At 46.0% G+C, this 72,089-nt stretch overlaps 1 protein-coding gene, 1 long non-coding RNA gene and 1 other non-coding gene across 3 annotated transcripts; all 3 read right to left on the bottom strand.

Moving 5' to 3' along the window:
* Positions 1-4,250: 4,250 nt before the first annotated feature.
* On the bottom strand, positions 4,251-4,333 carry LOC125541837 (small nucleolar RNA SNORD24). The gene has a single exon (XR_007297682.1). It is a non-coding gene; the product is annotated as a small nucleolar RNA SNORD24 (small nucleolar RNA).
* Positions 4,334-4,356: 23 nt separating this feature from the next.
* LOC125541432 (histone H3.3-like) lies at positions 4,357-34,597 on the bottom strand. The gene is made up of 6 exons (XM_087541340.1): positions 34,477-34,597; positions 5,486-5,499; positions 5,291-5,367; positions 5,109-5,199; positions 4,902-5,002; positions 4,357-4,387 (listed from the first exon to the last, which is right to left on the bottom strand). Exons 1-6 carry the CDS (start codon positions 34,595-34,597, stop codon positions 4,357-4,359), a joined length of 435 nt encoding a protein of 144 aa, XP_087397466.1.
* Positions 34,598-40,639: 6,042 nt separating this feature from the next.
* On the bottom strand, positions 40,640-43,542 carry LOC125537243 (uncharacterized). The gene is made up of 5 exons (XR_007295723.2): positions 43,233-43,542; positions 43,017-43,152; positions 42,577-42,853; positions 41,775-41,892; positions 40,640-40,990 (listed from the first exon to the last, which is right to left on the bottom strand). It is a non-coding gene; the product is annotated as an uncharacterized LOC125537243 (long non-coding RNA).
* Between the last annotated feature and the right edge of the window lie 28,547 nt (positions 43,543-72,089).

Below are 72,089 nucleotides of genomic sequence, written 5' to 3' on the forward strand. Positions count from 1 at the left end.
AGGCCGCCCTTATTAAACAGTGGCTCTTGCACCATTAGTGGAGAGGAAGGCGGGCGGCCATGGAAGTCAAAGGGATCTCTTCCCAGTGAGCCTGCGCATTGCAGGACAGCCTGCACGACTCTCGGTCAGCCTACGCACCGGACTACGCTCGCACGCCTCCTGTTCAGTCAAGGTCAAGCAGCTGTCCGCACGGCACCTCCTACAGCCATTAAAACCAAGACGTGTGGCGTCACGTGAATGGTTAACAGAACACACATGGTTTGAATAATGCAAACGTTTGAGATATTAAAGTCACAGCTATTTTTTTCAAAATTCCTTTGTTTGCTGTCAGTATTCGAGTACACCTTCTCTCAAAATGGACACGAAAAATACCACATCATGTCGTGTGCCGTTCCATGATAGCATGCGAAGTTTCATGAATTTCAGACAAGTTTTGGATTTACTAGAATTTAAAAACCAGGCATCTCAATGTTTTGTCGGCAATCAACGGTGCCCTGGTGTTTGAAAATCATTCCCATTTCTTGCATGGGACCTAATATGCACCCAAGGACACAAATTTGATTTTTCAACCAATTTATATGCACTGGAGCATGTGCATGTAGTTGAAATTTGAATTATGCACATAAAATGCATTGAAAACTAAGTTAATGCATAAAAATGTCCAAAAGAAACCCAAAAAATCACAAAAATTGACACAACACTCCTGTTGTTCGATGTTGACACAAGAAATTTTTTGGAAGCAATAAGAGGAAGTGGATATCGTTTCGTCCCCAAAGGTGGGACGTTCCCTACAGAAACCATGATGCTTGCTGTGAGAAGCTCTGGTTTGTGAGAAGCATATACCCAAACCTGCCCCAAACGGGAAATTTTTTTTACCACAACATGTTGATGCCGCTCCATGAAAGCATGCCAAGTTTCATGAATTTCAGACAAGTTTTGGATTTAGCAGAATATAAAAACGAGGCATCTCAATGTTTTGCCAGCAATCAACAGTGCCCTGGTGTTTGAACCACATTCCCATTTCTTGCATGGGACCTAAGCATGCACCCAAGGACACAGATTTGATTTTTCAACCAATTTATATGCACTGCAACATGTGCATGTGGTTCAAATTTGAACTATGCACATAAATGCATTGAAAACTCGGTTTATGCATAAAAATGTCCAAACAAACCCCAAAAATCCCAAAAATTGACACAACACTCCTGTTGTTCTATGTTGACACGAGAAATTTTTTGAAAAAAATAAGAGGCAATGGATATCATTTCGTCCCCAAAGGTGGGACATTCCCTACCGAAACCATCATGCTTGTTGTGAGAAGCTCTGGTTTGTGAGAAGCATATACCCAAACCTGCCCCAAATGGGACAAATATTTTAACACGGCATGTTCATGCCGCTCCATTATAGCATGCCAAGTTTCACGAATTTCGGGTGAGTTTTGGATTTACTAGAATTTAAAAACCAGGCGTCTCAACGTTTTGTCGGCAATCAACAGTGCCCTGGTCTTTGAATTTCATTCCCATCTCTTGCATGGGACCTAGAAATTCACCCAAGGACACATATTAGATTTTTCAACTAACCTTAGTGCATTGGAGCATGTGCTTGTAGTTCAAATTTGAATTATGCACATAAAATGCATAGAAAACCCAGTTAATGTATAAAAAATGCCAAACGAACCACGAAAAATTCCAAGATTTAACACAAGACTCCTGTTGTTCTATGTTGACACTACAATTTTTTTGAAAGAAATAAGAGGCAACGGATATTGTCCCGTCCCCAAAGGTGGTACTTTCCCTATCGAAACCATCATGCTTGTTGTGAGAAGCTCTAGTTTGTTAGAAGCTTATACCCAAACCTACCCCAAATGGGACAAAATTTTCACCATGGCATGTTGATGCCGCTCCATGATAGCATGCTAAGTTTCATGAATTTCAGACGAGTTTTGGATTTACCAGAATTTAAAAACTAGGTATCTCAATTTTTTGCCGGCAATCAACAGTGCCCTGGTGTTTGAAATTCATTCCCATCTCTTTCAAGGGATCTAGAAATTCACCCAAGGACACACATGTGATTTTTCAACCAACATTATTGCATTGGAGCATGTTCTTGTAGTTCTAATTTGAATTATGCACATAAAATGCCTAGAAAACCTAGTTAATGTATAAAAAGGCCAAACGAACCTTGAAAAATTCATTCCCATTTCTTCCATGGGACCTAAGCATGCAATGAAGGACACATATTTGATTTTTTGGCCAATTTGTATGCACCGGAGCATGTGCATGTAGTTTAATTTTGAATTGTGCACCTGAAATGGCAAGAAAGCAAGTTTAATGTATGAAATGTACAAACGAACCCTGGATAATTCCAATTCTTTTACGACACACATACAGTTGCATGTTCACTGCAGATAAACGATCTAGCAATTCAAACACCGTCCATTGCCGCTATGACCCCATTTTGTAATTCAAATCAAGTAGATCCCACACAGTTTATTCTCACCTACCGTGTGAGATGTAGTACAAAATATCTTGGAGCACCGTCAGTGTATAGTACGCCTATGGCTTACGCGAGAAGGTGTGTCGGCTACAGTCCACAGCCGGCGTGTCAAGCACACTAGCTCGCTCCCCCCAAACTCCCGCATGTGCATCCCTCGCAATCTCGAAAATATCTACCGCTTGGAAGGTTTTAATGTTTGATAGCACACGATTAGTATGTGCGGACCATGTGCGATGTATGTTACTCCCGCTCTGCTTCAGTCCCTTGATTCAAATTTTCAGTAGCCCCAACATTTTACTCCTGCCTACGCATCCCTCGCAATCTCAAAAATATTTGCTCTCCCTTGATCCAAATTTTCAGTAGCCCTGCCTTGTTACTCCTGCCTAGTAAAATTTTCAGTTGCCGCAGTATTTCCTCAAACACAACCTCCGCTCACACAAACACACACAACCCTCAAACCATTGGTAGGTCGCCGCCATCGCCGGTACCTCCATCCTCAACCTCTGCCTGTGTGCAGGGGAGCTCGAGTAGCTAATGGACAAAAAGAGGTTTATCACAGCCTTTTCGCCCGAGCCGGCGAGGTGGCCGCCGAGGTGTCCCCGTCGTCCTCAACGGGCCCGATCCGCCGTCATCCACTGCAAGAAATATGTCAACTTGTGACCACCAATATTGGTCACTGAATGGTCACAAATTTTCATTTGTGACCTTTTTGTGACCAAAAACATAAGGTCAAAAGCTGGCCGTCATAAACTGACATTAGCGACCTTTCTTATGGAATGGTCGAAGACGTTTATGACCAAAATACGTCTACTGTGGCGTTTTGGTCACTAGCAACCTCCCCAGGCCACGTAGGCATCCAGCGTGGCAAGCTGATGTGGCACAAGATTCAGCCCGGTCCAATTCGGTTTTCTACATGGGCCTAGCCCAACAATTCGGCCTTTTTACTGTATATTTTCTCTATCAATTTTCTCTAGCTACATGGGCCTGGCCCAACAATTTGGCCTTTTTATTTCTAGATGCGGCCTTTTACATCGTATGATCTTTTACTTTTTGCTATTTTATTTTCCACTGTTTTACATTTGTCCCAAATATCATAATATCATACACTGGTCCCACACATCAGAAATTTCAAATGTGCTCAAATTATTTTGATAAGTGGGTCGCATGAGTCATGTTTTCATTGCACACATTTTCAAATCACATACATAATTACTATTTCATATGAAACAGGAATTGTAATTCTAAAACATACATGAAATTCACAGAGAGAAGATACATTAAATCACATACATAATTACTATTTCATTCACAAACAGAGAGAAGATACATTAAATTCCCAGATAACCCATCTATTATTACATAACTTGCTATATAAGAATGTCTTGGAGCTTCTTTGAACATCTTTCGTCTTGAATTTACTCAAAATATCTGCCAACAAGAAAACAGAACAGCAAGGATAGGGTGAATAACAACAACAACAGGGGGTGCTATTTAGTAGTAAGATCAAGTCTCGAATGTAAGAATGCTTTGTTGTAATTGATAACTAAAATCTACAACAGCTCAAAGTGGCAGTAGCTAAAACACAATCTTAGAAAAAGCATATAATTGATGTGACATAACAAACTAGACAACCAAGAAATTGTTGTGACATAGCTAGTTTCCAGCAATATCCAACGACAAATTGATGTCACATATATGTATCTATCATGCAAACAGCGGATGTATTGTACTGATAACATTAGACTAGAAATAAGAGCCTCAGAGATCTTGGTGGTTAAGATCATCAAGTGGGATAAACCCATTAAGAGTAGCAAATATTTTGATAACATCACAGGCTCTGTTTGGCACGCGGAAAATTAATCAGTTGAAGCAGAGGCGATGTTTGGCATCACTGCGTTTTACAGTTCCAAAACAGACAGACAGAGTCAGGAATCGGCAGCAAAGCAAGTATATGTACATAGGAATCTCTACTTGGAACCTAGAGTAAGAAGCACGGCTAGAAGAGCCCAATAATTAATTAATCATGTGTTATTCTTTAACTGGAATGTACGTGCATCATCAACAGAGAGGTGTGAGCTCTGGACTTAATTGGTTGTGAGAATGGACTGGACTGTTCCAAATACGTGCATCATCATCAGTTCTGTGAAGCAAATCTACATATCATATTTCTAGAATGGGCGCACCCAGTTGCTCACAAGTAGATTCAAACCCAACTTGTAATGCAATGATGTTTCTTGAACAGTATTACTATAGTTACCTAAATTGCCATGGGAATACTGACAGCAGAAACAGGGGAACGAGAAGTATGTTAAATTAGAGCTAGCAGTTCCAAACAATCACTAAAAACAGCAGCAAAAGCAGACACAGATGCCCGCCAGAGACATTCCCATAGGCAAAGCAAGCACCTTAAGCCCTCTCGCCACGGATCCTCGAAGAGACCCACCAGGTAGGCCTCTGCAGCCTCCTGAAGGGCCAGCACCGCATGGCTCTGGAAGCGGAGGTCAGTCTGCACAGACAGAATAGGATGGTGCTTTTAGTTTACTTGATTCATCATACTATAAGAGTTGACACAACAGGAGCATCACAATGTAGTGCACAAGTTTATTGATCACCTTGAAGTCCTGGGCAATCTCCCTAACAAGCCTCTGGAATGGAAGCTTCCTGATGAGCAGCTCCGTGCTCTTCTGGTACTTGCGGATCTCACTGCAAAGTCAAGCACAAAATTTACTCATTTGAGAATACTTCAAAACAAAACTATAACACATGCTAGAATAGGTTGGAAGATTTTACACACCGAAGAGCAACAGTTCCAGGGCGGTAACGGTGAGGCTTCTTCAATCCTCCAGTTGTGGGAGCAGACTTACCGGCAGCCTGTCAAAAAGCAAAGTAGAGCACATGGTCAAATTAACAATAATACCATGATAGTCCATATACATCAGTAGGATATCTGGTCATAAGCTTGCAATGAAGGTTGAGGTTCAAATTATACCCAGTTCAATTTACCTAAACCATAAATAAAGACATGGCATAACAGGTGATATGACTCAGGTCCCTCCTGGGCTCCAATCGGTTTCTCTTCCTGGACTTTTCCATTCCAATCAGGGCTTCTATTTCCTGTGGGTCGTACTCTACTTCCTCTATCGGGAATTCTACTAGATCCCCGTTCAAACAATTTTGGGAGATGTGTCCTTCTTATCCACATGAATAGCAAGACTTAGTGCAGGGTTTACTCGGGTCTTCTTTAGGTGTGTCCTCCATATCTTCCTTCATCACGGGTTCTTCTAAAATTTCCATAAGGGCTCCTTTCATTACTTCTTTCTTCTGCTGGATGGTTCGTTGTACCATGGGGTAAATGTGACACTGAGCAGGGTAGTGGGTAGTCCCTTCACACAAGAAACAAGTAATCTGCCTAGTTGGGCATTCTTCAACTGGGCGACTTCCTTCACAACTAGGGCATTCATCCTTGTGTTCTTTATGAGTGTGTCATATTCCTCCACAAATCTTGCATGCACAAGGTTTCTTCATATCCTTTCCATAAGGCTTCAACTTCTGGGACACAAGCCAAGGCTTTGGCATAGTCAACTTAAATTCTTTCCAAGTGGTTACTCCTTGCCATCCATTGATGGTTTGGTACATCCTCCACCAAGTAGCAGCACCTCTTTCAAAGCACTGAAGATCATGCTGGGTCATATCCTTTCCGACTATAAGTTTATTCTTCATGTGATCCTCCATGTTCTGAATCCATTGGTCCGTCTCCAATTGACTCATCGGTCCAGAAAATATAAGCTCATCTTCATTCATCCTCTATAGGGTCCATGGGTTTGGGGTGAGATAAGAGAGATAGAGAGGGATTCACACAATGCAAACAACAGTTTTGAAAAGACGGATTTTTTATTGTGGCTGTCAAAAAAAACATCAAACAAATGACAGCTCACAATCGTCGCATCTAACATAGGGATATAACTTGGGTTTGGTCTTCTAAAGGTCAATAAATCTTCAACGTCTCCAAACTCTTCAAGCCTTGTTCATGCCTCCAATGGCTTCTTCCGATCATGCTTGTCTTTCTCAAGTTCTTTTGCCAGATCAACTCTGTTGACGCGAAGTCTCTCATGACGTCCTTTAATATTCTGGAGTTGCGTTCCAAACCTCTGGTTTCAACATCCTTCGCATGAACCATAGTCCTACTGTCCTTCAGTTCCTGACAAATCTCCGGTATCTCGAGGTTGTAGCTCCTCCATCTTGGCTACTTTCAGCTTTTGGTTCCTGAGTTCTTCACGAAATACTTCCTTGTCTAATACGGCTTCATGGAGCTCCACCTTAAACTTCTTGATGTAGTACTCCAAATCCTGGTGATACACCGGCTAAGGTTAAAACTTCATCTTACTAATAGGTGCTCCGTCAGCCTTCTTCCATCAAATCCATTCTGAAGAAATGCATCCTGAACTCAGCACGGTGACAATAGCATCAGCGGGCGATAATACCATCGATAGTCATGTTTCTGCTCTTGTCATTTCCATGAGCTATCTCTCCGTAGTTGATATCTCCTGCCTTAGGGTCCTATTGACAAAACTTCGAGTTCTCATGCTCCTTGTTTCAGTCTTTCTCCGATACACCTTGATCTCGGGTATTGACAACTTCCATAGTCTGCCAAGTTCCATAAGGGTAGCCTTCCTAGGTCATACAAATCTGGGAATTCTTCAGAGCCTTCAAATTCTACTTGTCTTCGGTCTTCAACCGTTGTAGTTTCCATTATTCAGATGCACGGAAAATACTCTTCATTCCGAAGTGGTCTTAGTTGTCTGATATCTTGTACTTCTTGGAGTGGTCTCATCAGTCGAATCTTCGTGTGGTCAAAAGGAAAAAAGGGGGTATGGTCTCACTAAAAGGGAATATTTGAATAAGCTCAGAAGAGAAGAGAGGTAAAAGGTCTTTTTGAAAGGGAAAGTTGTAGAGAAAAATCTTTTCTATGGGCTTTCCAGTTTCTAGGGTCACGTCCTACAGTCAACATGTGCTCTGATACCATCTTGTAGCGACCCGAACCGAATGGATCAAGTCTCTGTGCTTAAGTGTCATCCCTGGATCGGTATGCTGACACACAAAGTACTCGAGGATTTATAACAGAGGTAAATCACATGTATAAGTAACGTAAATACTATTACCTCAATCCAAATAGCGGAAGTAACAAGGTTGTGGATTCCCATCAACACCAATGGCAAAGTTGAGTGTAGAAATCGTAACCCTAACATATCACTTACTCGTCGTAAGAAATCCTGCAACATGAGACGTTGCAGCCACAAAGGGTCAGTACATTGAATGTACTAGCAAATTCGCACTAGAGGATAATGATGAATAAAGGCTATCACTACATGCATATTTGGCTGGTGGAAAGGCTCTAGGGTTATAAGGTTTTTGCGAAAAGCCAATTTTTCCCTACTACAAAGGAATAAATTTTATTTAACTATCATGGTGGTTGTTGAACATTGAGAATGGTTGACAACATTCTAAATCCCAATTAAGTAACATCATTAAAACCCAAAAAAATTAATTTAAAGTAACATGATGAGATTCACATGATAATCCAGGTACTAGATACTCAAGATGTCCATAACCGGGGACACGACTAATCATGATTAGTTTATACACTCTGCAGAGGTTTGCGCACTTTTCCCCACAAGACTCGATCTCCTCCGTTGGATTTCTCGCACTACATGGTGTTTGAGAAACGGATGACCGAGACATAGTCTTTCAGAAGCGCTAGCACCTTACGATGGGTAGACCGTTACACCTACTTTCCCCTACATCTGCTAGTCTACCACTGTAAGAGTTCGCACGACTTAGTCAACTATGCTAGAGCCCATAGTAGCTTGTGGCTGCACACGGAAGTTTCTAGTATGAATAATCTCATGATCCCTTTGAGCCTAGGTGGCGGTCCAAAAAAATAGGCAATCTTGGTCTACCCAGGTGCCTAGACAAGCAATCCTGAAATACCCAGGTACCTCAATCCACCCAGATGTGTGTTTAAGTTGCCACCTTAAGTAAACCATTAATTGACAATCTCACATCTGTCATGAATACTCTCAAAACCCAATCCACGTCTACGAGCATAGCATGGCACTATAAGCATAACGTAATAGTAACTCCCAAGGGTTTGATAATAAACAGGTAATAGGTACTACCTCAACTACTTCCCATCCCACAATTTAATTAGACCCTAATCATGCAATGTTGGAGGTTTGATCTAATGCAATAAAAACTGGGTATGAAAGAGGTATGATCAAAGTGTGAACTTGCCTACAATGTTGATGAAGATGATTCACACTCAAAAATCTTGATAGCTCTACTCGTCACACTCCGGTCAATCTATCATAATCAAGCAATAGTAACCACACATAAGCAATCACTCAAAAGACCAGAAAGAACGAAGAAGACGATTCGGAAAACATCAAAACCAAGAAAATAACTCTTGCAACATAAAACAATTTCTAACAGTACTAAAATTATGTGAATTTGGCCTTATCAAAATGTTTAGGTCAAGAGCTTCGATATGCAAAAAGAATCAACTGAAACGGAGTTACGGATAAAAAGATATGATCAAAAGAAGTTTGAATATGAATCTGAACAAAATTCAAAATTTCAAAATTTCAAAAAGTAGATGTGACAGGTTCACTGGATAGGTGAAAACAAGACGAAGCTATAGGCGTTGGTTTCATCTAATTTGGATAAACGAGTGAAAAGTTATGGCTATTTGAAAAATTAGGGCCAAGCTGTTTTACGAAAGAAAAAATAGCAACGGTTAAGGTCTAACATATAAATACGTAGAATAATTGATAATATAATTATTCTATCGTATTAGTCTAAAAATAACAAACTACGTGAGTATATGAAGAAAAAAAGAAAGAAAGATACCTTTATAAGGCAGAGAAAAGACGACTTTGGAGGGAGGAGACAACTTCCAGAAGTCGCGCCGGAGAGGAGAAAAATATTTTTCTTAAATGGATCTAGTGAAACCAAAATATTGATTTAACCCGAATCGGATGATTTTTGGAGGCTCTATGGGTCTATATTTATTGGTGGAAAAGAGGCTTAGGGGTCAAAGGCTAGGCAATGTGGGACTAAACGTAGACGAAAATATACGAAACAGAGAAGAAAAGAGGCGGATGGGCCCAAAGGCCTTCGGCCGGCCGCGCGCATGCTGCCGTGCAGTTTTTTTTTTACAAAATTCGGCCTAAGAAAAGAAAAAAAAGGGCTGGCTGGGCCTAGCCTATTTAAGAGAAAAAAACAATGGGGCGCCAGAAGCTACTATACTGCGCATGTAGGCGATAAATAAATATGGGCCGCATGTACAGTTTTTAAAAAAATAGAAACAGAAGGAAAACCGAATAACAAAATAAAATAAATTTTTTATATAGGCATATAATATACCAAAATTTCAGAAAAAGACTTTCTACAAGATGAACATTTTCCTAGCATTAAATAAAATTCACACAAATTTAGATAATTCAAAGAGTGCTACTGGTCTAATAAAATCCAATAAAAATCATTTTAAAAATATTAAAATGATTTCAAATTTATTTCTCTCCAATTTTTTGTTGTAGAGAATCATGTTACCCTAATTTCCATATATTTTATTTTTGGAGGAAAATAATTTGAATAAAACTCAAATAAATCCAAATTGAAAATAAATTCAAAAGAACTTTGAATTTAATTCTTTGAAACTCCCAACTCATATTTCATATAATTTGAAGAAGTCATTTTATCTTCTCTCATAAAAATCATTGAGCTGCATGAAGTTTATGAATTGAAATATTTCCAAATGAAATGAAATTTTTTTCAAATACCCTTTCATTTAATTTAAATGGAAGAAGTCATATCATCTTCGCTCAAGGGTTTTGTATTTGATAATAATTTGAATTCATGGAGATCAGAAAGCAAATATGAAAGTTTGGGAAAGTCCTTTTATTCCCTCTCATTTAACTTTCAAAAAATTTCGAATTTCACTCAATCAATCACACAACAATCGAACAAACAATCAACCTATCTATTTATTATAACATTCCAAAATTTAGAATTTTGGGATGTTACACAAGTATAGGGGATCGCAACAGTTTTCGAGGGTAGAGTATTCAACCCAAATTTATTGATTCGACACAAGGGGAGCCAAAGAATATTCTCAACTATTAGCAGCTGAGTTGTCAATTCAACCACACCTAGAAACTTAATATCTATAGCAAAATATTTAGTAGCAAAGTAATATCATAGTAGTGGTAACGGTAGCAAAAGGTAATGATAGAAAAAGTCATGTTCTTGGTATTTTGTAGTGATGATAGCAGTAGCAACGGAAAAGTAAATAGGCGAAGAACAATATATGGAAAGCTCGTAGGCAATGGATCGGTGATGGAGAATTATGTCGGACGTGTTTCATCATGTAACAGTCATAACCTAGGGTGACACAGAACTAGCTCCAATTCATCAATGTAATGTAGGCATGTATTCCGAATATAGTCATACGTGCTTATAAAAAATTACTTGCATGACATCTTTTGTCCTACCCTCCCGTGGCAGCGGGGTCCTAATGGAAACTAAGGGATATTAAGGCCTCCTTTTAATAGAGTACCGAAACAAAGCATTAACACATAGTGAATACATGAACTCCTCAAACTACGGTCATCACCAGTAAGTATCCCGATTATTGTCACTTCGGGGTTAACGGATCATAACACATAATAGGTGACTATAGACTTGCAAGATAGGATCAAGAACTCTCATATATTGATGAAAACATAATAGGTTTAGATCTGAAATCATGGCACTTGATGACCCACAAGTATAGTGGATATATCGTAGTCCTTTCGATAAGTAAGAGTGTCGAACCCAATGAGGAGCAGAAGGAAATGATAAGCGGTTTTCAGCAAGGTATTCTCTGCAAGTACTGAAATAAGTGGTAACAGATAGTTTTGTGATAAGATAATTTGTAACGAGAAACAAGTAACAAAAGTAAATAAAGTGCAGCAAGGTGGCCCAATCCTTTTTGTAGCAAAGGACAAGCCTGGACAAACTCTTATATATGGAAAAGCGCTCCCGAGGACACATGGGAATATCGTCAAGCTAGTTTTCATCATGTTCATATGATTCGCGTTCGGTACTTTGATAATTTGACATGTGGGTGGACCAGTGCTTGGGTGTTGTTCTTACTTGAACAAGCATCCACTTATGATTAACCTCTATTGCAAGCATCCTCAACTACAACAAAAGTATTAAGGTAAACCTAACCATAGCATGAAACATATGGATCCAAATCAGCCCCTTACGAAGCAACGCATAAACTAGGGTTTAAGATTCTGTCACTCTAGCAACCCATCATCTACTTATTACTTCCCAATGCCTTCCTCTAGGCCCAAATAATGGTGAAGTGTTATGTAGTCGATGTTCACATAACACCACTAGAGGCTAGAAAACATACATCTCATCAAAATATCGAACGAATACCAAATTCACATGACTACTAATAGCAAGACTTCTCCCTTGTCCTCAGGAACAAATGTAACTACTCACAAAGCATATTCTTGTTCATAATCAGAGGGGTAATAATATGCATAAAGGATCTGAACATATGATCTTCCACCAATTAAACCAACTAGCATCAACTACAAGGAGTAATTAACACTACTAGCAACCTACTAGCACCAATCCTGGGCTTGGAGACATGAATTGGATACAAGAGATGAACTAGGGTTTTGAGATGAGATGGTGCTGATGAAGATGTTGATGGAGATTGCCCTCTCCCGATGAGAGGAGCCTTGGTGATGACGATGGCGATGATTTCCCCCTCAGGTAGGGAAGTTTCCCCGGTAGAATAGCTCTGCCGGAGCTCTAGATTGGATCCGCCAAGGTTCCGCCTCGTGGTGGCGGAGTTTTGTCCCGAAAGGTTGCTTCTTATTTGTTTCTCGACGAAAGACTTCATATAGGAGAAGATGGTCATCGGAGAGCCACCAGGGGGCCCACGAGGTAGGGGGCGCGCCCTAGGGGGGCGCCCCCCACCCTCGTGGAAAGGGTGTGGGCCCCCTGGTCTTCATCTTTGGCGAGGATTTTTCATTATTTATTATAAGGTATTCCGTGGAGTTTCAGGACTTTTGGAGTTGTGCAGAATAGGTCTCTAATATTTGCTCCTTTTCTAGCCCAGAATTCCAGCTGCCGGCATTCTCCCTCCTTATGTAAACCTTGTAAATAACAGAGAATAGCCATAAGTATTGTGACATAATGTGAAATAACAGCCCATAATGCAATAAATATCGATATAAAAGCATGATGCAAAATGGACATATCAACTCCCCCAAGCTTAGACCTCGCTTGTCCTCAAGCGAAAGCCGATAACAATAAATATGTCCCCATGTTTAGAGGTAGAGGCTTTGATAAAAATAAAATACGGACATTAGGGCATCATGATTATTCTCATAACAGCAACATACATAGATATTGTCATATGATTACTTATGTTCAAGTGATGATCTATTCACAATGCAAAAGTATGAATCAGAAACCTTATTGAGAACCAACAAACTATAACCTTAGTCATTGAAGCAATTGCAATTTATCATAACATCAGAAAGAGTCTATGTCAGAGCTAAAAAGCAAGTCCACATACTCAACTATGATCAATCCTTCATAATTGCTAACACTCGCGCAATACTTGTGATTACGGAGTTTTAATCGGACACAGAGAAAGATAGGGGCTTATAGTTTCGCCCCACAACCTTTTACCTCGAGGGTAATGTCAATAATAATAACTCATGCCCCCCTACATCCAATTAGATATATCTATCAGGATCTTTCCAACACACTGGCTTGCCAAAGGATAAAATGAAAAAGGGAGAGGTGAAGATCACCATGACAATTGCATAAGGTAGAAGATAATAATAAAAGATAGGCCCTTCGCAGAGGGAAGCAGAGGTTTCCATGCGCTTTCATGGTTGGAAGCACAAAATCCTAATGCGAAAGAATGTCACTTTATATTGCCCCTTGTGATATGAACCTTTACTATGCAGTCCGTCGCTTTTATTACTTCCACATCACAAGATCGTATAAGGCTTATTTCTCCCACACTAATCATACATATTTATAGCAATTTTTATTGCTTTGCACCGATGACAACTTACTTGAAGGATCTTATTCAATCCATAGGTAGATATGGTGGACTCTCATGGCAAAACTGGTTTAAGGGTATTTGGAAGCACAAGTAGTATCTCTACTTGGTGCTGAGAATTTGGCTAGCATGAGGGGGAAAGGCAAGCTCAACATGTTGGATGATCCATGACAACATACTTTATCTCAGATATAAGAAAACATAACCCATTACGTTGTCTTCCTTGTCCAACATCAACTCTTTAGCATGCCATATTTTGATGAGTGCTCCCAATCATAAAAGATGTCAATAATAGTATATTTATATGTGAAACCTATCTTTCCTTATTACTTCCTCTTAATTGCAATGAAACCAACTCCCGACAACTTTTAATCATCACACTCTTTCTATGTGAAGTCATTACTATCAATAAGATCAATATGAACTTTTGTTTATTTTTATTCTTTTTCTCTTTTCTTTTATTCACCCAAGATCATAGCAAGAAAATCAAGCCCTTGACTCAACAATAATCTTTATTATATAGCTCACGGACTCGATTACATAGAGAGATCATAAGGCAAAACTCAAAACTAGATCATGCCATAAACTTTATTCTACTAGATCAAAATACTACTAATGGGATTGAACTAAGGAAAAATGTAAAGATAGGAGTTGTGATTGTGATACGATACCGAGGCACCTCCCCCAAGCTTGGCGGTTGCCAAGGGGAGTGCCCATACCCATGTGATTATATCTCCTTGGTTGGTGAAGAAGGTGGATGTGTTGTTGATGATGCGGGCTTGTCATCCATCTTCCAAGGCATAGGTTCACCATCATAGAAGGATGGTCGAGTCTCCGGAATCCTCGAATCTGCAGCCAAACTCATTCTTTTGAATCTATATTCATACTCACAGTTTTGGTTTTGCAGGTCATAGATTTGGGCTTGGAGGTGCTCGATCTTCTCATGTAGCTTGAAGGTGGCCTCATCGGTGTTCTTGACATCCGGCTTGTAGTTGTTAGTGAACTCCGCGAGCATCGTGTGGCTAGCATTGATTCCACACTCCACCATCCCCTGGCACTTGAAAACTTGTTGCTCCATTGCTTCGAGCCTCGTCTCCACGCTTCCGGTTCCCTTTGGTCCCTCAGCATCGCGGATGTGCAGCAACCCATCACGCATCTCAATGGCTTGAGGGTGTCGCAGCAACTCCGCGAGGTAAGGGTTGATGACCTTCTCGAAGAACTTGTGCTTGGAAGCACTTGGGGACGTCATGATAATCTAGATCTGTCAGAAAAACAACTCGAAACAAAATCAGAGAATATTTGCGTGATACGGGAGTCAAAACCTTCGGGAGAATATATAGTGAATTTTTACTGACCAAAATACGTATCGTGCAAGAAAACGGAGTCCGGAAGGCACACGAGGAGCCCACGAGGTAGGGGGCACGCCCTCCACCCTCGTGGGGCCCTCGTGTCCTTCCCGGACTGCTACTTAATTTTCTATTTTTCTAAATATTCCAAAACGGAGAAATATTGCCTTAAAAATTGTTTTGGAGTCGATTTACTTAGCGTACCACATACCTATTCCTTTTCGGAGTCTGAAACGTTCTGGAAAGTGCCCCTTATGTATTCCTCCGGGGTTACGGTTTAAATAATATTGGTTTCAATATTGATGGGATTACCTGAGATATAATGTTTAATTCTCTGACCGTTTACCACCTGCGGATTTGTGCCTTTGAAGTTGTTCATTTTTATGGCACCAGAATGATAGACCTCCTCGATAACATAGGGCCCTTCCCATTTAGAGGGAAGTTTTCCTACAAAAAATCTTAAACGAGAGTTGTATAGCAATACATAATCACCTACATTAAACTCACGCTTTTGTATCCTTTTGTCATGCCATCTTTTAACCTTTTCTTTAAACAACTTGGCATTTTCATAAGCTTGGGTTCTCCATTCATCAAGTGAGCTAATATCAAATAACCTCTTTTCATCGGCAAGTTTGAAATCATAGTTGAGCTCTTTAATAGCCCAATATGCCTTATGTTCTAGTTCGAGAGGTAAGTGACATGCTTTTCCATATACCATTTTATATGGAGACATACCCATAGGATTTTTATATGCAGTTCTATAGGCCCATAATGCATCATCAAGTTTCTTGGATCAATTCTTTCTAGACCTATTGACAGTCTTTTGCAAAATTAATTTGAGTTCTCTATTACTCAATTCTACTTGACCACTAGACTGTGGGTGATACGAAGATGCAATTCTATGATTGACGTCATATTTAGCAGCATTTTACGGAAAGCACCATGAATAAAATGTGAACCACCATCAGTCATTAAATATCTAGGGAGTCCAAACCTCAGAAAAATAACTTCTTAAAGCATTTTAATAGAAGTGTTATGATCAGCACTACTAGTTGGAATAGCTTCTACCCACTTAGTAATGTAATCAATAGCAACTAAAATATGTGTATATCCATTAGAGGCAGGAAAAGGTCCCATATACTCAAATCCCCAAACATCAAACGGTTCAATAACAAGTGAATAATTCATAGGCAGTTCTTGACGTCTACTAATATTACCAATTCTTTGACATTCATCACAAGATAGGACAAACTTACGGGCATCCTTGAAGAGAATAGGCCAATAAAAACCGTATTGCAATACCTTATGTGCAGTTCTATCTCCCGCGTGGTGTCCTCCATAAGTTTCGGAGTGGCACTTGCGTAGGTTCTGTTCCTGTTCATGCTCAGGTACACAACGTCTAATAACACCATCTACTCCTTGTTTGTAAAGATGTGGGTCATCCCAAAAGTAATGTCTCAAATCATAGAAGAACTTTTTCTTTTGTTGGTATGTGAAGCTAGGTGGTATAAATTTAGCAACTATGTAATTAGCATAATCAGCATACCAAGGGGTACTAAGAGAAGTACTTATGACATTTGATTGTTCATCAGGAAAGCTATCATCAATAGGTAGTGGGTCATCAAGAACATTCTCTAACCTAGATAAGTTGTCTGCAACGGGGTTCTCACCTCCTTTTCTATCAACAATATGCAAATCAAATTCTTGTAGCAAGAGAACCCATCTAATAAGTCTAGGTTTAGCATCTTTCTTCTCCATAAGATATTTAATGGCAGCATGATCCGTGTGGATAGTTACTTTAGAATCAACAATATAAGGTCTGAACTTATCACAAGCAAATACAACTGCTAAAAGTTCTTTTTCAGTAGTAGCATAATTTCTTTGAGCATTGTCTAGAGTCTTACTAGCATAATGGATAACATTTAATTTCTTATCAACTCTTTGCCCTAGAACATCACCTACAGCATAATCGCTAGCATCACACATAATTTCAAAGGGTAAATTCCAATCAGGTGGCTGAACAATAGGTGCAGAGACTAATGCTTTCTTAAGTATTTCAAATACTTCTACACAATCATCATCAAAGACAAATGGTATATATTTTTGTAATAAATTAGTCAGAGGCTGAGAAATTTTTGAGAAGTCCTTAATGAACCTCCTATAAAATCCGGCATGACCAAGGAAACTTCTTATACCTTTGATGTCCTTGGGACATGGCATCTTTTCAATAGCATCAACCTTGGCTTTATCAACTTCAATACCTCTTTCAGAAACTTTATGCCCCAAGACAATACCTTCATTAACCATAAAGCGACACTTTTCTCAATTCAAGACAAGATTAGTTTCTTCACATCTCTGCAAAACTCGATCAAGATTGCTCAAGCAATCATCAAAAGAAGATCCATAGACGGAAAAGTCGTCCATGAAAACCTCACAAATCTTTTCACAAAAGTCAGAGAATATAGCCATCATGCATCTTTGAAAGGTAGCAGGTGCATTACATAAACCGAAAGGCATACGTCTATAAGAAAAAGTACCAAAAGGGCATGTAAAAGTAGTCTTTGATTGATCTTTAGCCGACATAGGTATTTGAGAGAAACCAGAATAACCATCTAGAAAGCAGTAATGTGTATGTTTGCATAATCTTTCTAGCATTTGATCGATAAAAGGTAAGGGGTAATGATATTTCTTAGTAGCCTTATTTAATTTGCAGAAATCAATTACAATCCTATAACCTGTAATAATGCTTTGTGGAATCAATTCATCTTTATCATTAGGAACAACAGTAATACCTCCCTTCTTAGGTACACAATGAACAGGACTTACCCACTGACTATCAGCAACGGGATAAATTATACCTGCCTCCAGAAGCTTTAGTATTTCTTTTCTTACCACTTCTTTCATTTTAGGATTCAGACGTCGTTGAGGATCACGAACTGGTTTGGCATCTGCTTCCAAATTTATTTTATGTTGACATAGAGTGGGACTAATGCCCTTAAGATCATCAAGAGTATATACAATAGTAGCATGGTGCTTCTTCATAGTTTTCAATAATCTTTCTTCTTCATGCTCTGAAAGGTTAGCACTAATAATAACAGGATATATCTTCTTTTCATCAAGATAAGCATATTTAAGATTATCAGGCAACGGTTTAAGCTCAAACACGGGATCACCCTTAGGTGGAGGGGGATCCCCTAGGATTTCAACAGGCAAATTGTGTTTCAGAATAGGTTCCTGTTTAAAGAATACTTCATCTATTTCCCTTCTTTCATTCATAAACATATCATTCTGATGGTCTAGCAAATATTGTTCTAAAGGATCACTAGGAGGCACGACAATAGAAGCAAGACCAATAATTTCATCCTTACTAGGCAATTCTTCTTCACGGTGTTGTTTACTAAATTTAGAGAAATTAAATTCATGAGTCATATCATCCAAGCCAATAGTAACAACATTCTTTTCGCAGTCTATCTTAGCATTAACAGTGTTCAAGAAGGGTCTACCAAATATAATGGGACAAATGCTATTTTGTGGGGAACTAAGAACAAGAAAATCAGCAGGATATTTAGTTTTCCCGCACAAGACTTCAACATCTCTAACAATTCCCACTTCTGAAATATTATCTCTATTAGCAAGTTTAATTGTGACATTAATATCTTCTAACTCAGCAGGTGCAATTTCATGCTTGATTTCTTTATACAAGTCATAAGGTATAACACTAGCACTAGCACCCATATCACATAAGCCATGATAACAATGTTGTCCTATTTTAATAGAAATAACAGGCACGCCTACCACAGGTCTATGTTTATCTTTAGCACAAGGATTAGCAATCCTAGCAGTTTCACCGCAGAACTGAATAACATGCCCATCAATATTATCAGACAAGAGATCTTTACCAATAGCAATATTAGGTTCTACTTTAACTTGCTCAGGAGGTGTATATGTTTTAATATTGCTTTTACGAACCACAGTTGTAGCTTTCGCATGATCCTTTATCCTAACAGGGAAAGGTGGTTTCTCAACATAACAAGTAGGAACAATAGGATCATTATAAGTGACAGTCTTTTCTTCAACTTTAATTGGTGTAGCTACTTTTACTTCTATGGGAGGATGATATTTAAACCACTTCTCCTTAGGGAGATCAACATAAGTAGCAAAAGATTCACAGAAAGAAGCTACTATCTCATAATCAAGTCCATATTTAGTGCTAAACTTACGGAAAATATCGGTATCCATAAAAGATTTAACACAATCAAAACTAGGTGTCATACCTGACTCCTTACCATTGTCAAGGTCCCAATCTTCAGAGTTGCGTTTAATTCTATCCAATAAATCCCATCTAAATCCAATAGTCTTCATCATAAAAGAGCCAGCACAAGAAGTATCGAGCATGGTGCGATTATTTTTAGAAAGCCGAGCATAAATTTTTTGAAGAATTGTTTCTCTTGGAAGCTCATGATTGGGGCATGAATATAACATTGATTTAAGCCTCCCCCAAGCTTGAGCGATACTTTCTCCTTCGCGGAGCCAAAAATTATATATATAATTGCGATCACGATGAACAAGATGCATAGGGTAATACTTTTGATGAAATTCCAATTTCAATCTTCTATAATTCCATGATCTCATATCATCAAATAGCCTATACCATATTAATGCGTCTCCCTTCAAAGATAAAGGGAAGACCTTCTTCTTAGCAACATCATCGGGTATACCTGCAAGCTTAAATAGTCCACAAACTTCATCCACATATATTAGGTGTTCATCAGGATGCTTTGTTCCATCTCCTGTAAAAGGATTAGCTAGCAGTTTTTCTATCATACCCGAAGGATACTCATAAGGAATTTCATTTTCAATAGGTTCAGTAGGTTGAGGAGCAACTCTTTGCTCTACTGGTCGAGGTGAAGATACCCTGAACAAGCCCCTCAAAGGATTAGTTTCCATAGTAACAAGTGACAGTAAATTTCAGCACACTATATAAATTTTTCCTTCCAAATTCCAGCTACCAAAGGCGCTTCACTCCCCGACAACGTCGCCAGAAAAGAGTCTTGATGACCCACAAGTATAGGGGATCTATCGTAGTCCTTTCGTTAAGTAAGAGTGTCGAACCCAACGAGGAGCAGAAGGAAATGATAAGCGGTTTTCAGCAAGGTATTCTCTACAAGTACTGAAATAAGTGGTAACAGATAGTTTTGTGATAAGATAATTTGTAACGAGAAACAAGTAACAAACGTAAATAAAGTGCAGCAAGGTGGCCCAATCCTTTTGTAGCAAAGGACAAGCCTGGACAAACTCTTATATAAGGAAAAGCGCTCCCGAGGACACATGGGAATATCGTCAAGCTAGTTTTCATCACGTTCATATGATTCGCGTTCGGTACTTTGATAATTTGACATGTGGGTGGACCGGTGCTTGGGTGTTGTTCTTACTTGAACAAGCATCCCACTCATGATTAACCTCTATTGCAAGCATCCACAACTACAACAAAAGTATTAAGGTAAACCTAGCCATAGCATGAAACATATGGATCCAAATTCTCCCCTTACGAAGCAACGCATAAACTAGGGTTTAAGTTTCTGTCACTCTAGCAACCCATCATCTACTTATTACTTCCCAATGCCTTCCTCTAGGCCCAAATAATGGTGAAGTGTTATGTAGTCGACGTTCACATAACATCACTAGAGGCTAGACAACATACATCTCATCAAAATATCGAACGAATACCAAATTCACATGACTACTAATAGCAAGTATTCTCCCTTGTCCTCAGGAACAAACGTAACTACTCACAAAGCATATTCATGTTCATAATCAGAGGGGTAATAATATGCATAAAGGATCTGAACATATGATCTTCCACAAATTAAACCAACTAGCATCAACTACAAGGAGTAATTAACACTACTAGCAACCTACTAGCACCAATCCCGGGCTTGGAGACAAGAATTGGATACAAGAGATGAACTAGGGTTTTGAGATGAGATGGTGCTGATGGAGATTGCCCTCTCCCGATGAGAGGAGCGTTGGTGATGACGATGGTGATGATTTCCCCCTCCGGGAGGGAAGTTTCCCCAGCAGAACAGCTCTTCCGGAGCTCTAGATTGGATCCGCCAAGGTTCCGCCTCATGGCAGCGGAGTTTCGTCCCGAAAGGTTGCTTCTTATTTTTTTTCTCGATGAAAGACTTCATATAGGAGAAGATGGTCATCGGAGAGCCACCAGGGGGCCCACGAGGTAGGGGGCGCGCCCTAGGGGGGGCGCCCCCCACCCTCGTGGAAAGGGTGTGGGCCCCCTGGTCTTCATCTTTGGCGAGGATTTTTCATTATTTATTATAAGGTATTCCATGGAGTTTCAGAACTTTTGGAGTTGTGCAGAATAGGTCTCTAATATTTGCTCCTTTTCCAGCCTAGAATTCCAGCTGTCGGCATTCTCCTTCCTTATGTAAACCTTGTAAAATAATAGAGAATAGCCATAAGTATTGTGACATAATGTCAAATAACAACCCATAATGCAATAAAAATCGATATAAAAGCATGATGCAAAATGGATGTATCAGCACTCGGGCCCTACTGACAAGCATGAAGCATAGCAAAGTCATAGCAACATCAATCTCAGAACATAGTGGATACTAGGGATCAAACCCTAACAAAACTAACTCGATTACATGATAAATCCCATCCAACCCATCACCGTCCAGCAAGCCTACGATGGAATTACTCACGCACAGTGGTGAGTATCATGAAATTTGTGATGGAGGATGGTTATTGATGACGATGGCGACGGATTCCCCTCTCCGGAGCCCCGAACGGACTCCAGATCAGCCCCCCGAGAGGTTTTAGGGCTTTGCGGCGGCTCCGTATCGTAAAACGCGATGAATCCTTCTCTCTGATTTTTTTTCTCCCCAAAACCAAATATGTAGAGTTGGAGTTGAGATCAGAGGAGATCCAGGGGGCCCACGAGGTAGGGGGCGCACCCTAGGGGGGCAGGCGCGCCCCCCACCCTCGTGGACAGGTGGTGGGCCCCCTGGCCTTCATCTTTTGCAAGGATTTTTTATTATTTCCGAATAGATGTTCCGTGAAGTTTCAGGTCATTTCGAGAACTTTAGTTTCTGCACATAAATAACACCATGGTAATTCTGCTGAAAACAGCGTCAGTCCGGGTTAGTTCCATTCAAATCATGCAAGTTAGAGTCCAAAACAAGGGCAAAAGTGTTTGGAAAAGTATATACGACGGAGACGTATCACACCTATCAGAACCACGCCAAAAATCTCCTTGTCTACATTGCATTTGCTTCCTCCAAACTCCTCCCCTTTACCTTCATATGCAATGATTTACATTCCGCTGCTATACTCTTAGATTTGCATGTGTAGGTTGATTGCTTGACTTGTGATAAGTTGCTAAAATCTGCCAAGACTTAAAATTGGGAAAAGGCTAGATTTTTTTGGATCCTACAAGTGGTATCACCCCCCTCTAGACATATTTTAGATCCTACAAGTGGTATCAGAGCTTTGGTCTCCATTTGCCTTGATTTCCATAGCTTGGGTGATCATAGCCTTGGTTTCACAACCTAGGAGAGTATGGCGTCTAGCGAGGGAAATTACCACCGTAGAGGTCCTTACTTTGATGGTACTAACTTTGCTAGTTGGAAGCACAAGATGAAAATGCATATTATTGGACATAACCCCCGCCATTTGGGCTATTGTGTGTATTGGCTTGCAAGGTGAATTCTTTGATGGGAGAGAACCGAATCGTGAAGCTACCGCTGAAGAATTGAGGATGCTGCAATACAATGCTCAAGCTTGCGATATCCTCTTCAACGAACTGTGCCCCGGAGAATTCAACAAAAGTAGCCGTCTTGAGAATGCAAAGGAAATTTTGGATACTTTGATTGATATGCACGAAGGTACCGACTCTGTCAACCAAATTGGATGTGCTTCAAAGTCAGCTTGACAAGTTCAAAATGAAGGATGGTGAAGGTGTCGCTGAAATGTACTCTAGGCTTGCTCTCATCGCAACTAAGATTGCCGGCTTAGGAAGTGAAGAGATGACCGACAGATTCATCATCAAGAAGACCCTAAGAGCCTTGGATGGAAAATATGATACCATGTGCACATTGATCCAAATGATGCCCAATTATAAAAATCTCAAGCCAACGAAAGTCATTGGAAGAATTGTTGCCCGTGAGATGTCACTCAAGGGTAAAGAAGAGCTTCACAACAATTCAAGTGGTGCTTACAAAGCCTCATGTGATGCTCCTACATCATCAAGTGAGAAACAAGTCTTCAATGAGGAATTGAGCCTAATGGTGAAGAACTTCAACAAGTTCTACAAGAGTAGAAGCAAATAAAGGAGTTCCAAGTAAAGGCCCTACAATGATAAAAGATCTTCTAGTCATGAGCGTAATTGCTACAATTGTGGAAGACCCGGACACTACTCCAATGAGTGTACGGCTCCCTACAAAAGAAGATAAGACTCACCTAAAAGGAGAAGTAGAAGAGAAGAATCACCTCCAAGAGAGAGAAGGAGTAGAGATGATCGTTATGAACGAAGAACCTCTCGCAGAAGCAAGGATTCGAAAAGGAAGGACAAGTCATCAAGGAGCTACACAAAACAAAGACATCAAGCTCACGTTGGTGAATGGGTATTCGGCTCCGACTCCGACCATCATTCCGAGAGAAGTTATCACTCCGACTCAGAATATACTCAAGATGAAGGTGTTGCCGGTCTAGCACTTGTGTCAACCAACTCCTATGACATATTTGACTCACCAAATGAAGGAATTGGAAGATGCTTCATGGCTAAAGGCCCGAAGGTATCACACCCCGAGTATGTTGATTTCAATAGTGATGAAGATGATTTGCTAGGTGATGATGATTTTCTTGTTGACAACTCTAGTGATGAAAACTATGATGAGCTCGCTATTAATCATGTTAATCTAGATAAAACGAATGACGATGATAAGAAGGAGATTAAGCTAACTAAATAACCAAACACTCTTAAGTTAGCTCCTGAAACTACCTTGGAAGAACTAAACACTCTTAAGTTAGCTCATTAAGTTAGCTCTTAAGTTAGCTCATGATTCTTAAAGGCAATCAATGATGATCTTCATAAGAAAAGTTCTTATTACATCACCAAGCATTTACTCTTGTCCACTTACATGGCACAAGTAAAATCTAGCAACATGAGTAAGAAAGATTCTTCTTCTAGTAGTAACAATAATCATGCTAAATCCAATGTTGTTGCTTCTAGTAGTTCTCTTGATTCCACTAATGACACTCTTAGCCAAGTTACACCTCAGCAAGAAAATAGCTTATTGAAGGGAATTATAGAGAAAGATGTTTACAAGAGCCTTGCCGGAAGTAAACAATTTGAGAAAATTGTACGCAAGCAAGGAAGGCACCAGAAGAATCAAGGTGTTGGTTTTGAATGAAAGTTCAATGCCAATGGAGTTGAGTGTGAAGAAGATCAATACCCCAAGCTGAAGTTTTTTCCTCAACAAGAGAAGTATCATCCTACTTGTTTCAAGGGAACACAAGCTCAAGACGATCTTCCACCACAAGACCGCAAGCAAAAAGGCAAGGACAAGCTTCAAGAGGAGATTGATGCATTTGAAGAAGCTCCAAAGGACTTGGTCAAGTGGGTTCCCAATACTACATCAAGTACAACCACAACTCCAAGGATTCCCATCAAGTTGATGTGGATCCCGAAGAAGAAGAACTAGAGAGTTCTTGAGGGTGACTCCGCCAACATACTTCACTCATATCATTTTGGCGAGAATAAGTGCAAACAACTTCCACATCTTGCACTTGTTCAAGGAGTCACAAACCCTATTGTTGGTAAGACAAGGTGTCGGTGTCAAAACTGGTGGATCTCGGGTAGGGGGTCCCGAACTATGCGTCTAAGGCGGATGGTAACAGGAGGCAGGGGACATGATGTTTTACCCAGGTTCGGGCCCTCTTGATGGAGGTAAAACCCTATGTCCTGCTTGATTATTCTTGATAATATGAGTAGTACAAGGGTTGATCTACCACGAGATCGGAGAGGCTAAAGCACAAAAGCTAGCCTATGGTATGATTGTATGTTGTCCTACGGACTAAAACCCTCCGGTTTATATAGATACCGGAGGAGGCTAGGGTTACACAAGGTCGGTTACAAAGGAGGAGATATGCATATCCGTATTGCCTAGCTTGCCTTCCAAGCCAAGTAGAGTCCCATCCAGACACGGGACTCCCTAATCCAGGACTCCCTCAGTAGCCCCTGAACCAGGCTTCAATGACGATGAGTCCGGCGCGCAGTGTTATCTTCGGCATTGCAAGGCGGGTTCCTCCTCCAAAACACCACAGAAGAGTTTGAATACAAGGATAGTGTCCGACCCTGCAAAATAAGTTCCACATACCACCGTAGAGATAGAATAATATTTCCACAAATCTAATCTGCTGACACGTTTTGGCAGCATGACATCAGGACATGGCCCGGTAATTATTTGAACCGTTTTTCTTTAACCAGCCCCGCACATAACGCGAGGCGGTTTCTTGACACGTCTTTTCAAAGCAAAGATCGTGTTCCCCTTATCACGGGATTCTCATCAATACAAACGTGGGTAATCCAACTGTGCCTGTTGTTATGACAACTAGATTTTAGGTAAGTCTAGAACGGCCATGAGGAGGACGCCTGATATTCATCCCCTTTATAAAGGGACAAGGCTTTTTCTTTTTTTCCCTCCCGCGCTCAATCGAATCCTTCCCCCGCCTCGAGGTCTAGCACCAAAGCCCAGGTCAGGTGCCTCAGACCTTCAATCATGTCCGGATCCAGCCTTCAAGGCCAATGGATGCCTTCCTCTGTCACGGAGGAGGACATCAAGAAGTTGAGGGAGGCCAGATATCTGACCGCCGAAATTTCGCATAGGCTGCCCGCCCGATGGCAGGTCGTCCCTACTCCCGAACCCAACGAGAGCGTTGTGTTCATCTCCCACTTCCTCCGAGGACTAGGCCTCGCTCTGGATCCCTTTGTTAGGGGTCTCATGTTCTATTACGGGCTGGATTTACACGATCTGGCCCCGGATTCCCTTCTTCACATCTCGTCATTTATTGTCGTTTGTGAGGCCTTCCTCCGCATTACCCCTCACTTCAGCCCGTGGCTCAAGACCTTTGATGTGAAGCCGAAGATGGTCGAGGGGCAGTACGCAGCGTGTGGAGGTGCTCTAATAAGCAAAATTGCTGATGCTCCATGGCCAAAGGGTTCCTTTCCATAGGTGTCCGGATCGTGGCAATGGGAGTGGTTTTACGTCACAGCTCCCTGAAGTGCCAAGTGGGTAGCTGCCCCCACCTTTCTCTTGGGCCCTCCACCACAACTGATGTCATGGATCAGTAGAAGGCTGAGCTGGGGTCCAGCCAAGGACGTGCCAATACTGCAGAGCCGTATCCGAGATCTCTTCAAGGGAGATTTCAGTCTGGTTATGGTAATGCAAGTTATGCTGGTTCGTCAAGTCCAGCCTTGCAAACGCCGGCCCCTCCGCATGTGGGAATTCAACCCGGAAGGACCGCGCACTATTCAGAATTTCCTCGGCATGACGCATGAGGAGATATATAAAACGTTCTTCGGACCCCAAATAGAGTGTCCGGATACTAGCGAGGACGTGGGCCTGAGCTGCAACCGCTCCACTGCCCAAGTAAGTAATCCCATGGCCGAACACACTGTCCCTTTACTTATCATGATGTCATTCTGAAGAATCGCTCTTTGACCAGGACTGGATAACAAAGACGAAGATAATCCAGTGTTCGCCCCCCCCTTCCTGAAGGCTTGGACAATCCGGTGTTGGAAAAGATGCTCGAGCCAACACCTTGTCTAGTGCCCTCAAAGGAAGATGAAGGGGGGAATAAAGAGGGCGAAGGCGGGCCTCCATCGCTACCTATCCCAATCGAGGGAATGAGCGCCTCCGCGAGGGAGGATAACCAAGGGGGAGAATCTGACATTCTCTCTCCTCGGGGAAGGAAGAGGACTACCTCTGAAGAGCCGGAAACTAAAGTTTCCAAACGGGAGAAGAAATCTCCACTAGAGGGTCCTGCCTTGGAGGGTATTCTTGCCGCACAATGTCCGCGCGGGGATCAACCCTCTACCGAGCTGTAAGTAATCAAAAAGTACTTATTAGTGAAGATATCATACCTTACTTCCGAAGACAATAACCGATGCTTGTAAATTGTAGCCCGGATCGCAACCCTTCTCGACAGAGTTCATCTTCAGGGGATCTTCTTCCGGAGATGATGGAGAGCGAAACGCCTCCCCCGGACTCCCCAGCTCAAGAAGCGGGCGACCTTGAAGTGTCGTTGCGAAGGGTATCTCCGGATCCAATATCGCCAGAGGATAACCCTTTGGCTATCCGGCATCTCCAGTATCCGGCTCCTGAGGAGAGCGACAACAAGGGTTCGTACCTTGTGCGGTCGGACGCGCTGAGGGATCTTCTGGGGAAAGATGTCATCTCGGAAGTGCATCGTACACTAATGGGTACGATAATTGAAAGGATTTCATCTGCCGAAAGCGGTTTGCACGAAGCTTTTATGAGTCTGCTGAAAGGCTTTGAGGTACGTAAAATAATGTATACCTTTAATAGTACTGCATACGTTAGGTATGCCCATGCAGATAGTAGCCCCTGAGACTCTGGTTGTCGTCGAGAACGGCGGCAAACAGAGGATCATATTCCCAGGTAATAACCAGACCACCTGTATGCACAGGTGGTTGAAGCTCCAGTGGCTAGCCGGACTGATGGGTTTGCCAAACTAAAGCGGCAACTAGATGCGGCAGATGCCGACATCGTGCTTGTCAACAAGCGGCCTGAAGGCACAGGGTGAGTGATTTTTCTGGTGATCATCACATAATAAGAGTAGCATGATGTCAATATCTTTAATATGTTGTGACTGCAGATGGAGCTACCACCGTGGAGACCCTTCGGGCGGAGCTTGCCCGAGCCAAGGAGCAAGCAAGGAGTAGCAATGCGGCCGCTTTAAAGGCGGCCGAAGAGTTAAGGGCCGAACAGGCCGCACATTGCGGGAGCAAAGAAAAAATTGCCAAGATGGCCATGGAGTTAAAAGATGCTGCTGGCCGTTACCGGCTTCTTGAAGAAGAAAACTGGGTGAAGACGACGAACCTGGAGAAGGCCCGGGTGGCTGCCAAGGAAGCCCGCTCCAAAATTAGAGCGGCGAAGGAGGAGTTGAATCAAGCTACGGATATCATTTCTGGGAAGCCCTTCTTGTTGCGGACGAAGTTCGGAGATCCGAAATATGCTCCTCTCGACCGGCTATGGAGTTCTGCGGATGAGTACATGGATTTGGCTGCAAGTGTTGCGGATGCTACGGAGTACTTCAAGGATCAGAAAGGTCCTAAAGTGGAGAAGCTATTCTGGTCGCAGTTTCACGCTCCAGTCCGTCCGTTGTTGCTGAATGAGCGATTGACCGGTTGGGCCAAGCTCCATAGATTATCCGGACTAGCCATGAGGTCCGTTGTGGATCATTTGTGGCCAGGAGGGCCAAGGCCGAATAACTACTTTAGCTTAGTGCAACAATTCCTTGGCGCTGTGCCATGCATCGATGATGTAAAGAGGTCGGCGTGCATAGAAGGCTCGCGGATGGCCCTTTCCCGCGTCAAAACATACTGGGTGGAGATGTATGCCACCACTGTTGTAGCACAGAGTTCCGCCATAGGCCGAGTGGCTGTCGAGCACTACTTTGAAGAAGTTCTTGAAGGCGCTCGTTTGATAGAGGCTTAGTGCTCGAAGAATATTATGTTTGAGTGACATGTATTCCCATTGTAAAAACAATGTTTTGTTGAGTTTATCAAGGCTGTATTTATACTTTTGCCCAAAAGTACTATGATGCCTCCTGTGCGGTCGTTTATGTATATATGTATATAACCTGAAAGATGGCAGTCGTCGGCTTCAGCCCCCACGCATATAATGCGAGGGTGTTCGCAGAAGACGCATGTTCACACTTGATCCAACGTCTTAGTCCATTAAGGAGGTGATAGCGCAGCGAACTAGGCAATCAGACTATAATGCTTTAACACTTCCACTTAGCCAGAGGAGTTTGACAGTGGGGCTACTATATAGCCCCTAGTGGCTCTGCACTCATCCGAATTTGGGGTGCGTACATGCCTGGCCGAGAAACGGCCCTTCGTTAAGGTGGAGGAATCCCGAAGATTCCGCTAGGTCATCGAGTGGTTGACCAGTCTCACGCTATATCATGACAGCCAGTTTTCGGCTTTCTCTACTGAGGTGCTCGTCCGGATGAACCAGGGCGCAATCGCAGTAGTTCTCCTGGTGCCGCCTTAGCTGATAGAGCGGAACGTAAGGCAGCAAAACACAAGAGCCGGGCAAACCCAACATTTGACAAAAGACATGATTCGGAGCTGATGCATATAAGGCCAAACTCGCGACGCCGAACACTCCCTAAGGTATTCGGTCTTTATGATGTAAACCGGGCCTAAACAGTACCCTTGGTAATAAGCCCCTGGTGTCCAGGTACGTGCAATATTCTGACGTGGCCACATTCCAATACGTCAGCATCCTTCTCAATTGTACTGAGAATCCGAGGGATGTGTATCAACAAGAGACAGTAAAAAAGGTTTACGCAGGGTCTTAATCTAAAAAGAATCCTTGGAACGGGTCCCTGCTGCACGTCTGCGCATGTGTCTCCGTTGTGCCGTGTCCTAGACGGGTGTAGCACGATGGTCATCTATAAAAGAGAGGAACTTAGTTGAAAAGTTGTCATGCAAAAAGGTAGGTTATACTAAATAAACCATATACAGTTCAAGATGAGTAAAGTTGAGCCTAATTGCCCCTTGTTTGCGCGCGTTGAGCCCTTTGTATTGTAATAGGGGTATAGCCGTCAAACCTGTATCAAGTACATATAGCTACGCCGGACTCGTCTAACCGCGTCCATGGTCTTAACGACCTAGCAGATGCATTAGTTGGTGAGGCCATTTAGTGTGCGGCTGCCAAGGCAGCCGCACGGTCTTCCACGCGCAAGGAGCACTCAATATTTCCTTTTACTGTAATGATGCCACGTGGACTGGGCATCTTAAGCATGAGAGAAGCGTAATGCGGTATTGCGTTAAAGCGAGTGAAAGCTTCGCGTCCGAGTAGTGCTTGATAGCCACTTTGGAACGGAGCGATGTGGAATGTTAAATTTTCGCTACGGAAGTTATCGGGAAAGCCGAATATAACATCTAGTAGCAGGGAGCCCGTGCAATGGGCCTTTGGGCCTGGCGTTACTCCTTTAAAGGTAGTATTGTTGCGGCTAATTTTTGTTGGGTCTATCCCCATTTTGCGGACTGTGTCCTGAGATATCAGGTTTAAACTGTTGCCGCCATCCATCGGGACTCGTGTGAAGTGGTATCCGTCAATTATTAGGTCTAATACCAAGGCAGCCATCCTGCACATCGGATACTTGCCGAGTAATCCCGATGGTCAAAGGTGATCGGTTGGGACGGCCAGTGGTAGAACTCCACGGTGATAGGCCCTGGGGCATGTGTCTCTAGGAGTGCCGCTTTATTTCTCCCCTTTGTCATGTGTAATATGTTTACTGTTTTGACTTCTGGTGGGAACTTCTTCTGTTCCCCAGTGCTTTGCTTGCGAGGCTCGTTCTCGTCTTCGCTTGGTGTATCCTGCCTCTTATGTTCGGCGTTGATTTTGCCGGACTGCTTGAAAACCCAACATTCTCTATGGGTATGATTTGCAGGTTTATCGGGGGTGCTATTGATCTGACATATTTGGTCCAGAATCTTGTTTAGGCTGGACAGTTCGTCTCGGTTTCCTTTGGAGGGCAGCTTTTGCGGACCTGGCCGAGAGCTTCTGAATCCGGCGTTTACCGCCGTGCTCTTCGGGTTGTCTTCATTATTTCGGCGCTTGTTTTTGCTGCGTCATAATTTCCCGTTTCCGTCCCTGACTTCGGATGTACTTGGGTCGCCGGTGCTGCATCGGGCTAACCAGTTGTCCTCGCCCGCGTAAAAGCGGGTCATGAGGCTTGTTAATGCTGCCATTGTTCTCGGCTTTTCTTGGCCGAGGTGTCTGGCAAGCCATTCGTCTCGAACGCTGTGCTTGAAAGCTGCTAAGGCTTCAGCGTCCGGACAGTTGACTATTTGGTTGTTTTTAGTGAGGAACCTGTTCCAAAGCTTTCGGGCTGACTCTCTGGGCTGTTGAGTTATATGACTTAAATCGTCTGCATCCGGTGGTCGGACATAGGTCCCTTGAAAATTTGCCCGAAAAGCATCTTCGAGCTCTTCCCAGCTTCCAATGGAGTTTTCGGGGAGGCTTTTAAGCCAGTGCCGAGCTGGCCCTTTGAGCTTGAGGGGTAAGTACTTGATGGCGTGGAGATCGTCTCCTCAAGCCATATGGATATGGAGGATGTAGTCCTCAATCCAGACCCCAGGGTCTGTTGTTCCGTCGTACGCCTCTATGTTTACGGGTTTGAATCCCTCCGGAAATTCATGGTCCAGCACCTCATCGGTGAAACATAGGGGGTGTGCGGCACCCCTGTATTTGGGTGTACCATGGTGTTCGGATGTTTGTTGTGTTGCATTGCATGCTGGAGCGCGCTTGCGTGGCCCGTAGATGGATCTGGTTGCGTCGTCCTTTTGATGCGAGCCCTCACGTGGATCACATACTGGCTTATGTGCGGCATCGTTTGCCGCTGCATGTTGGCCACGAGGTCCTCTATCCGACCGGATGGCCGTTTTGTTTTTTGGTTGCGGGGGATCTAAGGCCTCCTCATCGAATTCAGGTAGCAACTTTCGCTTCGGGTAGCTCTTGGTGTGGCGATTACCGCCGTACTTCGCTGCAGTGTTGAGTACTTCACTCCATCTGATTCTGAGTGTGTCTTGTGCAGCCCTGAGCCTTTGCTTCTGCTTTTTCAGACTCCTCGCAGTGGCAACAAGCCTTTTATGGGCATTTTGTTGCTCCTGGTGCCTGTCCGGTGTGATGTCATCCGGACTGTTGTCTTCGACGGAGTCGGGTTGTTCGGTTTGATTCTCCGTGTTGCCGTGGTCGGGCGATGGTTCACCCTGCTCTATCGCTGGGTCTATGATCGCTGTTTCTGCCGAGGCGGGATTTGGAGCGGCGCTTACGCCGCCGCTTTGACTGCTTTTCGAGGGAACAACCCTTCGCTGCTTCCTTCCGTTCCTCGTCGTCGTTTTCTTTGGGTGTGTCCACCATGTATACATCATATGATGAAGTGGGCGTCCAGTGCCCTGTGGGCAGTGGTTCCTGTTTGTCTCCTGCATAGTCGTCCATACCGTCGATGTCTTCGGAGTCAAAGTCGAGCATGTCAGTCAAATCGTTGACAGTGGCTACTAAGTGGGTGGTGGGTGGGCAGCGAATTTCTTCGTCATCCGCATCCCAATCCTGCCGATCATAGTTCGGCCCGGACTCTCCTGACGGGGAGAGAGACTTTAATGAGTTCAGTATGTCGCCGAGGGGCAAGTGCTGAAAGATATCCGCGGAGGTGAAATCCATGATCGGCGCCCAGTCGGATTTGATAGGCACGGGCGCAGGCGGTTCGGAGTCCGTGGCCGGGGAAGAATCCAGTAGTTTGGCGTCACGGCTCCCGTGAAGGGTAAGGTCGATACTCGGCTCGATCGCCGATGAGAGTGCGGCCTCCGTGGCGGGGTCTATCCACCCATCACTGGATGGCGCAATTGGCTCTGGATTGAGGGTTGGAGCGGTTGCCGGTGCGGTCTCCTGAACACTATCTGATGGTAGAGCTAAATCATGCTCATCGTTACCGTGTGGCGCACTCGGCAGGGGCTCGAATCCGTCGAAGATCAGGTCTCCGCGGATGTCGGCCGTGTAGTTTAAGCTTCCAAACCTGACCTGGTGGCCAGGGGCATAACTCTCGATCTGCTGCAGATGGCCAAGCGAGTTGGCCCGCAGTGCGAAGCCGCCGAATACAAAGATCTGTCCGGGAAGAAAAGTCTCACCCTGGACTGCATCGCTATCGATGATCGAAGGAGCCATCAAGCCTAACGGTGACGACACAGAGGAACTCTCAATGAAAGCACCAATGTCGGTGTAAAAACCGGCGGATCTCGGGTAGGGGGTCCCGAACTATGCGTCTAAGGCGGATGGTAACAAGAGGCAGGGGACACGATGTTTTACCCAGGTTCAGGCCCTCTTGATGGAGGTAAAACCCTACGTCCTGCTTGATTATTCTTGATAATATGAGTAGTACAAGAGTTGATCTACCACGAGATCAAAGAGACTAAACCCTAAAAGCTAGCCTATGGTATGATTGTATGTTGTCCTATGGACTAAAACCCTCCGGTTTATATAGACACCGGATGAGGCTAGGGTTACACAAGGTCGGTTACAAAGGAGGAGATATGCATATCCGTATTGCCTAGCTTGCCTTCCACTCCAAGTAGAGTCCCATCTGGACACGGGACGAAGTCTTCAATCTCGTATCTTCATAGTCCAGCAGTGCGGCCAAAGGATATAGTCCGGCTGTCCAGAGACCCCCTAATCCAGGACTCCCTCACAAGGGACAAGGTAACCTAATGCTTTCATGGACATCATGTTGTGTGTACTTCACTCTATGTCTATGGACATACTTGCTTGTGCCTTGTGGGACTAACCCATGTAGGTATTGAAAGTGCAACTGACCCCAATGGATTGCTGCAAATGATCTACATCAACTTTGAGCATCCACATCTTCAACATCTACATGAAGTCATCATTGACAAAACCCAAGGTTAGTTCATCCCTCTTAGGGGGGATATCACATCTAGGGGAGCTTTACTCTAAGAATTGAGCTAAAGCAACTCTAATGGTGTGAGCACAACAATGCTTTATGTAAAAGTGGTAACCCCACTTGCGCTTAAACAATGAGTATGACATACGATCAAATGTTCTCATTTGACTCCTAAGTCAATATACTCATATATAGATGACCTAGTCATTGCCAAATTGCTTGATTGATGTTAGAGTGTGTGTGTGCATGCTTTGCCACATATTTGATTTGCCATTTTATTGTGTGAGCATGTTGATTGCATATTTTTCACATTCGAGGACATCCATTTGTTGCTTTATTGTTTGGCTCTTCTTCTTTTGCCAAATGGATGGACAAGAATGCCTAAGAACCTCCTCTAGCTATCTATGATTTTCTCATCTCCAACTCTATTCATGCTACATCACAAAGTTTGATCAAGTCAGATTTGAACCCTCTGGGTGAGGAGCACTCGGAGTCACCGATTTGTCATAGACTTAAACTTCGAAAACCTCTCTGTGCACTTCGGTCTAACCGATTCATCCTTTTTGGTCATATTGAGTTCACTGAGTTGATCTAGGTTTTCAATCTTGGTGCAACCGATTAGAACCATTCGATCATACCCAGTTGCAGTAACCGCTTGTGATTCTGCATCTCTGTGCCACCGAGTTGTTCCACTCGGTCACACCGACAGGGTCAGGATATATATACTGATGGGTCAAATTTTGGAAATTTCTCCAAAACCATTTCGCCCGTGCGTGCCCTGCTCTGCCGACTCGGGTTTCCGGATCATCCTCTCATCGCCAGCAACCTCCCGCCGATGGTCTCCGTCGCCGTCAACGGAAATCTTCACCGTCATTGCCATCGTAGCAAGCTCATTGCCGAGTTAGGGTATGAGTTCGAATCTTTGTGCAATCCTTACCTCTGATTCTTAGCACAAAGTCAATGCCATGTTTCTTACCACGTATGAGATCATCCTATGCAGCAAAAACTTCCTTTAGATTAGTTTTGATTCGAAAATTTAGGTTTAGGTTTCTGCCAAACTCATCTCAGACCGACCGAGTTGTGGAAATCGGTCTCACCGATTTGGCTTAGGCCATTGCACTTGTAACTTTTGGTCTGACCAAAACTTGCAAATCGGTGTGACCGAGTTCAACTCTCATTGAAACCCTAGCAATCTCGGAGTCACCGGACTATCTCTCAGTCTGACCGATTCCACTAGTTTAGACTCCAAAGTTGCTTCGGTGTCATCGAGTTTAACAAATTGGTAGCTCCGAAATGCTTTCTGTGGAAAAATAAAACTAAGTTTTTGACTCATTTGTTTTGCAAAATCTCTGCACTTTGTGATGCTCATCCAATCTATCTCATCTATAACTATTCACAAGGTCAGCTTTCAGTTTGCTGTGTCAACCATGTCTGATCAAAGTGATAGCCAAAACAAGTTTGAGGAGCAGGTGAATCTGAGTGAGGGCACTAGTCCCTCTAGCAACTACGATGAAGGCAGCAGAAGTACTCCTAGCAACCTGCCTAAGGCTGCTACTAGGCATAGGAGAAAGAGAAATTCGGATTCTGAGGATGAAGACAACATTGCTGCCGAGGAGGAGGTCAGCTCCAAAAAGAAGGTTGTCAAGAAGGAATTTGGCACAGTTGCATCAACAAAGCCTGGTATGCACAAGAAGGCTCCTGCCATGAGAGTGCCCACTTTGAAGGCCAGAGCCTCAACTCTTGAAACCTCCAAATCAACTGTTGGAAAGGCTACTGATGAGGGCAAGAAGAGGAAGGATAGGGCCAAGAAAACTATGGCCAGAGTCATAAGCAAGCCCTCTATGATGATTCAGCCTGATGAGGAGGAAGAGGAGGAAGAGGATGTTGCACTAGCACCTAAAGCTCAAAAGCTGATGGGGGATGCCATCAAGTCAGGGGATGATCCTTCAAAGCCAAAGACTGCCCCAAAGCTTCTGCTCCAGCCCCCAAGATTGCACCAAAGAGGAGCACAGGAAACATACCAGCTGCTGAGAAGAACAAGGCCCCAATGCCTGAAGTTGAAGAAGAATATGATGAAGCCCAAGTGCTCGGGAAGCTCAAGCCAAAGATCCCTGATCATGATGACAATCATCTAGAAAATATGAAAATCAAAAAAGATGCAGGACTCGGATTGTGGAGAGAATCAAATCCATATGTTGTGAGGAGAAGGATTGATGTGCACTATAGGTTTCACACCAAGGAGCAACAGCGCTTCTATGAGACAATTTTGTTGGATAAGAAGCCCATTGTCTGTGACATGAAGTGGGTAGACTGGAAGTACATCGACAACAATGAAGACCACTTCCCAGGAGTGCATGAGAGCTTCGGATTCAATGGAGTAGACGCTTTGTGGGTTAGAAGCTAACCAGGTGGAATGATGAGCTCATCATGCAATTCTACTCTACAGCTCATTTCTATCCTGATGGAAGGATTGTCTGGATGTCTGAAGGTACAAGGTACCAATCAACAGTTAATGAATGGGCCAAGCTGATTAATGCCCCTGTAGAGCTTGAGGATGACATAGATGTCTATGACAAGAGGAAGAAAGATCCCAACTCAATGGCCAACATGTACAAGGAGATTCTTGACAAAGCCTTGGAGAATCACAAGCTAGGCTCTGTATATTATCTCTTGTTTGGACTGGCCACTATCAACACCATCTTGAGGCACACCTTGTTTCCCAAGTCAGGAGATCACAACATGATCAGAGGCCACTCCATAAATCTGCTTCAGTTGTTTGGTGTGCCCTAGAAGTTCAAAGTGATGAGTTTGATTGTTGAGACAATCAAGAGGACAACTACAGACCAGGAGAGATCATGTGGGTATGCTCCACACATCCAGATGCTCATCAACTCCAAGATGGGCATAGGCACCTACAAGTTGGATAAAGAACATCTTCCCTTGAGGCCTGACTTTGAGTACAACATAGTTGTCATGAATGCTAATGATCCCACATCTGTGGAGGCCCAAGAGAAGAGGGAGAAAGCAAAAGCAGAGAAGGCATCAAAGATGCCAAGTGCTGAAGAGGCTTCACAAGTCTTCCTCAAGTCAAAGCAAGATCAACTTGTATATCTTATTCAAGCCACTCTGAGTATTGAGAAAGGATTGGCCACCCTGACTCAGAATCAAAAGAGCCTGGGGAGGATCATTGAGACAAAGTTCTATGATCTTTACTTGAAGGCGACAGAGATGTAGACAGCTATTGAGCAGCTCTAGGAAGAAGCTGAAGAGAGGAAAGGGAAAGCTACCACATATGCCTTTCAGAGAGTTCCTAGGGCACAGAGATCTGCAACAATGCATGTGACAGATACAAGAGCTACTACGTCAGCACCTGCAGCCACAGCTTCGGTAGCCCCTCCAGTTGCAACTCCACCAGCTCCAACAACCTCAACAGATGCTTTCATCCTTGGAGTCCTCTCAACGCCACCTCCTGAAGATCAAGCCTAGAGAGACGCATAGCACGATGCATTTTCGAGCTTTTTGGTAACTTGTTGCCAAAGGGGGAGAAAGTGTATAGATCATAGGCTTCGAGAGAAAGAGAGTTTTTCATCTTTTTGCCTTATTTGCTACTTGTTTAATACTTATTTGTGTGCTTGCTTGGATGATACTCTATGTTTATGTGTGTGAGATACTTGTATGGTCATGTGTTTGATCATATGACTTTAATGCTTGTGCTTGAATGATGACATTATTTATCTCTCGTGTATGATCATTCACTTTGCCTTGGTGATGAGTGCTTGTTTCATTTACTATCATTTTGAGCGCTCCACCAAGATGTATGTGACATGGAAGAGTAACCCATGATCCTAATCGATTGTGCATTTGCATTCAAAAGCAAATTTTAAATAATGCACAAATTTAGGGGGAGCTCTTGCTTATAACATACTTCTCAAAGCGACAACATATTTCACTCTTATTATCTTTTGTTGAAGCATTGATCTATATGTTGTCATCAATTACCAAAAAAGGGGGTGATTGAAAGTGCAACTAATCCCTGGGTGGTTTTGGTAGTTCTTAACAACATATAGCTCATTGAACTAATACTATTTCAAGATGATCATTTCAGAAAGTTCAATGATTGGCATGGCATGGAATAGAGATGTGGACCTCTCAAAATGCTAAGGACACATATTGGCTCATGCTCAAGACTCTACATTTTCATTTTAGTGATCCAAGATCACATTGAGTCCATAGGAAAAGCCAATACTATTAAAAGGGGATGAGGTGTTGCTTAATGGCTTGATTTCTCAAAATGCCTAGTTATATTGTCGGATGTGGGGTTCCGACAAACCCTTAAGGTTCGAACACTGGGTGCGCGCGAAGTCTTTTCCTCCCACCAATCTACGCCCTAGCTCGCTAAGATCTCACGGACGAACTCGACGAACTCGCAAGACAGAAAGACACAAGATTTATACTAGTTCGGGCCACCGTTGTGGTATAATACCCTACTCCAGTGTGGTGGTGGTGGATTGCCTCCTGGGCTGATGACGAACAATACAAGGGGAAGAACAGCCTCCTCAGGTTGAGGTGTTCTTGTGCTTGGCTAACTTGTGTGGGCGAGTGTTGGATGAACTGCTCGATGCCCCTACTACGGTGGCTAGCTCTACTTATATAGGCCCTGGTCCTCTCCCCAAATATTGAGCGAGAAGGGAGCCAACAACGGCGGGCAAATTAGAAGGGGGACAGCTAGTACAAGCCATCCTGACAAAGGTGGTCTCCGCCTGCGAAAGGCTCTGGCGGTGACGCTATTTTGGGCTCCATGATGACCTTCATCTTGCCGTCCTTCTGATCTTGGTCTTGTTGCACCGATATGGCAACCTTTGCCTGATGCCTCGGTACTCCTCGCCTACGCTGGCCTCGTTAGCACCAAAGAGGAAACAAGGACGCTGCGCGCGCTGGCGCTCGCCTGGTGTAGATCGTCATGGCTCACGTCACGAGAGCCTCGTGAGGTTCGCCTCGCCTTGATATCTCCACTAATCTTGAGCCTGCCCGACTAGTTCACTCTAGAGGAGGTCTTGTGTCGTCCGCCTCGCGAGGGTCTTGGATGCCTTGTTGATGAAGATGGGTCGTACGGCCTGCTAGCTTAGCCACGCCGCGGGCCGCAGTCAGGCAAGTCTGGGGACCCCCGTTCCTAAAACGCCGACAATAGCCCCCGGGCCCAAGGTGCGCTCGGGCTTGGCTTCGCGGCGAAGCCAAGGGTCAAGTACGGAGCACCACGGGCCACCAAAAGCCCGCGACCTCGGTTGACGCGTGGTGGTTAATTGGACATGGGCGTCTCCGCTTCCCCACGCTGCCTCGGCAACTGCACGACTTGACAAGTCCCAGCGACACGCAAGGAAAACCATACTTACCTGCGATCGTGGGAGGTGCAGGTTGGCCTTCTCTTGCTATAAATTGGGAGGGGGGCTGAGCCCCTGTCGCCCATCTCTTCCTCGCTTGCTTGATTCTTGCTCCTTGCTCCACTGCTAACATCAATGGTGCCTATCAGAAGGTTCTCCGCCGAAGAAAAGGGGAAGGCCCCCCGAGATGACCCGGAGCCACTTCCGCCGAAGAAAAGGTCGATTCACCGCCGTGATGCAGTGGCGATGCAGGTGGTGACGAGGCCTTGGTGCAAGCGGCCTCCCCCAGGGTATCTGCTACCCCTTTATGTCCAAGCCGAGGGCTCAGGAGGGCGGAGCGACGAGCAGTGTCGCCCGTGCCGTGCCAGGGGTCGCCGTGCCGCGGCGACACGCGGCGTCGCCCTCGGAATCCACGCCGCGGACTCTCGCGTGAGCTGGTGCTGTGGGCACCGATGCCCCCAAGCTCTTGGATCCACTTCTCGTGGTTCTTCTCCGACGTGATGCCCCCGAGGGGGCCTCTCGAGCTCTGGTTGCAGCATGCCGACTGCGGCGCTTCGACGACTGGAGCAGACTTCGAAGCAGTCCCCAACGGCAAGATCTTCATGACTCATGGCTGGGGCGAGATTGCACGGGTCTGCCACGCGAGGGGCGCCCTCGCAATCCACCTTGAGTACGACGGCGTCTCCACGCTCTTCTTCAAGGTCTTCAATGCCGAGGGCCGCCGCTTGGAGTGCTGCTCCGGAGAGGAGCGCGAGGCTGACGCGCGTTACGCTCGCGGCCACTCCAGCAGCAGCAGCCCTTGGGAGTCCAGCAGCTCTCCTGAGCTCTATGAGACTCCGGAGATGAGCGACGACAGCTACGTGCCCCCGAGCTCTCGCCGCGCTCGGAGCAGTGTCGCCGCGTCTGGCCGTCGCTGCTGCTGATCTAGATGGGGTTGGCACCGGCCTCCTGTGGCCCGCTGTTGATGATGGCGTCTGCCACAGGAGGGTGTAGATAGGGTCCTTCTTAGTTTTAGCTTTCATTCCCTGCGAAGAATCATGAGGCGCCCCGTGGGGGCATATAAGGTTCCGTAATGTCTTTTGTGCTTATCTTCTCTGTTATGAAGATTTAGTGAACGCGCGTCCCGTTAAGGCTCGGCCCCCCTTTCTTTTCCCGCGATAGCTTGTTGCTCTACGCCGACAGGTCCCGGTCCCCAGACAAGCTACAGCCGTCGCTAGTATGCCAGGTCTCGTGTCGTGGTCAAGGCCAGGAGGTGTCCGGCCCGAGGTCCAGTAAGAGCCCCAGAGACGCGATGCTCACACTACTAGAAAAAACCTTACCAATAGCGTGGGTTTTTGGACTACTAGTAGCATAGGTTCCCATGCTGCTGCTATGACGCTACAACTATTTTTAGCAATAGCGTGTATTTTACCCCATGCTACTAATAAACAAACATATCAGTAGCGCTGGTGCCCCACGCTACTACTATTTCAAACTGCGCTACTACTAACAGCATAGTAGTAGCCCGTCTATGATACACCCACGCTACCAGTAACAAATTAGGATTTAAAAAAATCTACCTATTTCATTATAGTACTCACATACATGCATTTCATGATACACACATGTTATGCATACAGTCAAACATACATATCTGATATAGATAATTAATACACACACACACACACACATATATATCCATTATACACCACACGTATAGGTCGCCGGCGCCTCCACAAGCCCGTTGAAGGTGTTGATGTCATCGTCGTTGCCTCCGCAGCAGCACCGTGACGACACCGTCGTCGTCCCCGCATCACCGTGATGATGTCGTCGTCGTCGTCGTCGCCGCAGCCCCGTGACAATGTCGATGTCGTCGTCATCGTTGCCGCCGCAACTTCATGTCCACGTGTTCCCTACTAAGAACTCACAAATCCTGGAATTAAACAATGAACCAAGACCACTACTAGGAACTCACAAAGATCCTGTAGCATTAGTACAGTATAACAATAACCTATAGATCAGTAAGTAATAATAGCAGAAACAAAAGCATATAGCAGCAGCATAGTATATATATATGAATTATAAGTAGTACCAAACAGATCAATCCTAGAAATTGGGGAAAACCCAACTTAAGAAGGATACAATGCTAGGCATGACCACGAGTGAAATGAGATTTAGACAACTTTGCTTTCCACCGGCTAGAAGCTAGATCCACATCAACCATTCTCAGCTTCACTGTCAGCGTTTCAATCCACTAGATGACCCGTTGCCGATGGCGCAAAGGGCGAGAATGAACCAAGGACTGACAACTTGATCGAGGAAGAAACTTCATTTCATTTATAGCATTTGGCAGATTAGAATAAAAATGAAGTACCATCAGGTTGATCTCTAATTTTCACTGAACTAACAAAAACACATTTTACACTGCCCGCGTACTACTATGACTGTCCATTTGGAGTAGAATTTGTAAGTGAATGTTTATCTACTGCTGCACTCAAGTTAACTTGAATTGGGTCGGATGAATCAGATACTTCTGCCATTGGCATGAACAGGCCAATAGGGCATGCACACTGTACTGCCACTTCTGCTTCAGAAGTAAAACTTTTTGTATCTTTGATCATGTTTCTAAGAAAAAGTATCAAGGGAACCAGCTCTGAGGATAAATAAACAACCAAATTTACAAGTGTGTACTTTAGGTACCTGTTGGCAACGACATTGATCACCTGGTCTCTGCAGAACACATCCAACTCTTCCGGCGATCCTGCAACACGTGGCCACCCCACCCCATGCCTGAAATCCTCAATGCTCCATCCAACCTCTGAGTGGCAATAAGGCGAAACCAAGATCGATGTCATGATGAAGCTTTCCAAAAAAATCTGTTTCTATGCACTAATTGTGCCGAACCGCTAAGGAAAAAAACAGATGCCTCATAAAGTTCCCCTCTAATTGTGAGATTGTCAGATTCACACAGGAAAGTTGCTTCGAACATTAACTGAAATAGAATGTGTGAGTTCCAAAAGTTCCCCTCTAATTGTTACACATATAATTGGTGCAAGCAAACTTGGCACTAAAAGCAAGATATTTTATCGCTACCAAATGCCTCATAAAGTAGCACCAAGCTACAGAATCAGTTTGTACCAAGCTAGATTGTGTTCGAATTTTATAGGAAGGATAGTTCGCTAGGCAGTAGGACACAACATGCAAAGTAAACTAAAGTGATCAAGTAGGTAAATATAAAAAATTGAGCAGATTGACCACTATTATGCTCAAAGTAAGATTACTAATTACTAAACAAGCACTACTACAGTACCATGCTGAATCTAAAGTGAATATGGATTCAACCTTAGGCAGTGCAACTCTTGGTTGTTGTTATAATGAACACTCTGCTACCCAGTCACCCCCATTTTTACTGTTATTAGTTATCTCATCATTTATATGCCTATGCATGAACAATAGTAGAAAGTATTACTGAAATTGAGCCAATCTTTGAGAGGGTTGTTACCTTCACATTGATACCAAGGCTATCCACAACCAGAATAGAAGCAAAATTCACCTGAAATAACTTACATATGTCATCCCTCAATATATTTAAATGGAAACATTAACATTTCTCTTTTTCTGCAGTTAACAAATATCCTGATACAACTCAAGATGGTGTGAAGCAGCCATATAATGGTTTTTCATTGGAAAAATACTAAGCTTCAATGCTACTGCATCCTTCTCTCCCATATACTTGCTCGAGGATTTGGTGAATTTAGCATCTCACGAGATTCAGCAAACTGCAGTTATTACAGAATACCATTACGATGCAACTAAAAGAACAATGATAGGCTGATTGAAGAATGAATTGACTCAGGCCCATGATGCATATTTATTGACATTTGGCCTCAACTTAGCAGCAGTAGTGAGTAGTGGAAGAAGGGGAGGGAGATGGAGATATACCTGCCGTGGTGGGTCATCATGGCCATGCTTGAGCTCGTGCCCGACCTCTTGGTCGCCCTAGGAGCAGGCCCCTCCTCCTCGAGCAGAGCAGGGCTGGCGGCTAGGTGTGCCCCCTCCTCCTCCGCGCCATGGTGACCTGTAGCAAAGGCACAGATAGGAGGAGAAGGTGAGGAGGAGAGGGCGGATCCAAGCAAGGAAGGAGGGGAATGGCCTAACTGGGCAACGTCGGTGACGGATCCCGCAAGCGCCGGCCTCGCCATCGCTGATTGTGGTGGATTCCGGCAAGAACACGGGAGGCGCCCGAAACCCTAGCCGCGGGCAATGATGTACGCCTTGAGGCACGGATCTGGACGAGGGGGGGGGGGGGGGGGGGGGTGGAGCTTGGGGGCGTGTAGCGCGCGGCCGGAGCTCGCCGGAACCGGCCGGCGTTGGTGGCGGCGGCGGGGAAGAGATCATGGGGGTGAGGTTAGAGAGTTTTTTTTGAAGGATTCACGAGAGAGTTCGGTGGGGTGGGAGTGGATCGGGGTAGCAGTAGCGTGGGATGTATCACCTGCGTTATTGCTTTTCATCTAGTAAGGGCATCTCCAGCCGCGCCCCCAAGAAGGTCCCTCAGGCGTCTTTTCATCAGTCGGTGTCAAAAAATCGGCTCAGTTGCACCCTCAAGAGCCCAGTTTTCGCCGGCTCGGGCCGAAATTGGCGCCGGCGGACCCAACCCGAACCTGGCGCGCTGGGGTCGCTCGGGGGCGCCAGGCGAATCGTTTTTGGCGTGAAGAGCTGCGGGCCTACCGCGTCAGCGACTCTACCCTCTTCTCGCCTCTTCGTCGTCCTCATCGCCTCGTTTCCCGCGGCGAATCAATGCCAAAGCTGTCGCGCGCTGCCGCGCTGGTCAGCCTCCATTGATGCCTCACGGACGGCGCAGTGAAGGCTGAGCGGTGCGTCCCTCGGACGCCACACAATCACGCCACACGTAACGCGCCGGCCAAGCCTACCACACGGCGTCTCCGCCTATAAAAGCCGACTGCAAGCGCGCTGGAGAGACTCACCCCGATCATCCACCGACGATGCGCTCATTTCTCCCCCTTTCCTCCTCTCGCCGTCACTAGTTGAGAAAGCATGGCCGAGCGTTTCCCAGGCGACGGCGCGGCGGCGAACGGATTCGGGCGCCGTCATCTGCACGACGACGAGGCTCACCTCCTTTTCGAGGCCGAGTACCCGGTCCCGCCGGACATGCAGGTGCCCGGGTCTTGGAGGATCAGCGCCGGCGGCGTGCCGGTGCCACCACCACCCACCGGGGCGACGCGGCGTGCGGAGATCGCATGAATCCACGCGTCCCTGCCGCGAGCGGCGAGGGAGGGGCCACTATACGTCCCCGACAGCCCGCTCTAGGAGCCCTACTTCCGCCGCCGTCACGCCGAGCAGCTCGAGGCCACCAACGGCGTCGTGCCCTCCGGCAGGCTCAACTCCGATGGCCGGCGCCGGTGGTGGGGCGTGCCCGGCCGCACGTTGGAGGCCGTCCTCGAGTACATCGAGGGCGACAACACGCCGCACCTCGAGTACCCCGCTCCCCCGTCCTTCTCACGCCGCCGGGGAAGCTCCTGGACGCCGAGGCGCATGGAGACCGGGGCGTCCTCCTCCTCGTTCGGCGGCTCTCCCTGCCTCCACCTCCGCCCCGTCAAGCCGGACCCCCAGGACACGCCTGTCAGCGCGCGTACCCGCAGCTCCGGCGGCTCTCCCTGCCTCCACCTCCGCCCCGTCAAGCCGGAGCCCCAGGACACGCCTGTCAGCGCGCGTACCCGCCGCTCGGGCGCCCTCATCGAGCCCAAGGTGGAGTCCAGCCTCCCCCCGAAGTACGAGGAGATAGGCCGGCGTGGCTTCTCCGATGAGGACGCCATGCGGTGGTCGCACGACGACTACGTGCGCGAGGAGATGGTCCGGCAGCCCGGGCCCTGGAGGAGATCACCGCCCGCAAACGTGGGCGCGAGGACGATGACGGTGTCATCATCCTCGATAGCGATGACGACGACGCCCCCGGACCGTCCAACCCGCCGCGCCAACCGGGGGAGAGATGCAGCAAGGACGGCGGAGGCGTAGGCGGGCGCGACGACGACGATGACAGCGGCGGTAACTACACGCGGTTCTACAGCCTCCTCGGCATGTAGAACCGCGTGGGCGGGCGGCGAGGCGGGCGGCGAGGGAGACGGCGGGAGTAGCTCGCGGTAGTTTTTTTTCTTTTTTTGTAAAATATGTTTAAATTTGAATGAACTCGCCCGTGTTTGCGTTGTGTTTGCGCTGAATTTGAACATTTTAAAAACCCGTGGGGGGCCGCGACTGGGGGGCATCACGCCCCCAGTGCGCGGTTTAGCGCCGGTGCGCCCCCAGGGGGCGATTTTTTGCCCCTCCTGGGGGGCCAACGGTTGGAGATGCCCTAATAGCGCAGGTTTTACTACATGCGCTACTGCTACATTTTGTTCACGGGAGATATTACTAATAGCGTGTTTTTTTGCTATGTACTACCTGTAATACTTACTAGTAGCGAGGGGATAATATAGTGCGCTACTAGTAATTAGCAGTAGTGTGGGCTAATATAACGCGCTACTAGTAAGCGTCTATCTATAAGCTATTTCCTAGTAGTGTCAGGAAGTCCCCCTTAGCGCTCAAGCAACCACGGTAAGGGAAGAAAGGGAGTTGACGTGGCCGCAACGGGGTTGCGGCAAGGCGTGAGTGACCATAAGGCTCAGACATTTAGCCGATACGATGGCGAGACTTATCTTGTGAACTTCGTGGCGATTCCTGACGTTGCGCTAGGGCCGCGCGCCAACTTGTGCGGCATAGCCAGGCCGGCCCATACGGGTTTCCCTCCTCCCATGCTCTCCTTAGTTCTCTGCGTCCTCAAGTCCCAGCCCTCGAGCAAGCTCAGCCGCCGCTGGTATGCCAGGTCGCGATGCCGTGGCAAGGCCAGGGGGTGAGGGCTGGAGAGCCCGTAAGAGCTCCTGAGTCGCGATGCTCAGGAGCCCCCCTTTTAATGCGCAAGCAAAGAGTACGAGAGAAAAGGAGACACGCGGTGCCGCCTGCTATCCTCCCCGCGGGGTCCCTATGAACAGGCACAAGAAGAACATGGTTTGCCGTTACAGCCGCCAGCCTGCCGCTGGTTGGTCCGCACGAAGTGAAGGCACTGAGGGCCTGGTGAGGTGACGTGCACGGGGCTTGCCGCGAGCCAGAGCTCGACCACTCAGATTTGTCGACGTGGCAGGGACGGACCCATGCACCAGCGTCGTGCCTGTGAGGAGGCCCCGTGGGAGGCGATGATCGAGCAGGTGATAACCATAGGCAGGTTAAGCAGGGAAGGCAAATCAGCTTGGGTAAATGCAGGAACATACATGCCACTGGGTTCGGCCCGACCGGCTTGGGGATGATGCAGACCGAGGGGCGCCCCCAGCAAGGTAAGCTAAAGACATGAGCAAAAGGGATACATGCCACAGGGACGGACCCATGTGGCCTGGGAATAATGCAGCCCAAGGGGCACTCCCAGCTTAAACGAGCTTGGAAGATGTCACCTGATTCTGTAGACAAAGCAGAGTTGGTGCAGCTGAAGGCGTGCGTCGAAGAAATGACTCCTCATGAGCCACCGGAGCCCTTAGCCTCAGGAGGCTCTGGGGGCTCAGGAGGCTCCCTGAAGACCGTCTCCGTTTCCTCTAGGACGGCACGGTACCTGGCCTCTCGAGCCGCCAAGTCACACCGCATGTTGCGCTGATAGGCCGACGCCACGCTCGGCAAGCCGAGGGGCATGCGAACATAGCTGTGTGACGGGCCCTCGCAACGGCCCACACGCGAAGGCCAGAAGCGCTCCTGAGACGCGGCCCTGTTGAGCCCTGGGACGTTGATGCAGACATGCAGCTCGGCACCCTCGCTTGGGTGGTGAGCTGCGCCCTGTGAGCAGCTGTCGCCGCACATGGCTCTTGCACCTTGCAGTTCCTGCGTGGTCTTGGCGATGAACTCCTGAGTGGTGGGCACCCCTTGCCCTGTGTTCTCCTGAGGAAAACATGCCACGTAGCACGCCTCCAAGTGGTACCCGAGCGCCTCCCTCGTGAGGTTGGCAAGGCCTGAGGCCCTCTAGAAGAGAGCCCCCGAGCCCTGCCCGAGGAGGGTGCTGGGTGTGCCTTCCTATGCGATGGAGGGAGGCGCCCCTGGGACGGATGCTGATCCTGATGAGGCTCCTGCCGCGACGCCATCCTCCTGAGGTCCTGCGCGGCGCAACTGCTTCTTCTTGGGGATGGCCTCCGGAGGGCCCTCACTTCTGTTGTCGGGGTCGTCGATTGCAGCAGCTTAGAAGGCGCGTTCGAGGGAGCACATCGCATCCCTGTCTTCACATGCGACCGTGATGACCCTGGCGCTTCCAGGCATCTTGAGCACGTTGTAGCCGTGGTGGGTGACCGCCATGAACTTGGCCAGGGCCAGATAGCCGAGGATGGCGTTGTACGACAGGCTGATGTGCGCGAAATCGAAGTCGGTGAGCTCGGTGCAGTAGTTGTCGCGCGTGCCGAAGGTGACAGGCAGGCGGACCTGCCCTATTGGTGTGGTGGAGCCGTCAGTCACTCCTAAGAAAGGTTTGGTAGGCTGGAGCTTCTCATATGGCACTTGGAGGTTGTCGAATGTGTCGACGGATAGGACGTTGAGCCCTGCACCGCCGTCGATGAGGGTCTTTGTAACCTGCACATTCCTGATGACTGGGGAACACAAGATCGGGAGGACGCCGGCGGTGGCCGCGCACTTGAGCTGATTTGCCGAGTTGAAAGTGATGGCGCACTGGGACCACTTGAGCGGGCACGCGGCCTCAAGCTTGGGGAGCACCACGTTCACCTCGCGAGCGAACCATTTGAAGATGCGCTGAGAGGTTGGGGCCTGGGCGCCACCCAGTATGCAGGCGATTGCACGTGGCTCCTGGAAGCCCCCAGCCCCCTCATCCTGATGATGATCGTCGTTCCTTCTTGGTGGCGGCAACAAGGGAAGACCGGCGTTGCTTTGGGGGCGATCCTCACGAGGCTGATCTCTCCAGGCCCCCTCACGAGGATGGTCCTGCTAGCGGTCCTCACGAGGCCTGTCGTGCCATTCCTGGCGCGGGCCACGGTCGTCCCAGCGTTTTCCTCCACATCCTCCTCCACGGCCGTAGCCCCGGTCGCTGCGCTCAGGGCGTCGACCGTAGCGTCCTTCTCGTATGTCTTTGAGCTCTTGGCAGTCGCTAGTGTTGTGGGTGTTCAGGTTGTGGAAGGCGCAGAACGGTCAGCTGTTCTTGGATGACTTGGGCTGATCTCTGCCCCGTTTGGTGTTGGGCTCCGCTGCTAGCACCGCTGCTTCCTTGCGCTTCACATCCTTGGCCTTGGCTTTCTTCTCTTCTGTGCCCGGGGCTGGCAGCTCAAGGAGAGAGAGACGCCCCTCCTCAGCTCTTGCGCACTTGGTCGCCAGGTTGAACAGCTCCTGAGATGTGCAGAGCTCCTCATGGATAGCGAGCTCTTCCTTCATCTTGACGTCATGAACGCCATCGGAGAACTCGGAGATGATGGCCTCATCCATGACCTTGGGCATCTTGAGGCGGGCCTTGTTGAAGCACTGGATGTACTTCTAGAGGGTCTCCCCTGGTTGTTGCTTGATGCGGCGCAGGTCGCCCGCGGCCGGCGGGCGGTCGCGAGTGCCCTGGAAGTTGGCGATGAAGCGGTCGCACATCTCGTCCCAGGAGGAGATCGAGCCGTGCTGCAGGTTCAGGAGCCAGGAGCGGGCCCCGTCCTTGAGAGCCATGGGAAACCAGTTTGCCATGACTTTCTTGTCACCGTTGGCTGCTTCGATGCATAGCTCATAGAGCTGCAGGAACTCTGCGGGGTCGGTGGTGCCGTCATAGCGAGGAGGCAGATTCGGCTTGAACTTGCCTGGCCAGGTGATGCTGCGTAGCTCGGGGGTGAAGGCACGGCAGCCGACCGTGGTTATTGGGGCTCGCTTCGGACGTGGAGCTTGGTCTTGATGAGGTCCACGTGGCGCCGCCGCGGGCGGCGCGCGGTCTTGACGAGCCGGCGCGGGAAGCGCGGGTGCAGCTCCTCGCGGCCGAGGGATTTCTTGGCAGCTTCTCTCTTTGCGCGCGGGCACCGGGCGTGGCGGATCGCACCGCGGGGCCGCGCACCTTGGTGCCAAGGCACCGTCTTTGGGCTGGGATGGTGGAGGCTCGCCTCGGGCCACATCGCCCGCGACCGGCTGAGGGTGAGGCAGAGAGAGGGACGGCGCGGGGGAGCCCCCTGCGGCGCAGACGAGCTCGGTGACGCGGTCGAGCCATTCCTCATAGAGGTCGTCGACTGGGCGGTAGCACAGGAGTTCGTTTGCGGCGAGGAGCACGGCCCGCACCTCCATGGAAGCGCGGCGCGCATGAGATGAAGAACTGGCTGGGGTCAGCGATGGAGTGGCGGTGCGGCCGTCCTGCCATACTGAAGGATCCAGCGAAGACGCTTGCTGCTTGTTCCCCACCGGGCCGGTGGCAGCGTTGGCGGCGGGAGACGGAGAACGACGAGGTGGCCCGCCGATGGGGGCTATCTGAGCAACGCGGGCGGCGAGGGCAGCCCGACGCTCAGCTCGAGCACGGCGAGTGTCCTCCAAGGAGACGATGGAGCGACGGAGCGATGAACTGATGGAAGGGAAGCTACGGTGCACCCCTACCTGGCGCGCCAAATGTCAGATGTGGGGTTCCGGCAAACCCTCAAGGTTCGAACACTGGGGTGCGTGCGATGTCTTTTCCTCCCACCGATCTACTCCCTAGCTCGCTAAGATCTCGCGGACGAACTCGACGAACTCGCAACATAGAAAGACACAAGATTTATACTGGTTCGGGCCACCGTTGTGGTGTAATACCCTACTCTAGTGTGGTGGTGGTGGATTGCCTCTTGGGCTGATGACGAACAATACAAGGGGAAGAACAGCCTCCTTAGGTTGAGGTGTTCTTGTGCTTGGCTAACTTGTGTGGGCAAGTGCTGGATGAACTGCTCGATGCCCCTACTGCGGTGGCTGGCTCTACTTATATAGGCCCTGGTCCTCTCCCCAAATATTGAGCGGAAAGGGAGCCAACAACGGCGGGAAAATTTGAAGGGGGACAGCTAGTACAAGCCATCCCGAAAAAGGTGGTCTCCACCTGCGAAACGCTCTAGCGGTGACGCCGTTTTGGGCTCCACGATGACCTCTGTATTGCCGTCCTTCTAGTCTTGGTCTTGTTGCACCGATATGGCAACCTTCGCCTGATGCCTCGGTACTCCTCGCCTGCACTGGCCTCCTTAGCCCAAAGAGGAAACAAGGTCGCTGCGCACGCTGGCGCCCGCCTGGTGTCGATCGTCACGGCTCACGTCACGAGAGCCTCGTGAGGTTCCCCCTGGCTTGATATCTCTGCTCCTCGTGAGCCTGCCCGATTATTCCACTCCAGAGGAGGTCTTGTGTTGTCCGCCTCGCGAGGGTCTTGGATGCCTTGTCGATGAAGATGGGCTGTACGGCCTGCTGGCTTAGCCACGCCGCAGGCACGCAAGTCTGGGGACCCCCATTCCCAGAACACTGACAGATATGCTCCAAAAACCCTCAATCACTTTCTCATATCCACATATGTCCCAAACCAAAAGTCAAACTCGGTCCCACCGATTTGATCTATCCGGCATCACCGAGTTCATTTGACATAGCCATAGCCAGAAAACCTAACCAGTTCAGTCTCACTGATAGGGATCTCGGTCTCACCGAGATGGGATTGCAAACTCTCTGTTTCCCTTCGTAACATTTCGGTCTAACCGAGATGAGCGATCGGTCCCACCGAGTTCGCAATGGAAACTCTCTGTTTCCTTTTCGTAACGTTTTGGTCCCACTGAAATGAGTGATCGGTCCCACCGAGTTCTCCTAGCCAACTCTCTGTTTGCCTATTACAGAAATCGGTCTCACCAAGTTCATGTGATCGGTCTCACCGAGATTACATTGTGCCCTAACCCTAATGAAATCGGTCACAGCGAGTTGACAGGTTGGTCCAATCGAAAATCATAACATTGACATTTTGAACTAAATCGGTCTGACCGAGTTTAACTACTCGGTCCCACCGAGTTTGATAAATTTTGTGTAACGGTTAGATTTTGTGTGGAGGCTATATATACCCCTCCACCCTTCATCCATTCGTGGAGAGAGCTATCAGAACATGCCTACACTTCCACCATTCATTTTGTGAGAGAGAACCACCTACTCATGTGTTGAGACAAAGATATTCCAATCCAACCAATAGAATATTGATCTCTAGCCTTCCCCAAGCTGCTTTCCACTCAAATCATCTTTCCACCAAATCCCAAATCTCCGAGAGAGATTTGAGTGTTGGGGAGATTATCATTTGAAGCACAAGAGCAAGGAGTTCATCATCAACACACCATCTATTACCTTTTGAAGAGTGGTGTCTCCTAGATTGGTTAGGTGTCACTTGGGAGCCTCCGTCAAGATTGTGGAGTTGAACCAAGGAGTTTGTAAGGGCAAGGAGATCGCCTACTCCATGAAGATCTACCCAAGTGAGTCAAGTCCTTCATGGGAGATGGCCATGGTGGGATAGACAAGGTTGCTTCTTCGTGGACCCTTCGTGGGTGGAGCCCTCCATGGACTCGCGCAACCGTTACCCTTCGTGGGTTGAAGTCTCCATCAACATGGATGTACGATAGCACCACCTATCGGAACCACGCAAAAAATCTCCGTGTCTACATTGTGTTTGCTCCCTCCAAACTCCTCCCATTTACCTTCATATGCAATGATTTATATTCCGCCGCTATACTCTTAGATTTGCATGTGTAGGTTGATTGCTTGACTTGTGATAAGTTGCTAAAATCTGCCAAGACTTAAAATTGGGAAAAAGCTAGATTTTTATTTGGTCAAGTAGTCTAATCACCCCCCCTCTATACATACTTTCGATCCTACACTAAGCTTGGGGATGCCCCGGGAAGGCATCCCCTCTTTCGCCTTCGTCTATCGGTAACTTTACTTGAGGCTATATTTTTATTCACCACATGATATGTGTTTTGCTTGGAGCATCTTGTATGATTTGAGTCTTTGCTTTTTAGTTTGTCACAATCATCCTTGCTGTACACACCTTTTGGGAGAGACACGCATGAATCGTGATTTATTAGAATGCTCTGTGTGCTTCACTTATATCTTTTGAGCTAGGAAAAATTGCTCTAGTGCTTCACTTATATCTTTTTAGAGCACGGCGGTGGTTTTATTTTATAGAAATTGATGAACTATCGTACTTCACTTATATTATTTTGAGAGTCTCTAAACAGCATGGTAATTTTCTTTGGTTATAGAATTAGGCCTAATATGATAGGAATCCAAGAGGGATATAATAAAAACATTCATATAAAAGTGCATTGAATACTATAAGAAGTTTGGTTCCTTATGATTGTTTTGAGATATGAAGATGGTGATATTAGAGTCATGCTAGTAAGTAGTTTTGAATTTGAGAAATACTTGTGTTAAGGTTTGTGACTCCCGTAGCATGCACGTATGGTGAACCGTTATGTGATAAAGTCGGAGCATGATTTGTTTATTGATTGTCTTCCTTATGAGTGGCGGTCGGGGACGAGCGATGGTATTTTCCTAACAATCTATCCACCTAGGAGCATGCGCGTAGTACTTTGTTTCGATGACTAATAGATTTTTGCAATAAGTATGTGAGTTCTTTATGAGTAATGTTTAGCCCATGGATTGTATGCACTCTCACCTTTCTGCCATTGCTAGCCTCTCTAGTACCGCACAACTTTCGCCGGTACCATAAACCCACCACATATCCTTCCTCAAAACAGCCACCGTACCTACCTATTATGGCATTTCCATAGCCATTCTGAGATATATTGTTTAGCGACCCGACCCGAATGGATCGAAGTCTCTGTGTTTAAGTGTCACCACTGGAACGGTATGCTGACACACACAGTACCCGAGGATTTATAACAAAGGTAAATCACATGTATAGAGTAACGTAAATACTATTACCTCAATCAATATAGCGGAAGTAACAACAAAGTTGTGGAGTCCCAACAACACCAACGGCAAAGTTGAGTGTAGACATCGTAACATGATTTGTTTATTGATTGTCTTCCTTATGAGTGGCGGTCGGGGACGAGCGATGGTATTTTCCTAACAATCTATCCACCTAGGAGCATGCGCGTAGTACTTTGTTTCGATGACTAATAGATTTTTGCAATAAGTATGTGAGTTCTTTATGAGTAATGTTTAGCCCATGGATTGTATGCACTCTCACCTTTCTGCCATTGCTAGCCTCTCTAGTACCGCACAACTTTCGCCGGTACCATAAACCCACCACATATCCTTCCTCAAAACAGCCACCGTACCTACCTATTATGGAATTTCCATAGCCATTCTGAGATATATTGTTTAGCGACCCGACCCGAATGGATCGAAGTCTCTGTGTTTAAGTGTCACCACTGGAACGGTATGCTGACACACACAGTACCCGAGGATTTATAACAAAGGTAAATCACATGTATAGAGTAACGTAAATACTATTACCTCAATCAATATAGCGGAAGTAACAACAAAGTTGTGGAGTCCCAACAACACCAACGGCAAAGTTGAGTGTAGACATCGTAACCCTATCGTATCACTTACTCGTCGTAAAATTTCTGCAACATGAGACGTTCCATCCATGTAGGTCAGTACATTGAATGTACTGGCAATTTCACACCATAGAATAATAATGAAAATGTCTATCTCTATGCATACTAGGCTGTTGGAGGCTCTATGTTTAATATTGCATAAAGCTAATTTTTCCCTACAACAAAGGAATAAATTTTATTTACTACTAAGTTTATGCCATTATTGAGAAGGTTCCTCCAAATCAATCCCAAAATTACCAAGTATAAATAATAACCCAATTCATTAATTAAATAGAGTGATGAGATCAACCAATAATTCACTTCTAGATACTCAAAGTTGTCCATAATCGGGGACACATCTAATCATGATTAGTTTGTACACTCTACAAAGGTTTGCGCATTTTTCCCCACAAATCTCGATCTCCTCCATTGAATTCCTCGCACTGCGTGATGTTTGAGAACCAGATGATTGAGACATAGTCTTTTCGAAGAGGTCCCCTTAACTGATAGATAGGTCGGTAACCTACAATCCCCTACATTTGCTAGCCTATCATGGAAAAGTTTCCCACAACTTACTCAGCTATGCCAGAGCCCATAATGGCTTGTGGATGCACATGGAAGTTTCTAGGCATGAAATATCATACGATCCCTTTGAGCCTGTGTGGCATTCCATACGGTGATCACAAGGGTACTCCGGGATTCCCTTGGGCACGCACTGGTTTCTCCAGGTGCCCGGGCAAGCCACTGGTTTCTCCAGGGTGCCCCAACCATTCCACCCGGATGTGTGTTAATGTTGCCACCTTAAAGTTACCCTTAATTATTATATCTCTCTCATCTTTCATGAATCACACATGCCAATCCCTGTCTACTAGCATGGCTAAGCAATATATCACATAACAGATATTCCCGGGGTGTTTCAAGGATCATAGGTTCCTATCTCATGAACTACATAGCAAACCACATGTACCCAAATCCTACACATGCAAATCTTTGAGGGTGTATCTAATGCAAGTAAACTGGGTATAGGAAAAGTATGATCAAAGGTGTGAACTTGCCTTGTACTATTAATGAAGATTCTTCGCACTCATAATTTCTAATAGTTCTACTCATCACACTCCGTTCAATCTATCGTAAGCAAGAAATTATAACCACACATAAGAAATCACCCAAATATCCAAAAGATCAAAGAAAATACTTCGAAAAAACTTCAAAACATCAAATAAAGCTTGTGAACAGAGACATATTTTTAACCGTAGCAAAAATATGTGATTTTGATCTTAACAAAAAGTACATGTCAAGACCTTCGATTTGCAAAAAGAATCAATTAAATCAGAGTTATAAAACTCAAGTTATAGCCAAAACAAGTTTAAATTTGAATCTGATCTAATTCAAATTTTACAATTTAAAAAAGTTGATTTAATAAGTTCTCTGGATAGTTGAGATCATTACGAAGAATTTGGCGCTGGTTTCGTCAAATTTGGACAAACGAGTAAAAAGTTGTGAAGGTTTGAAAATTAGAGACTAATCTATAAAATAAACTAATTGCACCTAGGTCCCTGGCTACATGACAGAAAAAATAACAGACGAACATCCACTACAGAAACTTATTAGATGAAAATGTTCGCTACAGAGGCATAACTAGTGAACGCTCACTATTTAACGAATATCGTTTAAAAAACCAAATGCAATCTAATCCTAACCATTGAATCGAGATCGGACGGTCGAGGTGTCCTGGCAACTTACCGCGACGGTTGGGGTCGTCGGAGACGGAGAAGACGGCGGCGGCAACGGCGGCAGAGAGCGGGGTGATGGCTCCGAGGTCGGCGGCGACGGCGGAGGAGCTGGGGAGGTGCGGCGCGTCGCGGTGGTTGCGGTGATAGTGTCGACGAGGGTCAATGGGGACGAGGGCGGCGACTGCGAGATGTGGAGGAAAGAGAGGGCCGGGGGTTCCCCCTTTTATATGCGGGAGGAAGCGGTGGCGGCTTGGAGGAGGGGGCGATGCGGCGGGGAGTCCGGGTCGGGGACGACTCGACGATGACGACGTGCGGCAGTCGGTGTCCGACCGAAGGTCGGGGCGGAGCGGGGCGTGCGGGGCTGGACTTGGCCTGGCCCGGTTGGCTGGGCCGGCCCAGTTCGGCAGAAAGGATTTTCTTTTTCTAAAACATTTTTCCAGAATAAGAAATACAAAAACTAAAAATAACAGAAAAATTCACATAGGCATATTATATATCAATTTTTTAGAAAAAGATTTCCTAAAACATGAACATATTTTCAGCGGCAAATAAATTTCACAAAAATTTAAATAAAGCAAACAGTGCTACTGTTGCAATAAAACCCAATAAAAATCATTTTTTTAAATACCAAATTGATTTCAAATTTATTTTCTCCTAATTTTACATTGAAGGGAATCATTTTACCCTTATTTCGATTTATTTTATTTTTGGAGAAAAGTAATTTGAATAAACACAAAATAACTCCAAATTGAAAATGGTTTTCAAAATATCTTCAAAGGGACTTTACATTTGATTTTTTTGAAACTTCCAACTCTTTTTCTTAGCATTTGAAGAAGTCATTTTATCTCCTCTCATGAAACTCATTGAGTTGCATAAAGTTTCTGAATTTGGAATATTTCCAAATGGATTTCAAATCTTTTCAAAACCATTTTCATTTATTTAAATGTAAGAAGTCATATCATCTTCACTCTAGGGTTTTGTGATGAAATGAATTTTAATTCATGGAGATCATAAATGCAAGGTGAAAATTTTGGGAAAGTCATTTCATTCCCTCTCATTTAACTTTCAAAAAGTTTCAAATTTCACTCAATTTCACACGACAAATCACATAAGCAATCAATATTACTTAATTAATATAACATTCCAAAATTTAGAATTTTGGGATGTTACGTATTGCCATGCAACTTTCCACCGTTCCGTTTATTATGACACATGCCATCATTATCATATTACTTTGCATGATCATGTAGTTGACATCGTATTTGTGGCAAAGCCACCGTTCATAATTCTTCCATACATGTCACTCTTGATTCATTGCACATCCCGATACACTGTCGGAGGAATTCATATAGAGTCATATTTTGTTCTAAGTATCGAGTTGTAAATAAATAAAAGTATGATGATCTTCATTATTAGAGCATTGTCCCATGTGAGGAAAGGATGATGGAGACTATGATTCCCCCACAAGTCGGGATGAGACTCCGTATGAAAAATAAAAATAAATAAAAGAGGCCAAAAAATGAAAGAAGGCCCAACTAAGAAAGAGAAAAGAGAGAAGGGACAATGTTACTATCCTTTTACCACACTTGTGCTTCAAAGTAGCACCATGATCTTCATGATAGAGAGTCTCCTATGATATCACTTCCATATACTAGTGGGAATTTTCATTATAAAACTTGGCTTGTATATTCCAATGATGGGCTTGTTTAGATGACTGCTTTGTATGTGGAGAAGGAAACCTCCTTGCAATGCCGAAGACAATCTGCGTGCCGAACACATCATCATTAAAGACTGGTTTAGGGGCTACTGAGGGAGTCCTGGACTAAGGGGGCCTCGGGTGTCCGGGCTATTTGATATGGGCCAGACTGATGGGCCGTGAAGATACAAGGTAGAAGACCTTCCCCCGTGTCTGGGTAGGACTCTCTTATGCGTGGATGGCAAGCTTAATGTCCGGATGTATAATTTCCTTTCTCTGTAAATCGACTCTGTACAACCCTAGGCCCCTCCGATGTCTATATAAACAGGAGGGTTTAGTCCGTAGAGGCTATCAGAATTCATATAGGCTGGACATCTAGGGTTTAGCCATTACGATCTCAAGGTAGATCAACTCTTGTAACCCCTATACTCATCAAATATAATCAAGCAGGACGTAGGGTTTTACCTCCATTAAGAGGGACCGAACCTGGGTAAACATCTTGTCCCCCTGTCTCCTGTTACCATCGATCCTTAGACACACAATTCGGGACCCCCTGCCCGAGATCAGCCGGTTTTGACATCGACATTGGTGCTTTCATTGAGAGTTCCAGTGCGTCGTCAACAGAAGGTTTGATGTCTCGTTCGATCATCAACAACGATGCAGTTTCCTGGGAAACTTTCCTCCCTGACAAGATTTTTGTGTTCGGCAGCTTCGTTCTTTATGCCAATTCGATTGGTCACCTCGAATAGATCGACAGCTACGCCCCTGGTCATCAGATCAATTTCGGGAACCTAAATTATGTCGCTAATATCCAAGGAGATTTGATCTGTGAAGGGCTCACGACACCGACCACCGCTCTGGCCTTAGATCCAAGCAAACTGCTGGGTCCAAAGATGGAAGTTTGAAACCTGCCGGACTCTCATCTACGAAACTCACAATCAGGGATCCGGAGGCGATTTTGTCTTCGTCCAGCCCAGAGTCGGGCTGGGTTCCCCTATTATGGAAAGGCCGGACTCGCCCCCGGACTCTAGCTCCAAACTCTCGAAGCCTACGCCAACAAGTGTGGCCAAGAGGCCTTTGCCCTGGCTAGCCCCGCGGGCTCTCGTTTCCCCGTCCATCCCTCGCTCTTAAATGAGGCTCTACACTTAATGCGGTCCCTCGCCATTACAGAGGAATTGCCTCTGAACTATGCCCAGCCCGGACTAGCGGCTGAGAGCAGGGAATTTTACGTCCCACCCACCACCCACTTCATAGCCACCGTTGAGGACTTAGCCGGCATGCTGGATTACACCTCCGAAGACATCGACGACATGGATGACGATGCCGGAGACGCACAAAGCCAAGACCCGTCATTTACCGGATGTTGGACGGCCACCTCCACATACGACGGGTATATGGTGGATACACCCAAAGAGGATGACAGTGCAGATAGCAAGGATCCGGTGGAGGACAAACCTGATGGGGCACCGCCAAAGCGTCGACGCCAGCGAGGCCGCTCAAAATCACGTCGTGGTAAAGACAGTAACACCGGCACTGGAGAAGATAACACTCCAAAGGATAGCGAATACCCTGAAGCCCCCGTCGATCCCACATCCGAACAAGATGATGTGGAGGAGGGGCAAGTTAACCCCGACGATCCGGTCGGGAACGAGGATTCAGAAGATAGTAACTATCTACCACTCTCTAAGGATGATGTCAGCCTCGGCAACGAAGATTTCATCATGCCAGAGGAACCCCTCGAGCAGGAGCGCTTTAAGCGCCAACTAATCGCCACTGCAAGAAGCCTTAAAAGCAGGAGCAACGGCTCCAAGCCAAACAGGATACACTCAATGACAGATGGATCCAAGTCATAGCTGCCGAAGAATATGGCCTACAACGCCCAACAAAGAGTTATCCAAAAGCGTCGGCTACTGACACAATTCTACAGTGAGGCCTTCGATCCAATCCCGTTGAAACATGACCGTGCTGATGAACCAGACCGGCCACCGCGAGGATGAGATAAGGCGGCCACCTACGACGAACACCAACCCGCACCACCTCGCCGTAAGGGCAGAGAGACAACGGCTCCAAGATACACCTATGACTTACAACAAGACCTGAGGAATAGAGCAGGATAAACAAGATCAATCTATGGATCAAGGGGGCACGCCCCAATGCGAGAAGATGACCGTCAGGCTTGGCATGACAGGCATAACCTCACCAGGGCCAAAAACCGCATATGGATATCATTCGAACTCCGTCGTGAAGTTTCTCGATACAGAGGCGCCGCACACCCCTTATGCTTTACCGACGAGGTAATGCAGCACCAATTCTGAGAAGGCTTTAAACCCGTAAACATCGAATCATATGACGGCATGACAGATCCCGCGGTATGGATTGCAGATTTCCTTCTCCATATCCACATGGCCCGCGGTGACGATCTACATGCCATCAAATACCTTCCCTTAAAACTGAAAGGACCAGCATGGCACTGGCTAAATAGCCTCCCAAAGAACTCTATTGGTAGCTGGGAAGATTTGGAAGATTCCTTTAGGGACAACTTCCAAGGTACCTTTTTCCGGCCTCCGGAAACCCATGACCTCGGTCACATAGTCCAGCAACCCGGAGAGTCAGCCCGCAAACTCTGGACCAGGTTCTTAATTAAAAAGAACCAAATCGTGGATTGTTTGGACGCTGAAGCCCTTGAGGCCTTGAAGCATAGCGTTCATGATGAGTGGCTCGCCCGACACCGCGGCCAAGAAAAGCCGAAGTCCATGGTAGCTTTTACCGCATTCATGACCAGCTTTTGCGCGGGAGAAGATAGTTGGCTAGCTTGTAGAAGCAAAAGCACCAGTGACCCTAGCACCTCTGAAGCCGGAGATGGCAACGGCAGGCCACGACGCAACAAACACAAGAGTCGAAGAAAACATGAAGATACCGAAGACACAGCGGTCAACGTCGGATTTAGTGGCTCTAAACTGGTCAGCGGAAGAAGCCATTCAAAGAAACAAAGATGGTCCATCCAGTTTGGACAGAATACTAGATCGGCCTTGCCAGATCCATGGCACCCCTGACAAGCCTGCCAATCATACCAACAGAAATTGTTGGGTCTTTAAACCGGCCGATAAGCTAAACACCGAACATAAGGGGAAATGGCCGCCTAGCGAGGATGATGATGAGCCTCTCCCAACAAATACAGGGGGCAAAAGAAATTTCCCCCCGAGGTAAATATAGTGAATATGATCTATGTCACTCATATCCCCAAGCGGGAGTGCAAGCGCGCACTAAGGGACGTTTACGCCATAGAGCCAGCCGCCCCAAAATTCAACCCATGGTCGGCATCTCCGATCACTTTTGACCGCAGAGACCATCCGACCAGTATCCGTCATGGAGGTTCGGCATCATTGGTCCTCGATCCAATCATTGACGGATTCCATCTCACACGAGTCATCATGGATGGTGGCAGCAGTGTTAACCTGCTTTATTAGGACACTGTCCGCAAAATGGGCATTGATCTGTCAAGAGTCAAGCGCACTAAAACCTCCTTTAAAGTGGTAATACCTGGCATAGAGGCCTGCTGCACAGGGTTAATAACGCTAGAGGTAGTCTTTGGCTCATTGGATAACTTCCGAAGCGAAGATCTCATCTTCGACATCGTCCCCTTTTGTAGTGGTTATCATGCACTGCTCGGACGAACCTCTTTTGTCTGCTTCAATGCAGTCCCGCATTATGCGTATCTAAAGCTCAAGATGCCCGGACCACGCGGTGTTATAACAGTCAATGGAAACATGGAGTGCTCCCTCTGTACTGAGGAACATACCGCGACCCTCGCAGCCGAGGTGCAGGGTGGCCGTATCAAGCCGAGTACTTCATCGGCCATCAAGTCCCCGGACACTGTCAAAAGAGTCCGGTCTACCCTACAGAATGACAATCCGACTTCCGTCAATACCCCCACTTAATCGCGGCATACGTACCGTGTGTACATAATTACGCATTAAAAATACCATGGGCAAGGACGGAGGCACACTAAGGAGAAAGTCCACAATACGGCTCGACCCTATTCATACCTTCATGTTCTTCCCTTTTTCCTTTTCTACTTTTTTATTTTTCAGGTTCTTCAAAACCCAAATCACTTTTTGATGATACCAAGGGCCCCTTTCCCGACCCCTTATGTATAATCGATCATTGTTCCTCTTAAAGGAGCCTACACCAAGGTGAAAAGCGGCACAGACGTGCGGCAGGGTGCCCAATGGATCTTCAAGACCACCCTTTCTTTTTAAGGACCTATATACAACTTCCCCTTGTTCTCAAATTCTGGGCATGTAAAATAGCCTTAATTATTATGGCATTCTCTGTAAGAGCACGTTTGACGTATCAATCGGATTATAGCGGAAACAGTTTTGTCCAACCTTATTCAGTATTGGTTTATTTCATAATATGTATTCTGTCTAAACGAAGATTGACATACACACCTCGGCATAAAATTGCTAGGGGCTCTATCCGGCCACATCCATTTTTCAAAAAACAACAAGTCTGAACACTTTTACATTACATTTCGGCGTCCCGAACATCGCATTATATGCATCGGCTCCGAATCATGTCTTTGGTCAACAGTTGGGTTGCCCGGCTCTTGTGGTTACCACCTTACGTTCCGTTTGTTTGGCTAAGGTAGTAAAGGGAGAACTAATGCGATTGTGTTTCTGGCTAGTCCGGTCAAACACCTTAATAGAGAAAGCCAAAAACTGACTGTCATGATATGGCAAGAACTGGTCAGCGGTTCGGTGACTTACTAAATCTTTTGCGATTTTTTTCTTGTTACACGAAGGACTGACAATCACCCGGTCACGCGCCTAAAGCATCCAAGTTCAGAAGGCCACACGCGCACCGGAGGCTAGCTCATAGTTCCTTTGTCAAACCCCTATGGCTAAGTGAGAGTGATAAAGCCGCATAGTCTGATTGCCTAGTTCGCCACACGATCACCTCCTTTACGGACCAAGACATTGGGTCAAGAGTGGTCAAGTGCTATTCCACACACCCCCGTAGTATCTGCGTGGGGGCCGAAGTCGACAACTGGCAAACTTTTAGATATAAAAACGGCCGGACAGGAGGAAAATAATTTGAGATAAACAAACAAGTATATTACACAAGCCTTGTTTCATAACACAAAAGTCTGGGCAGCGCGGATACATTCATTCAAAAATAATATCCTTCGAGCATTGGCCCTCTATTAAACGAGCACCCTCCAGGACTTCTTCAAAATAGTGCTCCGGCTTGCGATAGTCCTTGCCTTCGGGTGGGCCCTCAACTGCTACGATGGCAGCCTTCATCTTTGCCTAGTGTATCTTAACACGGGCAAAGACCATCTGACAACCTCAATACATGAGGAGCGCTTCACAGCTTCAATTCAGGGGAGAGCGTCGGCGAGCCGCTTGACTAGGCCAAAGTAGCTGTCAGGAATTGGTTCGGCCAGCCATAACCGGACTATGATGTCCTTCATGGCTAGTCCGGACATCCTATGCAGCTCTGCCAGCTGCATCATCTGTTTGTTCAATAGCGCTGGACGCTCCGGCGCCAGGTACTGCGACCAGAAGAGTTTTTCCGTTGTGTTCCCCTCATGGGCCCCGAAAAACTTTGTAGTCTCAGCGGCGCTCTTAGGAAGATCCACAAACACATTTGGAGAACTCCACAATCGAGTGAGCGGGAGTGACGCCCCAAGACCGAAGTTTTAGATGCCTTCCATTTATTTTAGTTGTTGTCGTGTGTTTTTTTGGTATGTTTTTTGCTTTATCATAATTGTTTTGCATATTTCATTCCTATTTGTTTGTTGCCATGATCATGATGAATGCCATTGCCATATTTTGTTTATTGCATCATGTTCATCTTTTATTATATTGCATTGTGCAATCCTTGTTTGTTGCCATGGCCGCCTCACTTGCTTTGTTCTATGCTTCATGATGTGATGTGCCTCTTGTCATTTTATTGCATTTGTCATTGTTGTTGCAGTTGCATCATTATCATCCTTGTAGTGTGCATATTTGTTGTGTGTTTTTCATCTTTGTGAACTCCTTCTCCCATCTTCTTTGTTTCTCCATCTTGCCCTTGCATCTAAACCATCATCAAGTGCAACACCCCATGACTAGCTTCTTCCTTTCAATTCTCACACATTTATTGCAAGTGGCATTTTCCTGTCCCAGTAAAATGTTCACTTATTTTCTATAAACTTACACCATTCCTACACCCTCTCTGCCAAATTTTAGATCCTTTGGAGTTGTTTTGGTTGGGTTCAAAAATGGCTCAAGTTTGAATTAACTCAAACTTGAATTATTTTTCTTCCTCTAAAAATGTCCAAACCACTTTTTAAATTATGTGCATAATTCCAGGAGCATGAGGATATTTTATCCTCTCCCGCATGCTTTCCCTAGAACCTCTTTATTTTCTTTTCTTATATCTATTTATATAAGGAACAGAGAAAAGAAAAGAACTCTTACCTGGGCCGGCCTCCCAAGTGCAGCAGCAGCTCCAGCCGCCGGCCAGGCGAGGACCCATAAGCAGAGCCGTAGCCCACCTCTCTTCCCCTGGTAATTCCTGCTTGCCACGGTGGTTCCCCGCGCTGACCCCAACTGCAGCGACCGTTCTGCCTTCTTTTTCTTCCTCCTCTCGCCACCTGCCCCTCATAGTAAAACTATGGGAGAGCAGGGCACATGGCCACCGTGGCCGCGCGCCCGCGCCATCCACACCTTCCAGCCCTCCTATAAAGCAGCCCCGCGATCCCCTAGGGTTTGCTCTTCCCATTCCTCCCTTCATCCGAGCCGCCGCCACTCCAGGTACGTCGCCCATGCTTCGCCAACGCCATGGTCGGGAAGAGCCCGAGATCTTCTCCAGTGTGATCCTCCCAGTCGTCGTCGTCTTCTTCCTCGAGGGTCACCACGTGCTTCACCGCCATCTTCCCCGAGCATGCAAGCGACGAAGCCTAGGAGCGCCTCCCCGTCAAGGTCTTCTTCCCCTACTTCGTCTTCGTGCTGCACCCGTACACCTCCGACATTCAGCGCCTCGCCTCACCCTCTCCGGCGTATCCCCGCAACTCTCCGTGCCCCGGATCACCAACTCCAGCGCCCCATCCTCAACGGCTTCTTCCCCTATTTCCCTTGTGCCCGAGACCGATGCGCCAGGTGTCTCCCAGTTATTCTCTGTCATTGCCATGGCATGTGCTTTCGTGTTGCATTTTGCCATGTCATCATGTGCATTGGATTGTCATGTTTTCAAAACTTGCATCCGGTCACTTTCTCCGTTGTCCATTTCAGAATCCGACTCTTTCACATGCACCCGCCGCAACTTCCAAACCTTGTTTCGTGAGCGGGAGAAAAACGTTCTCGGAATGGGCCGAGATTTGTCGAGTGGCCTTGGTATACCACCGGTAGACCGCCTGTCAAATTCCGTTCCATTTGGAGGTCATTTGATGCCCCAACGGTTAACTGCATTAAACGAAACCCCCTTCTCTTTGCAGCCCAGTACCCCTTCATAACAGCCCACTAGCCCATCTAAAGCCCCTCCATGCTCTCCATCGTTGGATCACGATCATGTGGTCGAAAACTGCACCTCATTTGGACTCTCCTAGCTCCCTCTACCTATATAAACACCCCCTTCTGAAATTTCGGGAGAAACCCTAGCCTTCTTCATCCTCGCACCGCTAGACACGTCCGCGCCACGCCGGACATGTCTAGTCTCCACGTCGCCCGACCAATCCGGTGATGCCATGTCAGCAGCACTGCCGTCCTCGTCCAACCGCCGCATGCCACGTCACCCTCTCCACCTCCCCACTCTGCGCGTCCCGCTGAAGCCAGACCGCAGCCCGCCCAGGGCTGATTTGGGCCCAAAGCGCCCGCACCGCGCCGCCGCCTCCTCGCCATGGCCTTCAGCCGGCCGTCGCTGGAGCGTGACGTGCCGTCCATCGGAGACCATCACCAGCACCTTCCCCGCGCCGCGAGCCCCGCTCACCTGCTCGGCCTCGCACCCGAGCACCGCCTCCACCGCCTTGCCTCACTTCGCCGCACCGCCACACTCCGGCCGGCGAGATCTTCCCCACCGCCGCCTGCTAGATCCATGCCGGAGGCGCCCTGGAGGCTCACGCCTCCGCCCCGAGTGCCTCCCGCATCGCCCCACGCCAGAGACTGGCCGGATCCGGTGACTCGCGGCCGGATCCACCAGTTCTCTCCATCCCTGCGTCGCCGGAGGTCCTCTACGCCGGCGCCTCGCCCTCCGTCGCCATGACCGCGGGACTCCTCTGCTCCAGCTAGTTGCACGCCGTTGTCCGTCGATCCAAACGGGATATCCCCGTTCATTGCACCGCCCCGTCCCGCTCGGTGCCGTCCCGCTACATCCCTCTGTCCTGGATCCGCGAGATCCCCCAATCCAAATGCCCCGCTGCACCTCACCCTCCCGGACCCACCTCGTCCCGCGTTGGCTTTTCGCGAGGGTAAAATTCCCGTAAGTCCTCAGCATATCCATGTCATGTGCTCATGTTTGACATAGCTTAACTTTGTGCATGTTGCTCCGATATACGTGTATGATATGTCAAATTATTCATCTCAGAGTGCTCTCCAGGTCAGTGCCATTTGCATGCATGTTAGGATGCATTATGCCATGTTAATCTCTGTTGCAAGAGTGCTATATGTTGTTAACTGCTCAAACTTGTTATAACTTATTGTTTTGTATTTTTCATTGCATTTTGTGTGTGCATCTTTTGTGTATCATGTCTACATGTTTTAGGAGCATTTTCATGCCATCTTTAAAGTGGTGCAATCCATGTGTTTTTATGTGCCTTGTGGTTAGTAGCACAAGCTTGTGAAATGTGCTACTTGATGTTGCTGATTTCTGAGACTTGGTGAATTTTGCTAAGTCTGTAACTATAACATTGTGATGTCATCTTAGTTTGAAGCTACCATGAATTCCATGCATAATCTTGACATTTTTTGATATCCTTGTTGTGCTCTATCATGCCATGCCTTTTGATGCCTCATACATGTCCTGTAGAATATGTTTTCATTGCCATGAACATGCATAAATGATGTTCTAGTTTTCTGTTAACTCCATGATGCCATGTTGTGAGCTTGTTATTCTTTGATCTATGGCTCTTTTGGAGTTTCTCCAATTACATGATTTGAAGTATGCTATGAGTACTCCGTCCACATGCCAAGTTTGATAATTTTAGACTCCATTTGACCTATGTGCCAAGCTTTCGAACATGCTATGTTGTTGTTGTTGTTGTTGTTCTACACTTGTAGAAATTGTTACAACATGCAATCTTGTCTTGATGGTTCCCACTAGTCAATGAGCCATATGTATATGATTCCTTGATGTTATTTGATCTTTGTTATGTGTACTTTGATGCCATGCCCTTGGTTGCCATATAACTTGCTGTAGCTTGTCTCTTGCTTGCTCTCAAGTTGCCCTCATGCCATCCTATTAACAACATGTTCCATTTTGCAAAGCATCTTAGTAATTGCTCCTTGCTTCATATGAACATGTCCCCATGGACTAAATTTAAGTATATCATGTCTACTACATGTACATGCCTTTTGCATGTTTATTTAGGTTGCTATGCTTGCTGTTATGTGCCTCCAAAGTCACCATCATAATGTTATGTTTGCATTCCCAGATTTGTTCCAAAGTCTGAGAATCATCTTATACCTTCTAGCATCTTTTCTTGTTGATTGCCATTGATCTATGGGTCATATGGAGATGCTTAGTAATCATGTGTTTCCATGTTTAACCTGTACTTTAATGCGATGCTTTTGCTTGCCATGTTCTTGCAATATATCATCTTTGTTTAATGTCTCCAACATGTCAACATGTTATTTCTGCTCACATGTGTGCCCTGTTTTTCACTAAGTCATAATCTGTGTTATTAAGTTGCTTTTTGCATTGATCATCTAGGATTAATCTTGATGCCTATGAACCTGAACCTTAAAGATGTTTCGAAGCATGTTGTCTGTACTTCAAGTGCATGCCAAGTTTGTGTCCATATGATTCCTGTAGCATGTTGCTTCCTTGATTACAAAGTGCTTACTTGCTGTTTTGGGCAGATCATGCTTGAATCTTGTTTTGAGTGTATGTGTTGAACTGTTGCTCCGTTTTGAGCATGCTCTATATGAAATTGCTTAGTTTTGCATGTAGTTTCATATTACCTTGTTGCACCCTTGTTTTGGAGTGTTTATGATTGTGTTTATGTGCAATTTGCATCAATGCCATGTTTAACTGTTTTGCTCATATCTTCTAGGTCGTAACTCCGAATTAAACGTACTTTATATGTAACTTGACTAGGAAACCGTGTAGATCATCTTGGTGCATTTCAACTTGATGTTTAACAATTCCAACATTGTCTTCTAATCAGATCTTTACCAATACCGAAATTTCCATATGAGGACTTACCGGAATTGTTATATGTTGTTTCCGGCCTCATTTAAACTTGATTTGATGTGTTGCTCTTGTATGCATCCTCTCTTGCCATGAGTAGCATCATGTAGCCTTGTCATGCATCATACTTGGTTGAGCATCATGTCATGTTTATGTGTTGTGTGTTTACCATGTTGTTTGCTTCTTTTTGGTTGTGCTGCTTCTCGTTAGTTCCTATTTCATCGCGATTGTGAGGATTCGTTTGTCTACGCTTTGTTCGTCTACGTGGCTTCATCTTCTTCATGGACTCGTTCTTCTTCATAGCGGGATTTCAGGCAAGATGACCGTCACCTTGGATCTCACTATTATCTTTGCTATGCTAGTTATCTCGATGCTATCGCTATGTCGTGCTACCTATCACTTGTTTATCAAGCCTCCCAAATTGCCGTGATAGCCTCTAACCTTTTCACCCTTCCTAGCAAACCGTTGTTTGGCTATGTTACCGCTTTGCTCAGCCCCTCTTATAGCGTTGCTAGTTGCAGGTGCAGTTGGAGGTTGCTCCATGTTGGGACATGGACATCATGGGATATCACAATATCTCTTATTTAATTAATGCATCTATATACTTGGTAAAGGGTGGAAGGCTCGGCCTTATGCCTGTTGTTTTGTTCCACTCTTTCCACCCTAGTTTCTGTCATACCGGTGATATGTTCCTTCATTTTGTGTCCCTAACATGGTGAGGGTTTATGGGCCCCTCTTGACAGTTCGCTTTGAATAAAACTCTTCCAGCAAGGCCCAACATTGGTTTTAACATTTGCCATAATAATACTTGAACCTAATAATTAATTGGCATAGGCCGTCATGAGCCGGAGGATTTTCTACATACAGGGGGCAGTGCTGATGGTGTTGGTCCCAAACTAGAGAACCGTGCGAGAACGCACCTTGGCAACTTGGGGTATCTGGATCTTGTATGCTTCGCTCATCCATCGTGCCCTGAGACTAGATACGCGCGGCTACTATCAGGGTGTCGGCATGTCGGGAGGTCTTGCTGGACTAGTCTTACCATTGTCAAAATGTCTTATGCACCGGGATTCCGAGTCTGATCGGAGGGTCCCGCGATGGAGGATTGTCTCCGTGGATCGTGAGCTTGTCATGGGCTAAGTTGGGAGACCCCTGCAGGGTTTAAACTTTCGAGACTCGTGCCCGTGGTTATGTGGCAGATGGGAATTTGTTAATATCCGGTTGTAGATGACTTGAAGTAAACTCAACTAAAATACACCAACCGTGTGCATAACCGTGATTGTCTCTTTTCGGGGAAGTTCGAGAGGAGGACACGGTTGGGTTATGTTTGAACGTAAGTAGTTCAGGATCACTTATTGATCATCACTAGTTGGCGACCGTTTGTCTAGTTTCTCATCTTATTCTTGTACTCGTAAGTTAGCCACCATACATTGCTTAGCCGCTGCTGCAATCTCACCAGTTATCCTTTCCATACCCCTATAAGCTTTGCTAGTCTTGATACCCATGGTAATGGGATTGCTGAGTTCTCGTGGCTCATAGATTACTACACCAACAGTTGCAGGTACAGGTAACACGATTTTCATTGATGCGAGATCGATGTTTTGCGTGTGTTGGAGTTCTTCTTCTTCGTAGATCTTGGGTTAGGTTCCCGGTCGGCAGCCTAGGCTAGCAGGGTGGATGTTGTTTGATGTTTCTGTTTATGTTTCATTCATAGTCAGATGTCGTTCTATGTATGATGTATTGATGTATTCTCGTTGCATTGTTTGCCTTTTGTATGTAACCCAACTATTATGTAATGGTACGATGTAATTATATCCACCTTGCAAAAAGCGTCTTCGATTTGCACTTCTATCCTTGGTGCGACCTTCGAGTTCCTTTAGGATAGAGTTGCATATTGGGCGTGACAAGTTGGTATCAGAGCCTCGGCCGACCATAGGAGCCCCCTTGTTTGATCGTATAGTTTGGTCGTTGTCGAGTTTAGAAGAAAATATTTTCAGAGTCTAGTAATATCGGAGAGTAGGAATTCTTTTACTCCTCAGTCCCTTCGTCGCTCTTGTGAGAAAACTTGATGTAGGTGTTTTGAATGACTCCTCTTCCCCTTCAAATTTTTTTAGGATCACACAGTTAGTCTTCGTTCGTTGCGATGTTAGCTCTTTTCATCTGGTACTTTTCTCGTCAAGTTGATTCAATCCACTTCATATTCTGCGAGGTCGATCCTCAGTTCTTTCTCAATGATGTTGTTTTCTCCGTCCCAAGTTGTTTTCCTTTCCCATCCACCCACCCTTTTTCTTCTCGAAGCCGGAGTCCGTAATAGAGTATCCATCCTACTCGTGCAAAGCCTTTGCATTCTTTCCTTAATTATTTCAACCGGTGTTTTTCTCTTCAGGTTATTCGTCAGTTCCCCGTTGCAAGTTGCCTTTGTTTTTGAAAGTGCGTTATATCGACTAGAGGGGGGGTGAATAGGCGATTTTTATGAAAGTCTTCAAAACGTGGGAGTTATGAAGACAAACAGTGAAGACTTTGCCTATTACTATGCAGCGGAAGTTAGATTACACTAGGCAAGCCATGGTCAAGTATTCAACAGAGTGAAAGCACAAAGACAAACAGCTGCAGTGTAATAAAGATCAGGTAGGAAGAAGTTATGAAGCCAAACAGATCATACATTCATGTTGTGAAGACAAAAGATAGAGCAAACATGCAATAGCTTCACAATGAGTAACAGTAAGACAAAGGAAGTGAAGATGAACCAGTGACTCGTTGAAGACAATGATGTGTTGGACCAATTCCAGTTGCTGTGACAACTGTACGTCTGGTTGGAGCGGCTAGGTATTTAAACCTTAGGACACACAGTCCCGGACACCCAGTCCTGAACACGCAGCTCGGGACACCAAGTCCTCACCATATTCTCCTTGAGCTAAGGTCACATAGTCCTCGCCCAATTACTCTGGTAAGTCTTTAAGGTAGACTCCCAAACCTTCACAGACTTTGTTCACTGGCAATCCACAATGTCTCTTGGATGCTTTGAACGCGACGCCTAACCGTCTGGAGGATTCACAGTCCCCAAGTGTAATAAGTCTTCAGATCACAGAGACAAGAAGACTTAAGTGATGCCCAATGTTCTCCGGCTCTGGGTGGTTAGGGCTTTTCTCCTCGCTAGGGATTTTCTCTCCAAGGCTTCGAGGTGGGTTGCTCTCAAATGACAAAAGCCGTGCACTGAAATCTGAGCAGCCAACCGTTTATGGTTGTAGGGGGTGGGCTATTTATAGCCACTTGGCAACCTGACCTGATTTGTCCGAAATGACCCTGGGTCACTAAGGAACTGACACGTGTCGCAACGGTCAGATTTCAAACTCTCATGGCAACTTTACTTGGGCTACAAGCAAAGCTGACTTGTCCGGCTCTGGACAAGATTCGCTCTCATTGTCTTCACTCGAAGACATAGGTTTTAGGTTTAGGCATCACTTCAGCAATTCTGACTGGTTCTCCTGGACCCCACTTAACAGTACGGTGGTACCTATGACTCAACACAAAAGAAAAAGAACTACGAAAGATCTAAGTCTTCGAGCTCCATAGGCTTCATAACGTGTCTTCTTTTGTCATAGTCTTCAAAGTGAATATCTTCATATACCACCTTTGACTTCAATGTCTTCATACATTTTGGGGGTCATCTCTGGTAGTAAAACCGAATCAATGAGGGACTTCTACCTGTGTTATCCTGCAATTCTCACAAACACATTAGTCCCTCAACTAGGTTTGTCGTCAATACTCCAAAACCAACTAGGGGTGGCACTAGATGCACTTACAATCTCCCCCTTTTTGGTGATTGATGACAAACTAGTTGAAGTTTTCAACGGGGAATATAGTCTATGAAATTGTAAAGGATGAGGAATTGTCTTCATAAGTTGCAAGGGCTCCCCCTGAAGATGTGCATATAAGTTAATTTGCTTTTGGAATGCAAATGCACATGGCAGGTTGTACTTGGAGATCCACTTCAGCTTATGATGACAATCCACTATGCATGTGAAAGTATATGAAGATAATGACATGCATAATGGAAAATGGACGTCTGCAGAATGAGATAAGTGCGGAATTTATCATCGCACATGCGGAATTTATCTTCGCAAAACAGGGTGGCAAACAAGTAGCAGACGACCATCGAGTCTTAGTGCTACAACTCAAAGAACCAAATGAAGCAAAAACGAGAGTTGTAAGCACGAAGCAAAATATAACAAAACATAAAGCACCCGCCCATTTGGACCCGCTTGAAGACTATCAACCCATATGCTTCTCCCCCTTTTGTCAGCAAAGACTAAAAAGGTTTGAAGACATAGAGTGTCTATTCGTTCCCAGTAGCAGCAGGGTCGTTGGAGGTGTTTGGCGGTGCAGAGGAGCTTGGAGGTGCTGAAGCAGGTGGCGGGGATGTAGCATCGTCTTCTTCATCAATGATTCTGGCAGTGACTGTGGCAGCAGATGAAGAAAACTCAGAGTCTTCAAGTGATGGTGTGTTTCGCATCACAGCCCTTCTAGGAGGTGTGGTGTCAAACTTGAAGCGCTCTGTGAAGCCATTCTCTTCAAGTTTAGCTTTAGTACATATCATTGAGAGCCC

Source organism: Triticum urartu, chromosome 2A (assembly GCF_056163025.1).
Source record: "Triticum urartu cultivar PI428250 chromosome 2A, HENAU_Tu73, whole genome shotgun sequence".
Lineage (NCBI taxonomy): Eukaryota > Viridiplantae > Streptophyta > Magnoliopsida > Poales > Poaceae > Triticum > Triticum urartu.

Excerpts from the sequence above, each read along its gene's own strand:
- LOC125541432 (XM_087541340.1), bottom strand. The coding sequence starts at position 34,597 with ATGGCAATGACGGTGAAGATTTCCGTTGACGGCGACGGAGACCATCGG. Across the intron at positions 5,003-5,108 it reads AGATTGCCCAGGACTTCAAG|ACTGACCTCCGCTTCCAGAG; the intron begins GTGATCAATAAA and ends CTGTCTGTGCAG. Across the intron at positions 4,388-4,901 it reads CCGTGGCGAGAGGGCTTAAG|TGATGCCAAACATCGCCTCT; the intron begins GTGCTTGCTTTG and ends TGTAAAACGCAG.